Consider the following 71,862-nt stretch of genomic DNA (forward strand, 5'->3'; position numbering starts at 1 on the left):
AACGTTTGTGTAATAACAATTAAGTAATTACGTATGTGTTTGACAATGTACTATAGTCTATTTATAGGTAAGTATAGATAGAGATTAAAGAAAAAGCAAATTCGATGGTTCAATATAATAATTTAATAATTAAAAGCAATACAGTACCAACATTACAAAAGAATGTACATAAAACTACAGAGCGACAAAGGTTGACGATACACCGGTTCATTTCTGACGATATTGGCGTCGCCACACCGACACTCGTGGGAGATGGTGTTTCATAAGCAATTTTCACTAGGCGGCATACGTCTTCTACATCTATCTCTTGCGACGGTGTGTGCGAGAACGATTTGAAGACCTGGAACTCCATTCCATGCTGAGATCGCTTAACGATGGTGGGGTTTCTGGGAACTGGGCATCCGATGTCCACCGACATGAGTCACAAATTAATTTTGACGGCTCCGGCAGCTTTCCTGGGGTGGGTGTTGCGCTGTACGATTGCAGGATGTGTTTGTAGGCGCACTCCAAGGGCTCTGGACTCCGACCACGGGCGGCGCATAACCGGGCGCGCAGGCACGCGCTGCAGTACCCGCAAGTATCTTCACGAAGCGCACTTCGAACCATTTTCAATGTGTTGAGGTGTGATTAGTATGAACGCACTTATAGAACTGATGCGAGTGGATACAACGCGTTATATTTATGCGCACAACTGGAGCGAGTGGCGTCGCGCACGCGCCTCTTCGATAACCCCAAGTCCGGCGCCAATACTACCATTTACTGTCTTAATGACAATGATGACAGGGACTCATTTATTCTCTCATGAGAGTGAGTAAATAGAGATGCCTATATAAATTTATTATGCCCGTAAATAACAGAGTCAGCATGCACTATCTCAATCCTCGCTCCTCGACGGATTTCATTTACGTAAGTAAATAAATATGTTAACATTTCAATTTAAGAGAATATCTGCTCATATATTTAATAAAATTCTTTAAGCTCTTGCTTAAAGAGAGCAAGAGCTTAATTTAAATGAATGATGAAATGCCCTATTATTATTGAACACCTCTAGTTTTCAGCTTTCTTTAGTTAAGAGATAGCTGAAAATTTCAGATTTCAATATTGCATCCATGAAAGAATCAGTTTTGACTTAATTAAAGTGTATACAGAAAAGAAATGTATAACCTGAAATCTATAGGTGTCCCATAAATGGTAAGACAAATTAAAAAAAAAGATGGTTCGAACGTTGCTCCACTACGTAGGTATAAAAGAATAACTTCTATATGACCGTTTTTGAAATACTGACGAGTTTCTTTTTTGACGCCTTAACTACCTGTCTTTTGTTGCTGTATGCATTAATAATCATATATTTTTGTTTTTTTTTTCAAAGATTTAATGAATTAATATTTTAACTCACATTTATATTTTTAAATAGTTGCATAATAAAATATATATCTGAAAGGTTGTCTAATACTCACTATTTTCATGTTACACAAACAAGTAATACTTGGTTTTTTGGGCCAAGGCGCTAATGCACGCTTAAAACATTCATCCTTTTTGCCATGCAAAATAGTTTAAATTATCAAATTAATTGTTACTTATGCTTAATTTTATCGTTTAGTGACAAGTTACACGTATGTATTTGAGGGAATATAATGACTAACAAAGAATAGGATTTATGACATCTCTCTTTTTGGATATAAAGTTATTCTTATTGCCTCACTTTCCCGTTAGACAGCTAAAGTGTGCATTTAATACTTCTTCTCGGTCTTTACACAGTCCGTGTGATTCTTAACGCTGTCTCATGGACGTTATTTTCATTTTATTTTATACTTACCGATTTGTTTGCACAAAATCCTTTTTTTCTCGGCATAATCTCACCCTTGCTTTGAGTAGACTAGTTACATTAAAATAAAAAGTTAGATTACTTTGGTGTTGGGATAAATGACATACAAGACCCACTACATCCATGTCTGTTACAGAAAAATAAAACAAAATATCTAATAATTTGTGCATACAGGCAGTTCTCGACTTCCGTCGTATCGACTAAGGTCGAGTAATGTTTTGACACTATTCCTCAAGAATACGTGAATTACCTAAAGTTACACACATATAAGCACCAAAAATAGCTACTGATTTCATAAGTATATAATTATTTAAAGAACTTGCTTTTGAAAATGCAGTTTTATTTTTATTTTTATATGTAAACATATGAAAAAATATGTCTCAACTTACGTCGCGTCGTTTCGATTTACGTCGCGTATTTCGAAAAACTAATGTGCCGTAAGTACCTACCAGGACTGCCTGTATCTATTACAAAAAAATAGAGCATAAAAGGCAATTTTTCGTAAAAAAAATAGCAAGTACTCATTATTTTTAAAATGGTGACAGTGTTCTAAAAGTAATTTTTCCAAGTAATATGTAGTACAAATACGTTAAATTAATATTCATTGTTAATTTTATTTTTGCCGATTTTAAATAGAATGTCGGCTAACGTAATCATACACGATTAAAACCAAACTCTTAATAAATTACGGTCGGATTTCGCCCAACTGGCCTATTTGTATAAACACTACACGACATTATTAACTATATATAAGCTGCAAAGGCGCTTAGATGACGTGGACGATTGCTCCAGATCGTTACCGGTAAGCACCAGTTTGTCAACCTCGTTACTGATCGTAATGCAATTATTATAGTGTTAAATATTGTCTATTATTGTTCAGTTATCTAGTGTCAACTAATAAGGTATTCTTGAGTTGCTTATTTGTACAGCCCTTATACAAAAACAATGCAAACGCCTAATGTTAATAAAGAAATGTTTTTAACATTTACATACATACTATTTTTTTAATAATTATTTTATTTTCAGCATCAACCATAGCAAAAAATCTAACTAGGCCTTTATTTTTTTGCTTTGTCCTAAGATTTTATTAACTGTATTATTCATTTTTTTCATTATGATAGGTATTATAACATGGTATAAAAGCAGTCACGAATTACGAATTGCAAAAGAATACAAAGCACATAAGTAAAAACATACAAAATAAAATTTACATTTGAATTAAACTTTGATATCTATATTTTTTAAATCCATTGCGCGCAGGAAGGAGTGTGAAATTTAGCATGAAAAAAATAATATTATAGAAGACAACAGAAAAATTATTGTCCGTGTATGTGTTACAAATATATTACAGTTTGAAGATCGAATTTCGACCTCTGGATGGCCACTAGTTTAAATAAATACTAGATATTATTTACAGTATAAGTCTACTTTATTATTCACAGTGTACCTCCCTAACAAGCTCGGCGGACCAAATAGAAGCAGGGCAATAGCGGACCTCATTAATTACTTCATGTAAATTTGTCCTCTTTTTATATGGCCCAATATAGCATAATCAAAAGTAACTTTATAAATTAACTTTGGTACTCATTATGTATAGTAAAACAATGGACGGTCGATTTCAATAAACAATCCTAAATTTGGATTCCTAATCGCTATCTTCGGACTGACAGCGTAAATAAACAAATTAAAATAAATTTTGTTTCATATGTATGACATATATTAATTTGATTCTTAGCATTTATCCGTAGTTAACGTTTTGGGGCATCTAGTAAATATTTGCTACAAGTAAAAATAATTCATGAAATTGATCTTTATCAAATTCTGATTCGAAATATCTTTTTGATCATGATGATTGGAAACGCAAAGCTTAAAGCACAAAACTTGAATCAATTTAATTATTACTGTTCATGACAATTAAGAAGACTTTTCTAGAATTGTATTCTGGAATAAAAGCTTGACGAAGCTGTGCTTATCTATCGAGCGACATCGTGTAAACAACGCTATTTATAAAGTCCTGCATATAACGTGACCACTGACCCTACAGACCTATCGGGCTTTTCAAAGATTTCTTTCGTGTGGTTTATACCACCCACTGTGTTGGGACTTAGAATATCTAATATGTATAGCTGACAAATATTTTGTAGAGTTGACCATTATAAAATTTGGATTCCTTTTACGGCCCCTTTGTTAAGTGTCTCTGACTGAAGAATCTTTTTATAAAGAACAAATTTAGTATTTGATTATTATAATTTTTATTGAGTACATAAATACTGGTATCATTTAAAATCTTATTCTTAGGCATCTACTTACTTAGAAAAAATAACTAAACCTTATACTCTAGCCTACACTTTTCTTAAGTAGGTACCTACTTATTATAAGCGCAATATAGACATACACTTCTATAAATACCCGCAGGATTAAGCAGACAAACGCAAATAGGCATACTTTCGCTGAACCCTGAATAATAACGACCGCATAATACAATTAAACCCGCTTCAAACTATTTCCAAGGGACCCTCCGAAAGCATAATAAGTATGTACTAATTTGTTGTAGGTATTGAATTATCCTCCTCCTTGCGTCTAATGCTGGGGATAGTGTATCATCTGACTGTGAATTAACTTTTTGCCTACGATGTTGTGCCATGTATTCCGGCATTCGGCGACATGTGTAGCTGCAGTGACATTTATTGGTGCGGATCTGACCAGTCCAGTGTCTTGGATTCCTACTTGTCGGTCTGTTGCCATCCATTTTCCCAGTGATTTTTAGTTTTTGGAGATTATCACCAAGTTTTCGGGTGACATGACCAAAGAGTTCCAAACATTCTCCATATGCATATGTTGAAGAGGGTTCGGTTTTATATCAGGCTGGAGTTCTTCGTTCGTCATTCTTCGAGAATAGATACGTTGGTCCTAAACACCGTCAACAGGATTCGTAACATCTTTCTCCAGCAACACATTTTAGACGTCTATATAGTGCCTACCGTCTTTGTCCCGTATAGAGGAGTAAAAAAAAATTACAAGTGTCATTATTGTTTTATTGCTGATGCTACGATCCCTCCATATGCTACCAAGCTAAAACATTTCGGATTTGGCCATTCAAATTTTCCTGCGATCTTCAGGTTCGCAAGATCTGTTGTTGCTAATGCTAGAACTCAGGTAAAGGAAGTGATCTACGGATTCCAAATTAAGTATCCAATAGTGATTGGCAAGCCCAAGGTGTTGATTATATATTTATAATATTTATGTTAGAGAGTTATTATATAGTTATCATGTATTCTCTTATCACGTTATATCATAGTATTATTATTTATAAATACTAAATAATATTTCATAAAGGTGATCATCATAAGTTTTTAATCAGTCGATGACACCCAAGCACCCGATCCTGAGTATCATAATATGTTTCATGGATCTCACAGTTTTAATGCAACGAGGGTTATCATCGCCCTGGAAACGTGGATTATAATATAGTTCCTTATCAATATTACTTAAGGCCCTCACAGAAGCAAACTGCCTTGGGTATTGCTTCCATGCATAAACTGAGCACAATTACGGGCGGGAATACGCAGATTTACGAATTGCTAAAAAAATTAATGTTACGTTTTCTTTAAAATTTTAAACTATTTACCAAAATATTTCTTTACTAGCTTTTGCTCGCGGCTCCGCCCGCGTTATAAAGTTTTTCAGGCTAAAGTTTTCCGTTATAAAAATAGTAGTTTCCCGGGAGCCTATGTTCTTCCCAGGGTCTCAAACTGTCTCCATACCAAATTTCATCTTAATACGTTAGGTAGTTTTTGAGTTTAACACTTTAAGGCAGACAGATGCAGCGGGGGCTTTGTTAAATTATTTAGAACTTTTAAGTGAAACAATCCCGTCATACATCATTGTTGCATAAATTTAACCGTTTACGCAGCGCAGGCAACGGAAGCTCTCAAAACTCATAATTTTCCCCGTTTTTGCAACATGTTTCATTACTGCTCCGCTCCTATTGGTTATAGCATGATGATATATAGCCTATAGCACTCCAGGAACAAAGGGCTATACAACACAAAAAGATTTTTTCAGTTCAAACCTGGCAGTTCCTGAGATTAGCCATTACTGCTCCGCTCCTATTGGTCATAGCGTGATGATATATAACTTTGAGCACTCCACAAAGAAAGAACTATTCAACACAAAAATATTTTTCAGTTCGAATCGGTAGTTCCTGAGATTAGCCATTACTGCTCCGCTCCTATTGAATATAGCGTGATGATATATAGCCTATAGCACTCCAGGAACAAAGGGCTATACAACACAAAAAGATTTTTTCAGTTCAAATCGGTAGTTCCTGAGATTAGCCATTACTGCTCCGCTACTATTGGTCATAGCGTGATGATATATAACTTTGAGCACTCCACAAACAAAGAACTATTCAACACAAAAATATTTTTTCAGTTCGAATCGGTAGTTCCTGAGATTAGCCATTACTGCTCCGCTCCTATTGAATATAGCGTGATGATATATAGCCTATAGCTCTCCACGAACAAAGGGCTATCCAACGCAAAAGAATTTTTCAGTTTGGACCGGTAGTTCCTGAGATTAGCCATTACTGCCCCGCTCCTATTGGGTATAGCGTGATGATATATAGCCTATAGCACTCCACGAATAAAGGGCTATCCAACGCAAAAAGAATTTTTCAGTTTGGACCGGTAGTTCCTGAGATTAGCCATTACTGCCCCGCTCCTATTAGGTATAGCGTGATGATATATAGCCTATAGCACTCCACGAACAAAGGGCTATCCAACGCAAAAAGAATTTTTCAGTTTGGACCGGTAGTTCCTGAGATTAGCGCGTTCCAACAAACAAACAAACAAACTCTTCAGCTTTATATAATAGTATAGATTTAATTGTTTACGTATAAATGTTGATAGCAAATGAATATGATGAGTACTTTAGGAGGAGATGCTAGAAACAATTTTAGTGACATTTTCATTATGAAATTAATGAAACAATATCCATCTTATGAAAAATTTGAAAGAACGAAAGTAAATATAATATATTTGAGAAATATTATGCTTAATTTATTTTCCTAGGTGTATTATAAATTTCGACTTCTAAAAATACGATAGATACTATTGCAAAGTTTTGCTGAGGACACCGCCTTAAGAGAAAGTGCCTTAATAAGGCCAATGTCGATACTCGATACTATTCGTCTCAAGATCTATACCTATCGTGTATACTCAGTGAGAGTTGTTTCGTACTTTTTAGGGTCCCGTACCTCAAAAGGAACTCTTATATGACCATTTTGTTGTTGAACTTTCTGTCAAGAACCTTTTCTCAAGACGCGGAAAGGTATTATGTTGAAATTTATATTAAACACTCGGGTCTAGGGTTTCTTTTTGCTGTGAAAAAATTAAAACTTGTAGAGCAACGTGATCGCAAGATATGAGAGTTTTTGTCACATATTTCACGCTTTCATAATGGAATCAAAAGCTATAGGGTTCCTTTCCGTTGACCGAAAATCATAAAATTTGGCAACAGCACATGTAAAGGTAAAAAACGTAAATAAATTAAGTCCCATGCCACCTCCTTGGTTCATAAAGAATATAATAGATACATTATAATAATTAGACGAATGCCGGATATTAGGCAAGCTTAAAAAGTTACCTATTTAATTTCCTTTATTAAAATCATGTATCACGTAATATTCGATTCTATAGGTTGCCTGTGAATAAAATGTGTTTAAGTACATAGAGATAACTTTAACGTTTAAGTTGTGTAGGTAGGCACTCTTGAAACCTAATTAAATTATATGTGACAAAGTTGATTTGAACTTTTAACAAAACAATTTTTGTTACTTACGAATTCTTAAAATACGCTATTGTTACTATGGAATTACTTAATAGCAATTAAAAATATTTTTCGACACAATTTGTTATTAATGAAGATATCGTTATCACTCGGATAATGTAATTATAATTAGCTCGATGTATTCGAGCCAATTTTAACTCTAGTCAAAACAGGAATAGTTGCTAATACGATTTTAATATATTTATATTACATTGTTTATTAGGCTTGACGCTTAAGATATGAAATATTGAATTAACTTGTTTAAAAATAAATACAACAGGTTTAGATAGAATTAGAATATGAATTTTCACGTTTAAAGAAAAACATTGAGTGGAAGCAAATTTGACACGCTCGCTGTTTCCGAAAGCCCTTTTTTAATATATAAAAATACACAGCGTCCAGGAACTTTACCAAAGATGCGATAAGCATAGACGTCAAAACTCGGATAAACACGCTATTTCACTTTTCGTAATCGTTTTAACATAACACCGGGTTTCACCGGGTGGAAGAGGAATGGGGTATAATTTTATTACAAAAATATAAAAAATTAAAGCAGTACTTCTATTTTTAATGCAAAACTTCATCCAAACCGCGTCAACTGTTACTTTGCTTATAACATCTAAATATGTTCACAAATTTTCAAGTATAGAATTGAATTTCAGAATACAAGTGATATAGTATAAGTAGTTAGTATTTTGAGGAAATGTGGTAAGTGAAGATAGTGTTATAAAATTTTGATTACGAAAATATCGAAAGACTGAAAGAGAAGACATATAATAAAAACCTGTTTTATTCGATCTACTCCTAAACTGGGCGAATAAATGTTGCCAGTTAGTAACATCACAATCACTAAGTGGATAAAAGACTGCACATATTTTATGACTGCTAGGTCAAACATATGACATTAGTCAAAAATACTGATTGGCCATTTTCGACCGATAATTTTGGTATTTTTCACACAAACACACACACACACACACAAACACACGCGCGCGCGCGCACGCACACACGCGTGCACGCACGCACACACGCACGCACATACGCATGCACACACGCACGCACACACGCACGCACACACGCACGCACGCACGAGTGCACCCATTCTTCACCGGCGTGTATATGACTGCATCCGTCCCATGATGGGATAGGGGGCGATCTTATCGTCATATGAAGCACAATTTTTCTGAAAAGACGACTTTGATTCTTTAATTCCCTGTATCCGACTTAGGTTTCGAAGGATCAACATGCGGTGACACTAACGGGTCGGGGCACGGTAAGCCAAAAAAGCTCATGTTCATAGGAACTTTGAGTTTTTTTGCAATCTTCTCAAAATTGAGTGCCTTTTCCGTGCCTTTCACCGCTCAGAGCGCTGAGATACGAGACAAAAATCTCGTATTTACATAAATTCTAAAAATAATATAAACTGTAACCACACTACAATACTAACATTAATTTAATACCTACATATTATAATAAGTTGAAATCGTCAAAGATCTAATTATGATTTTAATTAATTTATTAACAGGCTTCTTAAAATTAAGGTTCTTTTAAATTATTTACCTATAAATATAAGGTTAGTTTTTAATATATTTTTGGGAATACTGATTTACCCGTCTATTACTCTTGCTCCTTGATTAAAATAGAAGAAAATAAAACTAAAAATATTAAATATATTGTTATTTATTTAGCTTTCACTACATAACATGATTCCAACCTCGGAAAAGGCGGCTTATACCAATCTAGTCCTATTTTTTGGTTTTCACCAAAGATAAGCTGTCGCATAAATAATCGAATGATTCATTTTTACATAAAATATTTACAGATTTGAGATAGTGACAAAATCGATTATTCCTCTTACTATAGTTATCCGATTTTGTCTTCTCTATTCTGCATATAGTCCTGCATGATGCCCAGTAATCTAATGCCAAAGCTCTTCTGTCCAGAACTGCTGCTGGATTCAAATAGCTGGACATGTTATTATGTCGTGAGACAATTCTATCTCTTTCTCTGAAATAAATGAATTAATGTGATTATATTATTTAAAACAAACAAATTGTTATTTTTAATTCTGCACTGATAATACTTGACATAGGTCATTGACTTTAGACTTCGCATGTTGTTCCGAACTTTAGAATAATGAGCCAAATAAAAAAAAATAAAAGATTGAAATTACTTAAATATAAACCAACGAAATAGTGGTGTCTGTGATATGACATGGCCTTCTTTTAAAACAAACAATACATTACAACTTAAAGTGGCACCTCCAACACAAAGTCTTAATTGCTTAGGTTCATCAATATCCTGCAGTTTATTCTAGATATTGTTTACACAGTGTACTAAGAGTACTTAAAATTAAAATGAGTTATGAAATTGAATCTTACCTTTGCACTGTCATCCCAGGAAAGTCTACATCAATATTTTTACTCTTCTTATAATCTTTTTGTGCATTTATAATGGAATCATTAATTAACTCATATGAAATTTCATCACATATTTCCACACTCTTACTGTAATTATGCATATCTTCCTGTTCAGACACACTGTGGCTTTCAGAAGTATACCAAGGATCTGATATAATATTTAGTCTATCATCGGGTGTAATGGAACTATAATAATCTGAAACTGACAAGCAATCCATAACATTGCCTATTGATTCAAGTCTGGCATTGTCAGATTTGTCCTCTTTTAAACTTAAAATTTGGGGCAAATTCCACCAAGTATTAACTACGCCCAAAGGAAATTTTAAATCAATTGATTTAATTTGAGATTGAACATAGTTGTTCCACAAATAGTCTGTTTCCTTTTCCAGTGTATCACTTCTGATTATGTTCTTTTCTTCATTATCGTCTTGATCTACCCAAGACATATTTGATTTCTCATCATCAATCATTAATTTTGGATTATCAAATACTTGTGAAGAAATATCATCACTAACTGTTTGTGTTTGACTTGTTGCATAAAATTGTAAACAATTTATAGTTTTTCTCACATCACCATTAAAGTGATTTAAAAATCGAGCTCCTGCTCCTAGGCAGCAAGTGCCACTGTCTGCCAAACACATTATATCCAACCAAGTTCCCAACATTTGAGGCATCAATGACATCATTTTCAAAATTTTTCCATTTTGTAAGAATCTTTGCAAATGTGGACATGACAAAGATGATGTAACTAAAATAACAGGACGTTTTGAACTGTGCACTAACTGTGTAATAGCAGAACAGAACCCATCATCTTGATCAAACATGATATCTGCATCATCAATGAGTATTAGAGATGTATCAGTTCTTGTAATATCTTGACTTCCAGATGGAGCATTCACTGTGTCAGACTTTGGTTCTTTAGGCTTTTTTGTCGACATTTTGACAGTTTTCTTTGGTCTACCCCGTTTACAATTTTTTTCTGTAGTTTGTCTTTGATTAATTTCCTGTGACTTGGAAATAAATTCCAAATTATTAGCTCCTCTATTCACTTTGTGAGACTGTGTGGCTTCTTGCAAATCCTGTAACATAACTTTACCAGTTCTTTTACTACTTGCATTAACTTCAATTACTTTCATAGCTAAATCAGCTGCCACTGCATATACAGATGATGTTTTTCCACTACCAGTAGGGCCAGTAATTATAAGCAAATTATTTACATTTCTTGTACCCTCTCTACTATCAGTATCTGAATTATAAAAGTCTGAAGAATCTGAATTAACATTGATTTTATTTTTCGATCTTTGTGCAGTTTCTGTCCAAGAAACTAACCATTTTTTAAGTTCTTTAACTGTTTCAAAATTGCCAATAATTTGATTTGTTGACATAGCTTTATATTTATCAGTCCAGTTTAATTGATCTGGATTTTCATTAACAAGGTCTATTATACTATTATTAACTTCAACACTCTTATCCAAATCTAAGTAATTTGGGCAGTGAAATTCTCCTTTTCTTTTATCTCGTAATAAACGATAAGTACGAAACACAGGAAATTTTGGTCGAGCCAGTTTTATATGCTGTAGTATTTCATTCACAGCAGTATGTGTAATTGTTCCCCATTTGTTTTGTGGTAGTTTACAAGATTCCAAATGAAGCATTTTATGAAAAAAACTGCTGTCATCATAAATTTGACTGCTATCTTCTATTTTGTTGTCTATGAAAGGTATATTTATATTAGAAATGTTGTTAGCAATGCCATTGTTTTGTTGAACATGAATAACAGTGTGAAAGTAAACTTCTGCTATACTATTGTTCTTTTGTTGAGCTATAATTTTTTTCAATTGCTCTGGAACACCGCTCTGAAGAAATTTCTGTTTAGCTTCAGATAACACTGCATCAGGGCGCTGTTTTGTGTTAAAAATAGGAGCTAATTTTACATCCTTCTTTGATTGGGAAACAACTTTTTCAGTTTTCTGGGGTTTTTTAGTGGAACTTATTGAGTTTTCAACTTTTGTATCCATTATTGGTGTCATAATTTGAAGCACATTTCTATGATCAGTGTGTTTCTTCTTTTTCGGTGTAAAGATATGCAATTCTTCATCAGAACTAGAGAATAAAAAATCATCTATATATTTTACAGGTTTTTTAGTACAACGTTTTGGCCGGTTAGATGTGTCTCCTAAAATGTCAATAGTGTCTGTTGTCACTTCTTGATTGGGCACCCCACAGTTACGTTTTCGTTTCTGTCTCTCAGTAGGTGCCGTTTGTAGGATAGGAGATTTATTTGTCTCATTTTGTTTTGAAATTTCAATACAAGATTTTACTATTTCATTGGTGGTATTTTGTTTCTTTTTATTTTTAACTTTTCTATTAGTCCTTGATGGTAATTTTACTTTTATTACAATATCATCTTCAATAACAGAAGGTTCAGGCTCTTTTTCAACTTTCATAAAGTAACACAACATGTTCTCCTTCTTTTTCATTGATGGTGAAAGTTTTTCAAGAAATTCTTTGTCTTCTTTTGTCAAACCTTCTTTATTACTTCTTAATGATTCTTTTTCATAATCACTTTGATGGTCATCAAATAAATTTACTAATTGTAGAGATTTAATCTTTTTTGGTCTCTCTTCTGTTGTAGTTTGTATGGTATCACTGCTATTATTGACTTTTGACATGGTTTTCTTTTTATACTTTTTAGATATTCTTTCCTTTGTTTGATGTGATTTTGGTTCCTGGTTTAACAGCATGTTCTTAAATTTTTCAGCCCTCTTTTTCATTTGCACTTCAATGAACTTTTCATGACATTCCTCCATTTCTCGTTTTTTAAGAGAACCCTTAGCTTCTGACATTTTTTGGAGAACCAGTATTCTTTTAGCTTTGGCATTTTGTCTCTCAATTATATCCTCATTAATAACTTCTTCAACTATTTTCTCTTTGCCTGGAGAGTTACTGCCTATGCTCTTGTTTCTGGAATCCATCAACAACTTGAATGCATTTGTTTGCTTCTTCTCTTGGCTGCTAGTGATACTGAGAGGGGCACTGTCTCTACTGATAGTTGCAACATTATTCCCATTAACAATTTTGCTTTGTTTATTTCTTACCATTCTAAAAAGATAATTTTTGGGTCTGTCACTCACTAAACTTGTAGTCTCTAATTGATTATCTTTACTTCCTGGAGATTTTAATGTTAACGAATTTACCAATATATCAGAAACATCTAAGATATCTTGATCTTCCTTGCCATCCAGTCGCAATTTATATTTTTTCAACTTCCGCTTCAGCGCTTTATTGCATTTGTGTCTAAGGATGTTCTCTTTCGATTTTAAAACATGTCTGCATTTATGGCTGTGTCTTTTCCCATATACTTTATTTATTAATGTGGCATTTTTCTCATCACTTGCTGGAACAGGGTCAATCAGACTAGTCATTCCTTTTCTGAAAATCCAGAATAAATTCTAATATAAATATGTGATTTAATTTACTGAATGTTGTTTGACGTTTCAGGATTTTAGGAAATACGATAACGTTAGTGGGAACAAAAAAATTCACCCAAATTTTCAGTTGCTTTTTCAGTAAATTCCTTTGCAGTATAACAAATATAAACTAACCAAATTCAAGTCATTTCATTAACACTTCGTAAGTATGTTTAACGTCGACGTACATAAAAAACATTGAATGTTTACGAACACAGTTGGCAATAAAACCTTCTTATTCTTTAGGGAGTTTAAAATACTATGGCAAAACTATAATACTTTATACTGGTGACTTTAAAACAAAAGAAAAGGGATTAGGTAGCGAAAATTGCACTAAATGTCTAGAAATTTTTCACAATCAAATTGGCGGCATATCAACGAAAATCTACGTGACATAAAACGTCAAGAAATTAGACAAGATCCCAAAGACAAACATAGAGTATGGAATGAAGTTCATAGGGATGGCCATCAGCGATGTCTAAGTTGTTGACCTGTGTCTAGGACCAATATGTAAATGATTTTTCTAGTTATTTTCTGTCCAGTAATTGTCATTGTTTTGTAATTTGTTACTGTTCTGAGATTAACAGCCTACACGACATCTACCTATACACAAATCGCTTTAGTAATTCCAAAGTGTTCAAAAAAATGTACGATGTCATATTCGTAAATTTATTTTTAATCTGTTTTTTGTTTTTTAATTTCATCTATTCTCTTTGGTGATAATATTAGTGTAGTTTTAGTGTAACAGTCTGTGGTCGGTCAACTTCTCTAGATTTTGATTCCATCTGCGAAGTTCTATTGATTGCAGGCAGGATAAAATAACGAAAATTGCTTAAAATGGCTTCGAAAACACTCGCTGCTCCTTTTATTCGTCATGTAACGGTAATTGCAACCTACTTCTATGTTTTATGAGCAACACGAGCTGTAGTTCGATATAATATCTGGACTGTCAACCACTGATTATGTAAACCGTACTTCTTTATCCTATTATTTTATATTATGTGTTTTAGACAAGGGGTTACGCTCAGGCGGCGCCTGCAGTTAAGAGAGACCTGAGAGTACAGTCGGCCGTGCTGCCAAACAAAACGTTTGTTGCAGCCTTGGATAATGGCTCACCAGTAACTCGTGTGACCATCGCATTCAAGTATGTTATCAATTATTTTTCTTAGTTAATAAAAGCCGTGGAAATAGATAACAAATATGTTAATTATTTAATGCTCTAATGATTATCAATATATAAATCGACACCTAGTTTTAAAATTTAGACATCATTACGTTTTTTACTTTTGTTTTTTTTGTGATTCGTAATTATTATCACGGAGACAGTATCGAAATTATGTTAAAACGATGTGTTCTAATCGCATGTTATTATTGTTTTGATAATACAGGGCTGGATCCCGTTTCGAGCCACAGGGAGATTTGGGATTGGCACATGTGCTGCGCTCTGCGGCAGGCCTCACCACGAAGAATGCCAGCAGTTTCATCATTTCACGTAAACTCTCACAAATTGGTGCATCTGTTAGTGCTTCTGGTGACCGGGAGTTTGTTTACTACACCCTTGAGGTAAGTTTTATTTCAAATCCTATCCACACATATTCATTATAATTGTTGATAAATTATGAATCACTTATAGCATAAACATAAAACATTTTTGTTTCTCAATTAATTCCAGTGAATAGTTGAACTGACTATACATAGAATTCTTTTTGTACCAGCTTCACATTATTCTCATACAAACAGTATTTTAATAAAAAGTTGGAATGAAAGACTTAATGTTCCATACATTTATCTGATTTATTTTTCCACCAGTTGCATTCACATTTAACAAAATAAAACACTACAATAACAATTTAAATTACATGTTAACAGACTACCCAAGACAACCTGCAAGCTGCATTAGATCTTTTAAACAACATTGTCTCCAACCAAGAGTTCAGACCATGGGAACTTAATGACAATGTGCCACGTCTCAAGTTTGACCTTGCTGCTTTGCCACCCCAAGTAAGACTACAATTTGAAAATCTAAAATCATTATATACTATTTTCCCGATGTAATTTTGCCAAGACTTCCCTAGAAGGTTGTAATGTATTCTCTTTTTTTACATCTACTTGTTTCTTTAGCAAAAATGTTCCTAGAACAAAACATGTTTTAATACCTCCTTGTAATTTGATTAAGTTAAAGTTTAATAACATTTCATAGCTAACTTCTCTTCTATAACTTGTATGATCCATATACACATATTTCTATGGTAGATTCGTGCTGTGGACCTCCTTCATAAGGCTGCATACCGTCGTGGCCTTGGAAACTCTCTGTTCATTGCTCCTAAGAGGATTGGTCAAGTGTCTTCAGAGTCCATGCAACACTTTGCAGGTCAGTGTTTGACCCCAAGCCGATGTGCAGTGACCATCATTGGTGATACTCAGGTGTGTATTCAATCATAAAGTGTTTTTTTTATAGGTTATGAAGTATGAATTATGGTATGCAAATTAAAAATTAAAATAATGTATCATAAAATAAATATACATTATAAAATAATATATCCAGTAGGATACATTATTTTAAATGAAATTGTATGCATAAATACTTTTATGCATACAATTTCATAATGTAACATAAAATGTTAAAATAATTATATCATATACCAATTAAATGTACTGAACCATAAAAACCTAAGCAATGAACAAAGACGGAAGGAATAGTCAATACTTACAATTAGTTGTAATGGCTATGCCTTGAACTAGTCTTAACAATTTCTATATTTTCTGTTTTATATTTACAGGAGAAAGCTGCATTAATAGCACAAAACCTGCAACTGCCATCTGGTGGTGACGGCAAGGCTGAAGCTTCAACTTATTACAGTGGAGAGTTGAGGTATCATACACACAATATCAAATAATAAATAATATTTATTAATTATAACCTACATATTTAACACATATTCACCAGGAAGGAAATGGGTGGTGACTTGGCGCATGTGGCTCTTGCTGTCCAAGGTGCACCAGCTGGCTCCCCACAAAGTCTCGCTTTGTCCATAGCAGCTAAAGGTAATTAATAAACTAGTATGCCGTGGTAATTATTGCATTACACTATGATGTAATTTGAAATATAATGTGATTAAATTTGTACTATAATGAAAATATTACATAACCATTATGGGGTACCATATTCATACAAAATGGTGTTTTATGTTGTATTTGCTATTATTTCTCAATTATTTTGTTCTACATATAAATTATTGCTAAAAATGTAATCTATTTTTGTACATAATCCATAAGTTGCAATACCTGAACTCAACTTTTGTTTGCAATTCATGCAGGATAAAGTTAGGTGCAACAGTTGTGCCTCAGCAAAATCAAAGATATTATAAGTAATGTTACATTATACACTTTCAGCTTTGGGCAATGGACCTGTCACTAAGTGGGGTGCTGATAACTCCCCTCTGTCCAAGGCCATTGGCAATATTGGCCCATTTGCAGCTGCTGGGTTCAATGTGTCATATTCCGATAATGGTCTTTTTGGCGTTATTCTTTCTGTACCGAAAGATGAAGCTAATGCCGTGAGTATTGATTCTTTAATTACAATTTGTATGACTTGCGAGTGAGACTTGACATTTATTTGTTATGTTCAGTAGTGGTCTTAACATATGCAAGGCTCTAAGTAGCACATATTTGTGAGGCCTTTTTTGTCGAAGGAGGGTAAATTTACTTTTTATTACTATGTTCTTTGCAACCAGGAGACTCTGAAGCATTGCCTTGCTTGCCATCTGCTAGCTCTAGCACTGGATATGTTATTTTGTTTCTGTAGGTGTAAAAAATTACCAGATATCAAGGGTCAAGTACCACCTGTAAACATCTCATGCCATTATTTCAGGCTGTTAAAAGCGTTGCCAAGCTATTGAAGGGTGGCTTGAGCGCAGACTCTATTAAAGCTGGCAAAGCGCAACTTAAACTTCAAGTCTTGAATGAAGCGGAGTCATTTTCCTCGTACGCCGAGTCATTGGCAGCACAGGGACTCTACACGGGCTCTGTCAAATCGCCTGCTGATATCGCCAGAGATATTGACCAGATTTCAAACAATGATGTCGTTCAGGTAAGATTAAACTTGAAAGTAGATGACTATTTATAAAAATATTGTTTCTTATGATATATATTGTAGAGGAAATATAAAATGTTACAAATAGGCTTTTTTTATAGTAGCACCCAAATTATGGACCAGTATTAATGACTTCAATTAAGCAATCTTTTGATTAAGGTATAACTTGATTCCTCCCTTGAGCAAACGGCTTTGAGCATTCGGTCTTTTTATTTACAGTGCATGAGTAATGGGCAATTAATATCTTTAAAAATCAATTTTAGGTCCTTCCGGAAATTTTAAACTACCAAAAATCTTTGATAAAATCATGTGTATTTTGAGAGAGCACAGAATCAAGAGTTATGATTATGATGAAATTAATAAAATAATATAAAAATACATCCAGAGTAAATATAATGTATTGTAGAAATATGCAATTTTCTTCTCCTTATGTATTATAATTTTCGAATAGATAGCCTCTAAAAATACTGTTAGCAGAGCATTATGCTGGGGTACCATTTTAAATAAACTCAGAGAACCTCTAGAGGTTGACAGAGTACCACAAAGACAATTCTTTCCATGGTTTGCATGGTGTGTAAATTATGTTTGTGTGTAGAATTCTATAGATGGCATTTTTTGTTTTTTACAGGCTGTTTCAAACGCTGCCAAAAACAAGATTTCAATGGGATCTGCTGGAAACCTTGCATTTGTTCCATATGTAGATGAACTTTAAATGTTAAATTATCATCTTTTAACTTAATTGTGTACTTGTAATAAACCCCATAGTGAATGTAACAAGACCCATTTAATTTTCTGTATAGTATGTGCAATTGCAAGTTAATAATTTATTATAACTGAAATAAAACATTTATTTCTATTGTTATTGGTGTTTAAATCAGATTTAGTTTTTACTATTAAATAAATTAGATCACACCATGCGAGTGAGTACTGCAAAACTGGGGTGGATCAGAGGATTATACATTTAGAAGGAGCTGCCAGCCCAAGTTAATTTCCAACTTGCATTGATTGCATTTATGTAATACTAGCTTTTGCTCGCGGCTTCACCCGCGTGAAGGAGTGTTTCGGGATAAAAATCCCGCAAAAATATTTCCCGGGATAATAGCCTATAACCTTCCCAGGATCTTATACTATCTCCATACCAAACTTTGCTTTCTTATGCCACGTCTTATGTCACGTCCTGTTCCCGTGGGAACGGGATAAAAGTATCTTATGTCAGTCTCCTGGTTCTAAGCTACGTCTCAACCAATTTTCAGGCAAATCGGTTCATCCATTCTTGAGTTATAAATAGTGTAACTAACACCTCTTTCTTCTATATATAGATGATTATCCCACATTAGGATTACCCAGATGAGAAGTTTGCAACATCCCCTTTTCATATTATATCCTATAATAAATACATGTTAATTAGGTAGCTCAAACAGAAGTGAATAATAAACTACTTTTTAATTATTTTATGTAATTAATAAAAGTAGGAAAATTAAACCTTAAATTTATTTCAATAAAAAACACAAGATCATTTGCTCATTACTTCATGGCATAAACTTTACTTTTGCTGTTAACCTTGAGTCAATCTGTTAAAAACAGCTCAAAGAATGAATGACTTATCAAGAGAAATAACATATAATATGCCTCAATTGGACAATTTTCTCACCTTCATAAGCAACTCTTGAAAGGATGTAATAAAGTTGCCCTGTCTAAAGACAATGGTGAGACAAATCTTGCTTCCATTGACAGGCAAACCTTAATAAACTTGTTGCAAGAACTCAGTTAAGCTATATGCTATATTGTAGATTTCAATGTTTTATTTTGTTTCTAAACAGATTAATGACATGTTTATCCTAAAGCCATCACTGTACATTATTATAATGTAATAATTCAATCCTGCTCAACTCTCATACTACCTACATTGTATTCTATGCAAAAACATTAAACTATATAGTAAGTTATAGACCAAATCATATCAGGGCCAAATTTTTGCTCCAAAAATTGTAATAAGTTGCTGTCTTATTTGAAATGTCCATATGACAAGATGTCATAGCATCCTTAGAAATTAATACAAAAATAATATATTTACAGAAAATATGCTAACATTCATAACAAATATGTTAGCATTAAAAACATGCAAATCATGATATGGAAAAATTTAAAATATTTCACAATGCTTTTTCGCTTCTTCACTGTAGATTGAGTAGCCATCGCATGAATGCAAAATTTTTGTATGATAATCTTTCCAATGTCTGCTATATAGTCTTAGAACTCTTTGATTCTATGATTCTGTTTCATGCATTGTTATACACTTTTGGTATAATTCAATTAATTTATTTTAACACTAGAAACAGTAGTTGGTATACTACAATAATAACGATAATAATAATGACATAGTCTCCTCTATCATAAAACAATATTCAATATTAAATAACCTAGGAAATATATTTTGCATTTGATAACATGTTTTTCTTAAAAAATATTGGCTGGTTTCCAAACATAATAACATATAAATGAATTCAGACCAAGTTAAATATATTACATGAAATTTCTATCTCCAATTTTTGTATTTATAACAGTTCTGTAACTGATGTAAGAGCATAATAGTCACAAAAATAGACTGCACAATATATCCTTATGGACAAAAACCTGAATCATTAACACTTCAATGTACACAAAGGGAATGACACAAACTAATAATACATTGGAGGTATATTTTCAGCAGTCTATAAATGTCACCTATTGCTAGCATTATCATGATGTATGAGCTATTGTGTACTGTCATGCTGTGCAGTTTGTTTAAACTTGATGTAACTTTTAACATGATCTTCAGTAAGCAATGTATAGTAATGTTGAGATACAATGGTGGAGGTTGAAATTATTTGAACAAAGTTCATTAAAAAAGATTGCAAACAGATCTCAGATTTTACACATACAAGTTAAATCTGATAATTATTTAAGATATAAATTATAAGTACAGAATACCCATCACAATATTAATGCATTTACTTATATTATTAAATTAAGATTACTGTGGTATTTCCAGAGATTAATTTGAATTAATGTTAAATGTATTAAAGAAAAAAATATGTATGGAATCTCAAACATTTCCCCCTTGTTCTTTATCTTTACAAAAATCTTATAAAAAGATTTATCTGCAGTTTCATCAAGGGTATTTTAAACATTATGTATTGAAATTACTATTAGATACTGTAATAGGTTTCATACTGATAACTTTTTGTACATTCAATTATTATGTATTGGATTTTAGTAAACATAAATAGGACTGTCTGCGTCTGAAGCTACATTTGGGTACATTGTTATTGTTAGGTTTCGGTCTTGATACAATTTATATAAACAAAGGAGTTTTAATCAGCAAATTATAAATATATTTAAGACTATAGTAACATTTATTGAACTTCCGCCTCGTTTAGTAACATATTAGGGATTCCTTTCGAGATTGGGAACTGTCTTCCTGACTCTGGACAGGTTAGATGCCCTTCTTCTACTTCAACTTCCAAAAGCACACGGTGAGCCTTTTTTAAAAATTCTTCATTTTCTTCGAATTTCGGTTCTAAAGTTTTGGGTAAGCCTTCACTATGCCCTATACTGTCTGCTGCGACCCATAACACTTCCCAGTCTAACTTTGGTATAACACGGCCAATAAATTCGGGATCAAAACCAACTTCTGTAACCTTAACGTAGGTAGCATTGATAGCGAGCGGATAACCAGTTACGACACCTTTTAAACATTTTGATGTAAGCATATTGTGTGTTATAAGTTTCATTTCTACAGTGGTAAAGTTTTCTTTTTGACTAAAAAAAATATTATAAACATCAACACTTGCTTTCCGCAATACACAAAGTAACCTAAAAAGTATACTTCAGGGAGTAAACACTTAGAATATTTTGTGTAAAGGTCAGGGTTTTCTAAGAATGATTAAGTATCTTAATGTCGTTATTTAGAGTTTAGTTTTGGTTGACAAAACTTAAGGTGACATCTAGTACCAATATAATAGACCTAAAAATCTAGAAAGTTTGTTGGCTATTCTGATAGCTAACAATTGGCCGCCATTATTGACGTTAGATTTGTTATTGTTGGACTTTATTTGCTATACTTTGTAAAATTTAAGATGATAATTTTGACAGGTCACACTAAGGATTAGGGTAGTGTATAATCGTTATTGAACGTATTCGATTATCGATTACTATTCCTATAAAACTTGATACCGATAGTTGCATAATTATTTTGTATGTTCAGATTATATAATTTCTTATTTTATTGAATTATCTATTTATTATTGATGAATTATTTCCATTATGATTTTTTTAAACTCTACAACACTTGCAATTATCATGGTGTTAACAATTTTAAAACGTAAAAACATTAGATATATTAAATATAAATTTATTTACAAATAAATGTGATAGATTAGCAAAAAATTTAAATATTTACAAAAAATAGTATGATTAAATCTAAATGATATTTTTTATATAATCGATGTATTTTATTTCAGTGGTGATTTTGGATAGTTTGTGGTTGTTAGTTATGAGTGGCACTTCACTAAGAGGGCGGTACCTACCCAGGGGTATGAATGTTCATAGAAGCTCTAATTTTTATTGATACTAGCGCCGCAGTGTAGGCGTCAAAAACACAATTTTTTTTTTTTAGAAGCTATCATTAGATGGCGCTACCATTGCAGTATTTACCATATACAATTTTTATTTACTAATCAAAATCTTTGTATGTTTGTACCAATAAAAAAAGAAATTTATAACATTTTAAACATAAAAAAATACTTTTGTTTAAAATTAAAACCTATTTTGTATAGACGGCACGGGCTATTTTATAAAATTCAAAACTTGTCGATATATTAAATATTGATAAAGCCAAAACTTGTCAATGTCAAATTAAATTCAAAAGTTCACACAAGTTTTTGAAACCTTGCCGTTTTTGTATGCGTTAACTCTTCAGGCCTTATCGTTTACCTGATTGTTTTCTGGTGACTTTGGCTTATAATTGGACCCCGTTAGATACATTCTTCGTTTGACCTTGGCTTCCCTACTGGATTTTGATTCTTGCACGTGTTTTCGATTTGGCTTTGTTCTACTGGACTCCATGAATACAAAACACTGTAATTAATTATAGTATAGTAGACCATATTTAGCTATCATTTCACATTGCATAGCAAGACATAATTATTGAAATTATTTTCTTTTCAGATGCATAGAAAGTTAATAAACGAAGTAAGAAGAAAGTTTGTAATCTAGAAAATAAAGCCGGCCCGAGCTGGCTTCTTTGTTTACTTTTTAATTTATTTTATGACCATTATAAATTGTCTTTAGTTTATATAAGCGACTTAAAAGTAATAACTAAATATTCTAATGTACCTTGACTTATCATAAGTGCAACTATGTTCGCCTACGTGATGAATAAAGCATTTTATTTATTTAATTCTACAATATTCCTTATATGTAATGTGTAGTATTAAAGGGCAAAATATGATAATAAAGAAAAAAGCGCCATCTAGAGCTGCCTATTGAAATAAGTGATGATAGCGACATCTTTGAGAGAGCATAAAAAAACTGCTTACATATACTTGAATTCTTTGTTGAGTGGCTCATCTATTCCTATATTAGTATTATTATCTATGGCGGCACCCATCCATAAAGTATGATATTACCTTTAGTACATTTTAACGGAAAAAATACGAAACTTCATGTGAGTGAGCTGTCAAAATTATCATCCTATATTTTACAAGGTATAATTCTTTATAATTGCGATTTTATTTAATAATATGAATTTTCAGCCGAACACCTTCAGTTGAGTTTTTTTTTTTTTTTTTTTTGGTTTCGACGAGAAAGTCCCTTATTACTACTGCCCAGCCTTCGTGGGGGGCGACTGAGCGGTTATGCTGGGGTAACCGTACCTTACGGCCCGGCGTTGAGCCGCCCGGATTTGATGACGACCTTCGGGCGACCGCCGCGCCGGGCCGAGTCTCTAACCCGAGTACAACTAACCTATGCACGGCCTACCAGCTAAAACTCCGCGGTGGCCCTCTTCGGCGCATTAGAGACGGCTGCGGGCTTCCTCTGACGGAAGTGTCTAAGTCTTCGTCCGCAGCCGCCCCTGCGCGGTGCCGCCTTGCGGCCCGTCTCCTATGGGGGGGGGGGGCTCAGAAGCCCCCACGCCACGCAACGCCACGCAAGGACGCCCTCGGCGTCTACGGCACCATGAGGCCAACTACACACTGCCGTCCATCCCGGGGGTCAACCGAAAAATGTGCAAGGATGCACAATAATGCACTAGGGCATACAGCCCCCTGCTGCCCGCCGACGACCCCCTTCGTGGCCCCTATTAGTCGCCTCTTACGACAGGCAGGGGATACCGTGATGGAATTCTTCAAACGCCTCCATTCCACAGGGCGGACGTAGAGTTGAGCCTGCGTCTTCATTTCGTGTATAATTTTTTAAGGAATTTGTGCCTCATGTGTTTATAAAATAGTCACTCTTATTTTTCCGAGATATTGACTCCAACTGTGTTTACATTTGTGTATTTTATTTATTTTGTGTGCTACAATGGAGAAAAGAACTAATCAAAAGAGGCATATACGAAATTTATGAATTTACCATTGCATTGATTGTAATCAGAGTAATTGTTTATTGGACGGAAAAAGCTCATATCTGTAAGGTATCATACTGTACAATTTCTATATAAAATTGGAATTAAATAACTGAAAATTGGAGTGAAATATTTTTTTTATTTAGAGATCTAAACATTATATACAATTTATACAAAATAAATTCGCGTAACACTATTGTGTATTTTGTAATCATAATTTGTTATTGTAAGCTATCATGATCGCCAATATACTTTTTTGATTTTTAGATCTATTATATTGGTACTAGATGTAACCTTAAGTTTTGTCCACCAAAACTAAACTCTATGCAACATTAAATATAATCATTCTTAGGAAACCCTAACCCAAACATCATGACACAAAATGTTTTACGTGTTTAACCCCTGCCATAGTCTATTTTTTAATTATTTTTTTTTATGGCAAAAAGAAAGTTTATAAATATCTGAGATAAATATGTCTTGAGGGTTGCCAATTCTAATTTATCAAATTTCTCAATAATCCACGTCAAACTCAAAATAAAACAATTTTTATATTTACTTCATAGTGTAAGTAATATACTACGTAAGAAGAGGCGGCACTTAGTACATTGAATTTGAGCTCACGCACACATACGTGAGCCCAGTAGAATTACATTTTGTACCAACATTACGCAGAAAAAATGATACGCAAGGCTGCCAACTTACTATAAATCTGCTCGTTTCTAGGAACGTTCCATATTTAATCGATATTATCGATAATTTTGTATCGACAGCTTTATATCGATAAAAATTGCTGACCATAAATCTTACACTGGTATAAATTATGATTGAATTTAGAATATTAAAAATAAAACGTCCACAATTTTTAATAATTCCCTTTATTTAATTAGAAAATACACAATATTATCACGTGAATTTCTTATGTATAAATTGTATAATTTTTAGGTCTCCTACTTAAAAATTCATAACACTCCAGTTTTCCGTTATTTATTTCCAATTTTATATGGAAACTGAAAAATTTTATACCTTACAGATATGATCTTTTTCCGTCTAATCAACAACGACTACCTGAGGTTGTAAATTTGAATTAAATATACATCACTTTTATGTAATGTTTTAAATCATAATATAAATTTTCTGTTACCGGTGTAGATCAAGTGGATACTTAGCCATAAATATGTTTGACTTTGGGTACTTTTGTATGCCACAAACCTCACATTTTTATACACATTAATTCTTTTCCCCATTCTCGCACACAAAATTAATAAACTACACAAATGTAAACAGAATTAGAGTCAATATCTCGGAAAAATAAGAATCACTATCTCGTAACACACACTACACAAATTCCTTCAAGAAGAAATATACACGAAAGGGAAAAGCTGGCTCAACTCAACGTATTCGGCATAAAACATAACTTATTATTTAACATAATCGCAATAATACAATTTTTTTGCAAATAATTTTTTTTTTTTTTTTTTTATAATTCGTCCTTATAGGACAGGCTATAGTCTTACGACCATACTGCCTAGTCTTACGTATTTCTTTTCTTCAAATTTAAATTCTTAATATATTGTCTTTCGTAAGTATTCCAATTAGTAGTTTTCGTAAGTATAGTCAATTCCAGGTAAAGTATAATCCATTTTTCCAATTGTCAAATCCAGAGTAAATATCAATTCAGTACGATTTTCCTCGTCAGTGAATATGTTTCATACTATCCGTAAAATATGTTTTACTATCCTCTTCTTAATTTAAAGCTTCATTGAGATATAGAATTTGCAATTCCACTATTTGCTCTTTGCTCCATGTATTGAGCGTGCTTCAAAATTTCAAAAACTTAGAGTAAGTACTTCCTCTAAGTTCAAATATAATCAATGGCAGATATTATCTGTCAGACTCAGCTGTTAAAGAACTGATTATAATACATTTTATAATATATGTCTGAAACCAATATCCTGTAAAATAGTTAACAAGTAAGACTTAATAACAATATTTACAATATTACTACGTAATAGAAATTTCAACGAAACAAACAACTAAATATCATTTACAGTGTCTTTTATAAATTTATACAAGTAAACATAAGTTGAGGCATTCTTAAGCAACTCTTTTAAACATTGCGGGACCCGGTTAGGCTTCTTATAGATTTTTAAAAGCTCATCCGCCAACACAAGGCGCTGAATGTTAAAAGATGAACATTCGAAGAAAATGTGATGTAGTGATTGAATTTTTTGTGATTGACAATATTCGCAATAGGGAGAATTAGCCATTTTAATACGATGAAGATGACAATTTAATCTATAATGACCAAAACGCATACGACAAATAATTGAATAAAATTTTCTATTGATAAAATTATTTTTCTTGCAAAACCAAGGAGTGGAGTTTATTTGGACATCCATACTAGCAAACCAGTTTCCTTTATTTTCATGGTGTGTGTATTGATATGAATGTCTCCCCATGCTTGACACATACGCTGTTTTAAGAAACTAACAGCGTCTGTGTGTGGTATGGATACAGTCATATCAAAATTGGAATTAGGAATTAATTCTTGTAACTCAACAATTTTTGGCCAGGTAATCTGCCCTTTCATTTCCTATGACGCCAATATGTGAAGGAACCCAAACAAAACGAACTACTATATCTAATTTGGACAGTTCGACCCATAGTTCTTTTATTAAATAAATGACATAATTAGTGTTAGCATGAAATTGATTATTTGCAAGGTTTTCTAATACACTCCTGCTATCACTAACTATTATCCATTTAGTATGGTCAGAATTACAATTTTTATGTGTTTTAAAGCACTGAAAATGGCGACAGCTTCAGCTGTGAAGATACTAGCAACTTTATCAATTTTTTTACCGATGCCTATATTTGATGAGGGCTCATATATGGCAAAAGACACAGCCCTATCATTTTTTGGGAGCCATCAGTATATATAAATTTATGGTCTGAAAATTTTAAAAGCATATTGATTACTTCTTCTTTCGAGGGCAGGTCCTTTTTGATTTAAAATTATATCAATAGATGGAAACTTACTAATGTAAGATCCTTCATAGCAAGGCAAAATGTGTTTTGATTGATAAATGTTCATGTTTTTAATAAAGCTCATGAACTCTTGAAGACCTTGTAAAATATAAATTGGTTTAGGGAGAATTGAGTAACAGAATGCAACAAGTTGGCCAAAAGATTATTATTAGTTACACTAAAAGTTTTAATATGAATCTTTCTTTCAAGTAATTAAATCGAATACTTAATGGTGGGACATTACATTCTATTTGCATTGCATTTATGGGAGTGCTTCTGAATGCCCCGGTAATAATACGCAAACACTTGTTTTGCAAAACATCTAAACTATTTACAATTCTAGCATCTGCAGCAAAGCAATAAAACCATATTCAAAATGACTACGAACTAACGATTTGTACAATAACAACAAAATTTTGGGGTCAGAACCCCAATATGAACCAGACAAGGACTTTAAAATGTTACATGCTTTATTTGCCTTATTAATTATATGTTTTAAATAATTATTCCAGGATAAATTATATGAAATATGGACACCCAAAAATTTAACTTCAGATGTAGTGGGTAACAAACAATTATTATATTGCACAGCAGGTGTACTGTGACAATGTTTACCAAATACAATAACTTTAGACTTGGATGGATTCACACTGAGATCAAGGTAAGAAAAATAGTTGTACAATTTTGCTAATGCATCATTAATTGTTGAAACCACTTGTGATACATTAGTTCCAGATGTATAAACAACCAAATCATCTGCGAATTGTAAATTTTTAACATAAGGGCCCAATATTAGATTTAGTCTACGGATATACAATATGAATATTAAAGGCGACAATATACCCCTTGACAAACTCCTTTTGACGAAAGTCTAGGACCATAAAGGTGTCTATTAAATTTAGTAAATACTTCTCTGTTCATTAAGAAATTTTTAATCCACTTTATAATTTTTTCAGGAATCCCTATTTGTAATAACTCAAGGCATAGAATATCTATGTTTACACTATTAAAAGCACCTGCGATGTCAAAGAATACACCGACCAAGTTTTCATTTGCGGATATAGAGTTTTGTATATCCAGCTGTAACTGGCAAACGCTTTCTCTAGCAGAACGATTTCTACGAAAACCAAATTGATTGGAAGGTAATATATTATATTTTTCTACATAGAACTCTAAACGATGTTTAAGCAATTGTTCAAATAATTTACCAACACAAGAAGTAAGTGCTATAGGGCGATAAGAATCGGGGTGTAACTTTGGCTTATCAGGTTTTAAAATTGGTACAAGGCAATCCATTTTCCAGTCTTGTGGTATTATGTTATTATCCCAAAGAAGATTCAAGATTTGTAAAAATATCTCTAAACTTGTAACACTGAGCTTTTTGAATAAAATATATGACATTCCGTCGAGACCATAAGCAGAATCTCTACGAGATGAGATGGCTGATATGAGTTCTTTTATCGTAAAAGGATTGAGGAGAAAGCTATTGTTGGTATTTACATTATTGGTAAAAGTAATTCTGAGTTATATTGTACAGAGTCCGGAGTATATTTCTTTAAAAATCAGATACCCATAAGTCATCTTCATGATTATTAAAATTATAGGTTTTATTAAATTTTCGCATAAATTTCCATATGATAGACAATGGTGTGCATCTATTAAAGGTTTCACAAAGAGAGAACCAACTTTTTCGCCTTTCTATTTTTAAAGTTAGTTTTTAACTGCTCTAAGCCTTTTGAACTGTAAATAAGTTTCCTGTGTGGGATTATTCTTGAAAGATATATATGCAGTTTTGAAATTTGATACAGCCTGTGTACACTTTTGATTCCACCACGGAAGTGTAGGGCTTTTCCTATTGTTTCTCTGACATGAATGAGTTGTAATATTTGAGTTCTCATACAAATATGATCTATTACAATTGGGAATAGAATTCGCAGCTGCAGTGCGCAAAATTTTGCAAAAAAGGAGATATGAGTCAAGAGGAGTTGTATCATCTATTACAAAATCTACTAATAAAACATCAACTTGTTTTCTATACATTTGCCAATCCACCAGTTTGTAATTTGGGTAAATGGGCAAATGTACAGCATTAAAACAATTTCCTTGAGTGTGAATGTTGGGTTGACTAATCATTACTTTTATGATTATAGGAATATGATAACTAGTACCAAGAGGACAATCATGTACAGACCAGTCACAGTTGAGAGCCAGTGATGAAGATACCAATGATAAATCCAAAGCATTGGGTCGCCATGTTGGAGAACCGATAGTCGTTGCTTGCCCATCATTAAGGAGAACCAAATTATTATCCTCAATAACCTCTAGAATATTTCGACCACGCGGGCTGTCGGAACCACAGCCCTAACAAGTGTGATGAGCGTTAAAATCGCCCGCAAATATGAAAGGACTAGGAATAGACTTAACCAATGTATCAAAATTGTTTTTGCTGAAGACTGGGTTAGAGTTTAAAGGACTATAGAAACTAACTATACATATATCTTTATTATTAACTGTTATTTTCACACATACATTTTGTAAGGAATTATCGAAATAGGTGTTAATTCTAGAATAAATAATGCTTTTATGTATTATAATTGCAACACCATTGTGTTTGTTACCACAATCATTCCTTTCAACATTGTAATTTTTAATTTTAAAATTTTGTTCAGGTTTTAACCAAGTTTCACTGATTATAGCAATATGAATATTGTGTGTATAAAGAAAATTAATAAATATATGTTTGTTACTATTCAGACTTTGGGCATTCCATTGTATTATATTTAAAGTTGATAAATCCATTATGAAGATGAAGGGAATTTATTACTTAGCGTTGCTTTTAAAACTTCTTTAATGGAAGTAGAATTAATAGGGGCATCTTTATTACTTATTATTTTAATAATTGTTTCAACTAATGTGCTTATAAATGTATCCGATTTCATTAAATTATTAATTTGCGTATCTAAAGTACGAGCAGAAAGAGCTGGAAATGCATTGGAGTCAAAAAGTTCTGAATATGTGGCATTTCTAGATTTTATTTTATTTTCTTCAACCTTTTGTTTTTATTGGACATGTCGACGAAATAGCAACGTGATTGCCTTTACAGTTGACACATGTGGCATCTTTAGAGTCAATTTGGCAATTTTAAAATTGTGATTTAATGTACAAATCGAACATACTTCTGCATTACGGCAGAATTTAGCAATATGTCCATATTTCAAACATTTAAGGCATTGCTTAACGGGAGGAATATATTTACTTACCTCGTGTCGCCACGAGTCAAGATATATGTAGTTAGGGGAGGGATGGTGGAGGCGAAGGTTACAGCCACTGCCTGGGTCGGAATAAATTTTACCACACCGTCGTTCCCTTTCACCCTGCGCATAAAGCGCCTGACCTGCACTACGTTTTTGGAACTACCAATCAACGAAAAGACCTGTTTATTGGACATATCAATAGGAACCGAAGTGAGAACTCCAGTGACCTCTGTATCTCTAGCGGGTATAGTTGCGTTCAGAGACAGTTGGTCGAGCAATTTTTATTTTGTATGAACATGTTAGCATTGTTAGGCAAATCAAATGTTATTCCAACCTTGTACTTATTGATGGAGCGCAAATGCATAACACCTGATACTCCATGCTCCCGTATACCTTTTGAAAGGGCCATGCGATCCCTATCACTGAATACTTTGTTCTCGTCCAGGTGGTTAAGGAAGACTATTAGTTCGGTTTGATTTGTATCCTCGGGATACTTACGTGTGTACCCTTTACCTTGTATATTTTATATTTGTCTTTGGGATCTTTATGTTTTGATCCTGCAGCTCCAAGAGACTCCGACGAATCCGTGTCTGAAGATCCGAAGCTCGATAGGTCTGGATCCGGAGGTTCAAGTTCATCTTTTCTCCGTCTCTTCCTGCCCATTTTGATGGGCTAACTATTTATGTAGACACTTATTTAATAAATATGTGAAGGCTAATGTACAAAATATACTAGAAAAGCTTTTTTTTAAATAAATAATTCAAAAAGGGCGCCTTTGCTTATTCACAGTTTCCCGCCTTTTTTTTTCTCCTTTTGCAAATAAACTTCAACAATGACAAATCTACCGTCAATAATGGCGGCAAATTATCAACTATCATGGTAGCCAACATATTTTCAAAATTTATTGGATTATTATGTTGGTACAAGATGTTACGATGAGACATCCTTTTGTCAACCAAAACTAAACTCTATGTAACGGCATTAAGATATATAATCATTCATCATTACACAAAATGTTCTAAGTGTCCACCCCCTGATTAACTTCGCGGCTGAATAAAAAAGCAACTAGTCAAACGGTCTCATCTCATTTCAGAAATTGTTTTGAGGATGGGTTACGCCTCAGGGTTACGCAGTGATAGGGGCGCGCCACTGAATGCTAGAGTTATAATTTAAAAAAAATGTAAGGACATACTATATGATTCGACAAAAAATACTAAAAAAATAGTAGGTGACATTTATGCAATTATCTTACATACAATCTAACAATCTTTAATTTCTGTGTTTGATCATCTTATTGCTGTAATAAAGAATTATTATTAATAATTACTTTATAACACTATATAATTTATGATCCTAAAAAAATATAATTTATAAATAAAAATGTTTAGTGACAAATGAGTCATGTGATATGAAAAAGTAGTGTACCCAACCTTATAATTATGTTGCTCTGGTTCCATTGATGCTAGTTTATTATATAAAAAAGTAAAACAGTATGTATGTATTGAAATAATAAAATATATAAACCCACAAGAAGAGGGGTATAAATAGCTATAAATCGGTAGGTGTTGTTTTAATCAATATGTCAATTGTGACATTTCGCAACATGGCGGGCATTAGTTCAAATTTTTGCCACGTTCATTATGATTCTTGTCGACCTATATATTCGAAGTTCTATTAGTATTCACTAATTTATTAACCCACATCACTACCCGTTTGTCAGTTGTAATTCAGCAGTCAACATAGTTCAATACAAGTTCAATCAGTCAAATAAAATAGGCTTACTTCTGCTTAGTGCTGTCGTTGTGGTATAGAAAGGAGTCGTCACCTAAATTTTTTTGTGCAAACAGAATGCAAGTCAGTTTTGTTAAATCTGCGCTTAATTATACATTTTTAAACTTTAGCCATTATCCAACAATTGTTGTATAAAATATAGGTATTCGTTATGTCGGACTTAAGCAACAATATTCCTGAGACAAAAAAGCCACAAAAAGAATCCTCCACGTTGCGACAATCTCTTCATTCAGCAAGTGAATGTAATCACAATCCACAGGGCAATAACCTAGGCACAGCTTCAAACAGTGAACAAGAAGACCCTGACTCAAAATTATATACAATGGTGTTTACAAATTCGTCTCTGAATGATATATCAACTGAATGTCAGAGTTTAAACATAAAAAACGACACTGAAGGCGACCCTAAAAAAATATCAGTTTCTCTCAAGAAGAATGCGAAAAGAAAAGAAAGGCTTAAACAATTAAAAATACCTCCACCTCAGAATTCAAAAATTGTGCAATCTCAAATACCAGAACAACACATGGTGGGACAACAAGCCAATATTACACCACAACCTACCGTGCATGATTTCTTTTTGAATCAAGTAAATCCACAATATGTAAGTTCTAGTTCACGGTATCTAGAAAATCTTTGCCACCATCCACAATTTCAATATTCAGCAAATACGCAACAATTAATGCAAGAATCATTGCATCATGCTTTGCAAGCATCTAGTGTTCCTGTAACGCCTATTGTATTCCCAACACAAAATCCGTACAATATGAATATACCAATTTCACCTATTGTGCAATCAGAACCAAATACACCAAGGTATGTTGAAAATGCACTCAAACATCCTTTGTTAAGCCATTCTATGATTGTACATCATAAGGAAAATTTTAAACATGTGCAAAACAATTTCAAACAATTTGCAGGATCAGTTACAAATAATTCCCCAAAAGGAAAACAAAAAGCTAAAAAGAAAGATAATAATGGTGATAATAAATTTGAGCCCTATATATCTGCAGATAGTTTTGAATCAGGTCTAAAAAATAATACATTGCTTGAAGGTGTTTTACGAATAAATCCAAAGCAATTTCAACACTCATATGTATCGAGTAGTAATGATCGCAGTGAACAAGATGTCCTTATAGATGGTGTGAAACATAGAAACCGTGCACTTGAAGGAGATGTGGTCATAGTTCAACTTATTGACAATGAGAATGATAAAAGTAATGACGACCCTAAGCAAAAAAGGGGGAAAGTAGTATACATAAAAGAAAAAGTACATCCGAGAACATGTATTGGGACCTTAAAACTTATGGCAGACAAAAACAGACAGAAAGCTCTATTTGTTCCTCGTGACCATAGAGTACCAAGACTTAATATACCATTTACTAGTTGGCCAGACAACTTTTACTATGATTCAAAAAGTTATGAGAACACAATGTTTTTAGCAAGAATATTAGATTGGACAGATGTCAGGTTTGCAGTTGGTATCATTGTATGTAACATAGGCCAATTAGGTGACATGATGTCTGAAACTAAAGCAATACTTGCTCAGAACGACCTAGATGTAAGACCCTATGGACCAGAAGTTCGAGAATATTATCCTAGTCTTGACTACATAATACCAGAGGAAGAAATCAAATTAAGAGAAGATTGCCGTCAGCTCTGTGTGTTCAGTATTGACCCTTTTAATTGCCGGGATATTGATGATGCAATGTCATGTAAAGAACTTGAGGATGGTAATTTTGAAGTTGGTGTGCACATCTCTGATGTAGCTCACTTTCTTAAAGCAGACACTATTCTTGACAAGAAAGTTGCACTTAAAGCAACTACCATATATTTAGTTGAAAAAGCATATCATATGTTACCTGATGAATTGTGTACACTTTGTTCTTTACTTCCTGGCATTGATAAGCTAGCATTTTCTGTTTTTTGGGTAATGACTAAAGATGCTCAAGTTTTAAGTCACAGGTTTGCAAAAACTGTTATCCGATCATGTAGCCAATTGGCATATGAACATGCACAAGCTATTCTAGAGGATCACAAAGATGCAGAAGATATATTACCAGAAACATACAATGGTTTTAATTACAAAGATATATCAAAGACAACTAAGATATTAGGAGAGTTGTCTGCCATTTTACGAAAAAACAGATTTGAAAGCGGTGCATTGAGAATAGATCAACCAAAAATATCTTTTCGTTTAAATCCTTCTAGCGGACTCCCTGAGTCATTTAATATTTATGTAAGCCAAAGAAGTCACCAACTTATTGAAGAATTTATGCTTCTTGCCAACATGACCGTTGCTAATAGAATACATGATGATCATCCAGATATAGCCTTTTTGAGATGCCATCCACCACCAAGTTCCTACATGATGAGACAGCTTGCTAAATCTCTTGAACCTATGGGTATAAACCTTGACATTAGTTCAGCAGGGGATTTATACCGTTCTTTATTACCATATGTGGGGCCGGAAAATACAGATGTTGGCAAGGCAATGGTATTGAATATGTTGTGTGCGAAACCAATGACTAGAGCAAAATATTTCTGTGCTGGTGCTTGTGATGAAGATGGTTTCCAACATTATGCACTGAATGTACCTCTTTATACTCATTTTACAAGTCCAATTAGAAGATATGCTGATGTCATGGTTCACAGGTATGTTTACTATCATTGTAAATTTATAATTAGTATAAAACATACTGAGTAGGTTGAATCATAATTTTACTTAGAAAATGTCATTGATCTATAAATCTATTATTAATATTTGGAAAACATTATCCCTGTCATCTAATTGCATAATACTCACTTAATACTTACTTTTAGTGTGGGTTGCAGAATAAAATCTAAGCACTAAGTTTGCCTTAGTTTGTACAGCTGAGAAAGTTATACATAATGCATAGCTTAGTATACATAGTTTGCAGTGGGCACACAAGTAATGAAAAAATATCTTAGCTAAGCAAGCTAAACTAGGGACAGTTTTCGATTCGCAACCCACATTAATAATACAAAATATGTATGTCAGGCTCAAATAGGCAGCTACAATAATTATGTTTACCGGCAAGAGATAATCATTAATCATTTCATATTATTTTAAAATTTTTCAGATTATTGGCTGCAAGTCTAAAATACAGGGAAATACCAAGATGGAGTATTGATAAAGTTCGTTCAATAGCAGCACAATGCAACAAACAAAAATATAATGCCAAGAAGGCTGCTGAATTGTCTACTGAATTATATACATTGAAATATATAGAGATGAATTCACCCCTTGAAATGGAAGCTGCAGTAGTAGAAATTAAAGAGAAATACATTGATGTTATCATAGTGGCTATGGGCCTAAATCGCAGGATATTTTTTAATAATGTGAGTTTTACTTCATTCAATTATTAGAGCATATTATTATATTTTTTATAGATCAATATTAATTATTATGATTTATTTACAGGACTTTCCTGGTGAATACAGGTGCATTAAAAACGAAGGTGGTGACAAACTTTCCAAAATGGAATTAACATGGCATGCAACAGGAGATTTGCCAAAATTAAAGCAAGTAATAGAAGTATTTTCTATTCTGAAAACTGAACTGCACAAAGGAGAGGACATTTTAAAAGTGGAAACTAAGCTCAAGAGACCTCAATGAATGGCCCTTGTGTCTGGTTATTGATAAGGCAGGCATGCTTGCTGCCATAGTAGATTGTCATAGATCTGCTATGATATACTTAGATGAATTTTTGGGTTAGTGCCTACCTTCAAATGTATTATTTGTTTTAACTGGTGTGTGATTAATAAATAGATTATTAGAAATATTTTTTAAAATGTACAAAAAGTCAATTTTCAACTTTTATTTTTTGTATACTGACTATCTTTATCTACGTCGAATGTAGTAGTTTTTATTCTGTGATTTTTGTAAGTTGACATGCATGGAAATAATTTTAGGTGTATACTACTATTTTTATTATTTATATTTGTGTTTTAAATGAAACAATTTTACAAATAATTAAAAGTTATATGATTTCTATTCCCCTTAATTACAGTGAGATCAATGACATATTATGTAGTTAATCGACAATTTCAAAAAACGATTACGAAAATGGACCAATTAGAATACAAATGACTTATTTTATTTATATTATTCTCAGGAACGGTAAATTATCAAAGATTAGGATTAAAATCGTTTATTGCAATCGGCCATATAGTGAACAAACATTTTTATAGTTAGGTTTCGAAAGATTTATTGCTTTCTTTTTTGTGAGTGCCATTTCATCAGTAAAAATGTAATTGCTGTAACCCTCAAAAATTGACTTTTGTTTTTAGAAGAGCTAAAAATTAAACTAATTCACGAAAAAGTAATTTTTTATCCATGTGAGAAACAGTGCCAGTTGAAGCCGTTTTCTCAAAATGTTCTGGTCCATTGACTGAAAGATTCTATAAGGAGCATGCTATTGTAGTTTCGAAGATAGCATGGTACTTAGAGTGCGTTCGGCTAATTTCGGACGGTTTTTCGGTGTGTTGCGAGGAGTCTCGAAAATATTTTTTTTTCTCATAAAATATTTAAGCGATACCAACATTTTATACATGAAACTGATTATTATTAATGCTACTATATGTGATAATTTAATCATCTTCCAATTCTCTATGTGCAAGCTTAAAAAATAGATGATAATATCTGTATAGAAATTTAAAACCCGTAGAAAAAATCGGACCTTCGCGGGGTAAGTTCGGACTTCGTTCTAATAACGCTTCTAATGCTAGTATGATAAGGTTCACAAAAACAAATAAAAATCTCAAAAATGGTAAGAAGCGCGAAATCCACCTTTTTTGTTTCAATGCACACAGCGCACCCGTTCTTGGTCGTAGCATCAACTGTGTTATACAGGGCGGGGCAAAAAGAAACAGCGTAGGTGCCTATGTAGCTTAAACTAAAAAATAACCATAGATACGTGGTATTTTTTCGTTATACGATCTTACCCCGTGTCCGACCTTACCCGAACGCACCTTATAATATCAATTTTTTTGAAGAAAAGTCATGTTACTTTATCATACTTTTAACTTATTAATTCAAAAATAAAGCTTATGTTAACGTAACTCATAAAACTTAATTAATGTGCTTATCTCCCAAAAAAATGTTTTCTTGTAGGACTTGTAGGTATGTCGTAATAGGTTTATTGAAGGAATTTTTTTTTTTTGCTTGAATACCAATGATCCCTTTAGAATAACATTTATTTCTAGCCGTTAAAAGCAGTAATGACATGACGGGGTATAGGGTATGATACATACAGGCCAAGAAGATATATGTTTGTAATAAAAACACCTCACGTTTGCTACTTACATATAACGGATATAGGAATATATAATTTATCAAACTTTAGGTCAAAGAAAATAGAAATGGTGTATTTAAATTCTTATAGCACCATTTTGTAAAATAGATTTAGTAAGTATAATTCTTTATTCTGCGACTCCTTCCTAAAAAACCTCAATGAATCAGCCACACACAGACAAATATTTAAACAAAGACTATGCCACACATTTGAACACAGTTACCAAAGAGAATTTAAATATATATGGAACAGTTACAGACACTGACCAAATTTAAATTTTTATGGCTTTTACTTTTAAGTTACCATATAATCGGTTCTCCTTCAAGCAATTCGATAACTTTGAACGCTTTGATGTGTGGTCGAAAAATCGATACCGAACGGCAAACACGCAAACAATAAACTTTGCACAAATACGCAAGTACCCGTGACACACATGAGTTCAGACAAGTGTTCAAATATTTTTGCTATGTGTGGTGCCGGCATTATGCACCTTTGTTTATACCAATGACTAAATATAAAGAGGACATGCCTCAAAAGTTAGCTATATGAATAAGTTATATTTATGTTAGGGAAATCGACGCAGAATTGTCAATATATATGTCTATCTCTTTTACTCAAAGCTTATTTGGAACGCAACAAAAAAGACAAAAATAATTGCTTTCTTCGCATATGACACTATTTCGTTTACTTCAACACACTGGGACCGCCTTGCGGCAGAAACGCCATTTTATGCGGGCCAGTCAGCAAGTACATGTAGTGTCAGACGATGTAAACAAATCTTCATAAATATTGAATTTAAAGTAATATAATCATATTCTCAATTGTTCAGTGTGTTTATTAGTGTATTTGTTAAGTTTCGAAAATGACTCAGTGTTGTGTGAAAGGATGCAAATCGAATTCACGCAAGAAAGACCCCGAAATATCTTTTCATAGGTTAGTAACTGTTTTACCGAAAATTAGCAAATATCTTTGTATATCTACTTTTTGGATGTGTTTTTATCAATTAAAATGATATATGGATCTGGTTTGTTAAGCTTTGGACCCTTTTAGGCGTGATTTATACGCATTAAAATCATTATGTTTGTTTACACACGAGCTTAGGGATGGGTGGGTGGATTTGTTTAGAAATTATTGATATCGATATTTTAACAGACGCCCGTTTATCAGTTACGGTTTTTGTCTTTGAAAGAATGTTAGAGCACACATCAATATTGTATTATTCAGAACGACAAACTAAGTGAAATTAGAATATTTTTTAAGATAACCAAAAATTTAAAACCAAGGCAAAATGAATTGAGAATATTGAGCGACGTGATTGGAATCCTACACCAAATACATATTTCTTTACATTTTGAGAAGATATGCATAAACCACACGTTTAATTAACGCGAGTAAAGATAACTGTTTTCCAACAATATTCCCGATAAGTAAAATAGTAATGATTATTATACTTCACCTAACAGTAATATTACTTTAATATATTGCTATGAATAAAATTAGAATTGTTACATAAAAGAATAGATAAACATAAAAGAAACAACATAAAGATGAAATGTAAGATATATTTTTACAATTGGCGGTCTTATGTTTCGAGCAACCTTTGATGCACGGAAATAGATACATCATATTGTTGTTATTGCAAATAATTATTATAATTGATTATCTTAACCACCATTTTTACGGTCATTGATTTTAGTTTGCTGAACCATAGTTATGTTTCTCGATCAAAGAGCATAATAATAAAATAAAATAAAACCAACCAAATAATTGCTGGCTACGCTATCTTATTCCATTTATCATGTATTAAATAAATATCTTAATCTGTAACTTAAATTTTTAGCAAGGAATAGTGCAACATACAAATATAGATCAAACACAACTGGATGTTTGTCACAACAGGTACTGCTTTGTTTAAAAATTGTTACTTATAAATCAGTTTCAGTTTGTTTGTTTACATTATGGTTTGTTATATTTATATTATGGTAGTTCCTAACCCCTTTCGTATTTGATCTTTTTGGGGCTTGTTTGTCTCTCTTAATACTTCGATGTCGATACAAAATTTTCGGTACTAGCATATCACTATTGTAAGGGGCGGAGTCGGCACCATTTTATGCATTAAATGTGCCGCATGTCACGTGACCATATCACCCATCCTCTATACTTCTTTTATCATTGGTTTATACATTGATATTTGACAGTGACATTTCTTTGTTTATGTATAAGGTTATTATAGGTGCTTACATAAAATTATGGTCAAACTTCAAGCTGCTTCAAATAATAACTAAAGCTAAGTCAACAGTTTTTGTTATTTAGTCACTTTTTATTTTGTATAAGCTGCTGTTGCTGATGGAAAAACGGTGTAGGCCATCATATAGAAGAAAAACAAGGCAGTCAGTAAATTACATTTTTTAAAATCCTGAACTAATATTAAAATCAATAGAAAAAGTTACATTGTCTAGCTCGTAAAACTTAAAAGCATTGTAAAACTTTGTTTTTTTTTTTTGAGAAAGTAAAAATAAGTATATAAACAGAACGAGTGTAAATAACAATATGGATACATTCGGTTGGGATCAGAATGACGAAACAATACGAAAATTGCTGTTTGGAAACGATACTGAAAATTTATTGGATCATTTAAACAGACTGCATTGTTTAATTCAAAACTGTGTACTAAACGAAGACACATTACACTTAATCGACGTTAATTTACTTGAAGAAATTAAAAAGTTCATTAATCGTGATAACGTAAGCTTACATTTTGGGAGAAGTTTAAGAGATATGAAATGTGTTATTCGAGACCAGGCATTCAGGCAACACGAGATATTTATCACCTATACAAATCCAGGGAAGCTGCGCGTATCATCCAATCAATTACCATATTCAAATTTGCAAGAAAGAGAATATAGTTCACTGGATGACATAATAAGTGCATTTAATAAATATATTAATGAGTTAGCATTTTATTTTCAACAGTTGGAACTGATAGATGAATACTGCACTGTTGTGGAACCTGCTCGTCCATCTTTCAAAGATGATTACAGAAAAATACTTCTAGGTAGGGATGTTTTCTTACATAACCATTAATGGTGAGCAAAGCACAAATCATTATTTATGTTTATTCTTACAAATATTATAAATGGGAAAGGGTGAAATTGTATGGATGTTTGTAAGAAGAAGTAAAGCTAAACAGATTTGGATGAAATTGGGTAAATGGCTAGACCATGTTCTGAATGTTTATCCTGATAAATTGTTTCCATCGGAAATAATATATTACGTAGATGGTATTAGAGATGCCCAGGTAGTGCTATGAATTGCTATAGTATTTTAGGGACTTATAGCAAGAAAGTCTTTTCATGCTAAGCCGCAAGCAACACCTAGCTTATTATAAATGTAAAATAATAATTATTGATAATACAGAATAAAATATTATATACCCATAACCCAAGAAGGGTTTGCCATTTAGTTGTTAATTGTTCTCAAAGTGGGACATTTCCTACATAACATGATATGCCATTATAATATCATGAAGTGATGAGATGTATGTTTTTATTTTGCTTGTTTTAATTTATTAATTTGTGTTATAAAATAACAATAATAACAAAAGAGGTATCAAATTAATAATGTAATTGAAAAAACAAGGCTTGTCTGGGGAAGGGCAAGACAATGTTTGCTAATCAAGTTATTAATGTGCTTAAAAATATGTTTTCATTTTTCAGATGACCGAGTATGGTTACATGTGGAAGTAACACCTGAAGGTTTAGCTACAAATATTCAGTTAGTTGGCCAGGCAGAAAAATGGCAAAACAAATTGCAGGAGGGTTTACTGTCATGGGATCACGATAAGAACATTGTTAACAACATTATGAGTGTTTTTAGTAAGAATTTTCAATACATAGTTTAGTGGTTAGATAAAAGAGTCATAAAATACCCTATCTAATTAAACAGCTGTCAAAGCTGTTCTTTGATTAGAACATCAGTAATGGCAAAAAAAATAATTCACCCCGATAGACAGAATAGGGCATGCTGGCTACAACAAATACTTATTAAATTACTGACTATCCATTGGGAAAACAAAAAAAAAGTTAACACATTATGGCTTGGTGCTCCATTAAAAACTACTACAAACTAAGATACTAGTTTTATGACATCAGACATTACCCCATGTCCTTAAGGAACTGTAACTTCATTCCCACAATACTTGGATCTGAATAGTCTATTTTCAGATCCTTGACTTATCACTTATTTATGAGTAAAATTTATATTTTGCTTCCATCATAATATTAAATGCATATAATTAAAAACCATAGAACAATGTTACATCACTTTTGCTAACAGGCTGTAGTGGGAATATTGGTATGAATATTTGTGTGCCAATTCTAAAGTTACCATTTATCCCCCCTGACCATAATATAGCCAGTACTAATATTGAAAATAAAACCTTTTTCAATTATTTTGGTGGTTACAGATATCACCGAGTTTCCAAAGGATACAATAAATATAGGAGTAAGTGTGGAGGAAGATTTCAAAACAGATTCCCCAATATGCAGCATTTGTTTATGCACCGAACTACCAGATGTAATTGGTGTTCCACAACCACTATGCCAAAATAACAAATGTGGAGTTTACTATCATAGGAACTGCTTGTATCAGGTACTTAATACGGAAATATTACTAGCTCACCATTACTAGGACCTATGTTAATTTCTATTTTTATGTCAGAACAATTATAATAAAAAATTTGCATGTTGGTAAAAATTAAAAAGACGAATTTTGTGGTTCCCCCTTTATTAAAATCGGTATTACTGATTTTTTATACTGAAAAAGTCATAGAATCATGTGATAAATATAATTTAAAATGTGCAAAAAAATATAACATAGAACCTTGTAATCAATGACGTTTTACAAATAGACGCGTTATACACTAACAAAATGGGACATAAAAACGGCGCACTATTTGCTATAGTCACGTACCTGTACATATAATTACAAATTGGCTCGAAGAAGGAATAAAAAGATGCAGTATGCATTCGTTAGAAAAGGATATAGAGTGCGTTCGGCTAATTTCGGACGGTTTTTCGGTGTATTGCGAGGAGTTTCGAAAATATTTTTTTTCTCATAAAATATTTAAGCGATACCAACATTTTATACATGAAACTGGTTATTATTAATGCTACTTTATGTGGTAATTTAATCATCTTCCAATTCTCTCTGTGTAAGCTTAAAAATAGATGATAATAGTACAGAAATTTAAAACCCTTAGAAAAGATCGGACCTTTGCGGGGTAAGTTCGGACTCCGTTCTAATAACGCTTCTAATGCTAGTATGATAAGATCCACAAAATGAAACATAAGTCTCAAAAATGTTAAAAAGAGCAAAATCCACCTTTTTTGTTTCAATGCATTTAGCGCACCCGTTCTTGGTCGTAGCATCAACTTTGGTATATAGGGCGGGGCAAAAAGAGACAGCGTAGCCGCTTACATAGCTTAAACTAAAAAATAACTATAGATTCGTGGTATTTTTTCGTTATACGATCTTAACCCGTATCCGATCTTACCCGAACGCACCTTATATACATCGACAGTTACGTAACAACGTTAGTGCCATACGCTCATTGGCCGTTAAGTCGGGCAATTACTTTCGTCTTGCCAGTATTGAGCTCGGACAACGTATCTATGTAATAAAAACATCTTAGCTTGTAATAGTGTAAGTTGCTTAGGGCTAAAATCTGGTAAAGTGTAAGATTGTATAAGCAAAGATGGCGACGCCGTTTCTTTTTGCCTAGCCTAGTATATATAACGCAGCTGATGCTACGACCAAGAACAGATGTGCTCTGTGCAGCCAAACCAAAAAGGTCGATTTCGCTCTTCTTACATTTTTTATCACAACATTGATTTTGTGAACCCTATAGTTTTAGAAGCGTTATTAGAATGAAGTCCGAACTTATCCTGCGAACGTCCGTACTTTCCTAAGGGTTTTTCATTTCTAAAAAGATATCAACTTTTTTAAAGCTTACACAGAGAGAACGGAAAGATGATCAAATTATTACATAAAGTAGCTGTAATGATATAACAAAATATTCAAGTAATACTGGCATTTTATATATCAAACTGGTGCGGCGGTTGTGGCCCGCCCGCAGATAGAAGGGAGACAATTGAAAACTCAGGGTAATTACGTGGTACGAGCTTTATTTTTACACCTTCGCGTTACACTCGGTACTGGTTGCTGGTGTTATGCAACACGAGTCACTGGCCTGGGGAACTCCGATCCAGGCGAACGGCACGTAGATGTTGCACGTGGCTGGCTCCGGCGGCAGCTCGCCGGGCAGTTGAAAGGCCACGTGGGTGAGCAGGGTGTGCACGTGGTCGGGGTCAGCTCCCGCGATGTTGGTGGTGTGCACGTGGTCGGCTTCGGCGACAGCTCGTCGGCAGTCGGTCGGAGTCAGCACACCCGACGATGGTGGTGCGCAGCTGGACGTGGTCGGGAGGCAGCTCTCCCGTCCGTCTGCTGTCCGTGATAGTGTACCGTGCAAAAAGGCACGCCGTAGAGAAAAACCTGGAATCAGAATTCACCAGGCCGGAATGCAAGCTAGGCTTACATTCCGCGCCAGCGACTCGTGACAGCTCACAAGCCCTGATGCCCAGAATACATAGTTAGCGGTTAGTAAATTGGCACACTCACCCTAGCGGGAACAACGACGTGTGTGAATATGTAGTGCCACGGCCGAAGATAATGGCTCAAAAAAGGCGGCGGGTCGCTATGCACGCCTATTTATGCAGGCGCCATTCGGACGTACGTCAGTGCAATGACAGTCCAATGCAATGATGATGCTCATTGGTAGTTCTAATTGCGAGGGCGTTAATCATTCACATTATAACCACAGACTATTTAGAAGACAATAGTAACGTTGACAGCGTATCTATGTTAGTGTAATTGGTAACGTTACACTGGATATGAGATAAAAAAGTTTTCGAGACTTCTGTCAACTCATCAAAAAACCGTCCGCAATTAGCCGAATGCACCCTAATAAATAGCCTTATGTATTGAACTGGTCTTTGGCGGTCTAATTTTGCAATGACAAAGAGGTGACTAACAGACTATATACTGGACCGAAAGTAGGCTGACATAAATAGATACTAACTTAAATCCGAGGGTAATTACTGGCTCTGCAGTAAATCTATAAAAAGGAAACATACTTAGTAATAACCTAAGATGTTTTTATTACATAGATACGTTGTCCGAGCTCAATACTGGCAAGACGAAAGTAAGGTAATTGCCCGTCATTCACTTAGTCAACCTCCAACCACTGTCGCCGCTAGTCGGCGTACTAACTTATGTATTTTTATAAATAAAATGCCTTCCTGTGTTTTTAGACGATATACAAATTATACTCCAACTGTGAATGGAAAAAACGTTTCATTTCATACGTTAGTAATAAGTATACAATATTTAACTTATTTTTCAACTAATAAATGCATTTTATTCGACCGTCATGGCGACGGGGCGGTCGACGCTTGGACCCATTCGGACATACTCAGGCTCACTCGGCTCGTATCAATGCGAGCCGCTTGGGCTGTGACTATAGTAAATACTGTGCTATTTTTATGTGCAATTTTGTTAGTGCATGACGCGTCTATTTGTAAAACGTCATTGGTAATAACCACTCAATTATGCAGCACATATTAATATTTTGTCAACTAGTTAACATTGTTTGCGTTTATTGACAGGTACGAAAAATTTCCTATGTTATACGAATTTCGCGAGCTTAACTCTTATTCTGCTATAAGTATACTTACATATTATACAGTCACTTTAACCACAAAGAAATAGGCAGGGAGAACTAGTGCATCTTCTTCCGTCATGTGTATTCTATCACATCAAGTATGATGTCCACAATTGAACAATTGTAACTTATGTGGTGTCAGGACTGTTTTGAGTGTAACTAAGTATAATATTATTTAACACCAGATGAAATTGTTTGTTCACAGTGGTTGCTGGCTTGTGCAGGCAATCGTCCACCGGCTTTTGGAGTCGCTACTGGCTCCTGTCCAACCTGTTTACAACCGATTGCTTGTAATGAGAAAGATAGTTATTAGACAGACTTGTTTTAAATATGTGTATTAAATAAAATGTGGTGATAAGTAAATAGCATTATTTTTTGATAGAGAACAATATTATTTAGACACAAGAATAGGTCTAAGTACGTATAAATAAGTACTTACGCCCCGATTGAATGGACTGCAACTAAGGCATTCGAAGCCTGGGAACCTGTTCTGCATTTAATTAAATCGGATCCCAAAAGACCGACTGCCAGACCTCAAGACACTGTGAGCTCATTCTGCGTAGATCGGACCGTCAACAGCTAAAATTTTAAAAAGTTGTATATTTGAAAAATGTAGGTAGATATTGTAACTTTGACTTTACGGATGAACAACACCTCAGTCCCCCCCGTGACCATGAAGGCTGCAAAGTCTTCGAAACGTCGGGAGAAAATAATAATATAAAGAACCGCGATAAAATCCGTTAAATAGTTTTTAGTTTTTATTTCAATGTCTAACATTCGCGTAAACATAAGATAGTATATAATACTATTTTAGCCGATGTAAATATGTGGTGAGTACTAACTACTAAACAACACATGCGCAGTAGAAATAACAACTGTGCAGCGAGGAATCGCGGTAGACTCAACTCGCCATCTCATTCGCACCTACCCATGTATATACTGCCTCGCGCTCGCTCCTACAGCCACCCTACATGCTTGTCTGCCAAGGGGTTGGGACTATCAAAAACGTCTGGTTAACGAGGAAACATCATTTACTTATTACCCAAGTAATAATATGAGAGTAATATGTAGTAGATAAGATATATCTACTTAAATATTATTATACGTAATTTTACCATTAAATTCAGGCTCTACTACTAATAACAGCGAATACTTATCAGTGTGGTCTATACTGCCAATATTTAAAGCGCTTTATATAAACTAACAGTTCCGGTCCGATATTACTTTTCCAGATAGGTACCTTAATAGAAAACAACAGGTAGGTGCCCGACATTTATTCCAAACTAAAAAAAAAAAAAACAATAGTACTTAAGTCCTTGTATAACGTCTTTTCTTTATTACCCACCTATTTTTGAACAAAAAGATAAAAGACAAATAAGTATTAATATCAAGTCACTTATAAGGTACCTACTTTCAACAATTACTGTGCTTGAGAGGCACTTGGAGGAGGCTTTTTTTTTAACTATCTATACTATTATATAAAGCTGAAGAGTTTGTTTGTTTGTTTGTTTGTTTGTTTGTTTGTTTGAACGCGCTAATCTCAGAAACTACCGGTCCAAACTGAAAAATTCTTTTTGAGTTGGATAGCCCTTTGTTCGTGGAGTGCTATAGGCTATATATCATCACGCTATACCCAATAGGAGCGGAGCAGTAATGGCTAATCTCAGGAACTACCGGTCCAAACTGAAAAATTCTTTTTGCGTTGGATAGCCCTATGTTCGTGGAGTACTATAGGCTATATATCATCACGCTATACCCAATAGGAGCGGAGCAGTAATGCCTAATCTCAGGAACTATCGGTCCGAACTGAAAAATTCTTTTTGCGTTGGATAGCCCTTTGTTTGTGGAGTGCTATAGGCTATATATCATCACGCTATACCCAATAGGAGCAGAACAGTAATGGCTAATCTCAGGAACTACCGGTTCGAACTAAAAAAATCATTTTGTATTGGATAGCCCTTTGTTCGTGAAGTGCTATAGGCTATATATCATCACGCTATGACCAATAGGAGCAGAGCAGTAACGGCTAATCTCAGAAACTAGGAGTTTGAACTGAATAATTCTTTTTGTGTTGGATAGCCCTTTGTTCCTGGAATGCTATAGGCTATATATGTCAACACGTTATGCCCAATAGGAGCGGAGCAGTAATCGCTAATCTCAGGAACTACCGGTTCGAACTGAAAAAATATTTTTGTGTTGGATAGCCCTTTGTTCCTGGAGTGCTATAGGTTATATATCGTCACGCTATGACCAATAGGAGCGGAGCAGTAATGGCTAATCTCAGGAACTACCGGTCCAAACTGAAAAATTCTTTTTGCGTTGGATAGCCCTTTGTTCGTGGATTGCTATAGGCTATATATCATCACGCTATACCCAATAGGAGCGGAGCAGTAATGGCTGATCTCAGGAACTACCGGTCCAAACTGAAAAATTCTTTTTGCGTTGGATAGCCCTTTGTTCGTGGAGTGCTATAGGCTATATATCATCACGCCATGACCAATAGGAGCGGAGCAGTAATGAAACATGTTGCAAAAACGGGGAAAATTTATTAGTTTTGAGAGCTTCCATTGTGTGCGCTGCGTAAACGGTTAAAGTTATGCAACAATGATGTATGACGGGATTGTTCCTCTTAAAAAGTTCTAAAAAATATATTATAAAACAAAGTCCCCCACTGCATCTGTCTGCCTGAACGTGTTAAACTCAAAAACTACCTAACGTATTAAGATGAAATTTGGTATGGAGACAGTTTTAGACCCTGGGAAGAACATCGGGCCCCCGGGAAACTACTACTTTTATATCGGAAAACTTTAGCCTGAAAAACTTTAAAACGCGGGCGGAGCCGCGGGCAAAAGCTATCTTACATATTCTTAACCGCCCTCGGCGCCTTAGCCTCAGCCGTGGTATGCTTTGTTGGCTTCTCATGTCAGAGATAAGCAAATTGACAAAGAAGTACCTCGTTTTCAGTAAGAAATACTCAAGAACTGTTAAATCTCTATGTTGTTTTATAAATAAAATACATATTATGCCATAGTTACTTTTAATCAAAATTACATAGACATATTTTGTGGTTACATAGAATAATTCAGTATAAACAATATTGTGAAATGATGTTTTGCACCAGCTTTACCGGTTCTCGTTTTGTGAGAAATAGTTTCTCTTAAAATCAATACAGCTGCTTGCACAGACAAATTAGGTAAACGACAAGTCTACTCCTTGAAAATCTTTAAATAAAATAAAAGCGGGTATTAATCAGTACACAAAGTTTTTTTTAAATAAGATCTAATTGTCATGACTGTATACATACATTCCTTCGCCCTTATGTGGGCAGTATTTATAGTTTTGTTCTGCAGTTCAAAATAGTAGGAATGTATTTAAATAGTCATGTATATGTTCAGCCGACTATTACAGGAATAGTTCATCACAAGGGCACTGTGTCGAAAGAACGAGGGGTAATGCTAGTGCTGGAACCAGGCGCTTCACCACTTTGAGGGCCCGTGTCGCGGCCAACATTCTGAAAATAAAAATATATAAATTGAATTTAAGAAAAATCAGCCAAGCTGTATCACTGCTTCTATTCGCGTAATGCTGGACAGGAAGATTTTAAATCACAATATTTAGTTTACTCCTTTAAATGACAGTGCACACATCGAAAGGGTCAAGCGCTATCCCTCAGAACGACTTAATTTTATTTATTACACAATTGTTTTAGCTATTGCGGAAATTATTTGCTTGTAGATAAGTTTATTAGGAACTATGTAAACTAAAATTCCGTCAAAACATAAATGTGAAATAAGGATGTCAATGCTAATATTAAAAAACTAGCTTTTGCCCGCGGCTCCGCCCGCGTTATAAAGTTTTTCAGGCTAAAGTTTTCCGTTATATAAAAAGTAGTTTCCCGGGAGCCTATGATCTTCCCAGGGTCTCAAACTGTCTTCATACCATATTTCATCTTAATGCGTTGGGTAGTTTTTGAGTTTAACACGTTCAGGCAGACAGATGCAGTGGGGGACTTTGTTTTATAATAATATTTTTTAGAACTTTTTAAGAGGAACAATCCCGTCATACATCACTGTTGCATAACTTTAACCGTTTACGCAGCGCACGCAACGGAAGCTCTCAAAACTCATAATTTTCCCCGGTTTTGCAACATGTTTCATTACTGCTCCGCTCCTATTGGTCATAGCGTGATGATATATAACTTTGAGCACTCCACAAACAAAGTACCTACTATTCAACACAAAAATATTTTTTCAGGTCGAACCGGTAGTTCCTGAGATTAGTCATTACTGCTCCGCTCCTATTGGTCATAGCGTGATGATATATAGCCTATAGCACTCCACGAATAAAGGGCTATCCAACACAAAAAGAATTTTTCAGTTTGGACCGGTAGTTCCTGAGATTAGCCATTACTGCCCCGCTCCTATTGGGTATAGCGTGATGATATATAGCCTATAGCACTCCACGAACAAAGGGCTATCCAACGCAAAAAGAATTTTTCAATTTGGACTGGTAGTTCCTGAGATTAGCGCGTTCAAACAAACAAACAAACAAACAAACAAACTCTTCAGCTTTATATAATAGTATAGATAGATATGCGTGGTTGTCGACTACCGAAAGAAGAATTGAGATGTGAAAGGGTACTATGCCTTGTAGATAATCCTGAAAATATTTATAAGAACATACATCATTCTTAAACAAATTTAAAACGAAATTAATTGTTTTTTTTCTAATAATAAATACAATTTCCTATTTTTGTGCAGTCGTATCATCTACACAAAGTAGGTATCTTCGTGTAAATTGCAGTTCAAGATTTGTCGTGGCAGGAAAAAACAATATAAAAAAAAAAAAAAAAAATTTGTTTTTTTTTTTTATATTGTTTTTGCCTGCCACGGTGGCGTAGTTGTACTGCATGCGCGGTACGGCAGCGCTCTGAGGTCCTGGGTTCGAATCCCAGGTCGGGCAAAGTGATATTTGGGTTTTTCTGCTCAGTATCAGCCCGGAGTCTGGAATTTGTGCCCGATATGGCGATAGGCTCGCCCCCTATCACATCATGGGACGGAACACACTTGGCGAAAAATGGGTGCCATGGTTGCGCCTCTGCATACCCTTTCGGGGATAAAATGCGTGATGTTGTGTGTGTGTAAATAAATTTTAGGATTATCTACAAGGTTTGGCACCAATTTATATCTCAATTCTTTTATCGGCACTTGGTGACCAAGGATAATATTCTTGATATTGGCATATGCTCCCATATTTTACGTTTATGTTTTTGTTGGGATATCATTACTTTTGGTAAAAAAAATATTACTCATGAGAGATCTGTAAAATTAATCTTTGTGCCGGCAAACTAAATATTTCCCAACAATCTGCTTTGGGGTAACTTGCTTTAACTTATTAATAAATGCGCTGATGAATCTTTCCTAACGTACTAATTTTTATAATTTTTATAGTAATTATGTTAATTAAAATTCGATAATAATATTAATGAAACATCTACAGACAACATGAATCGCATTTGGGCTGTTGTAAATTACGAACATGTACTCATTGACGTATATTTTACGTAGTACATATATCGATGCATGTACTATTTTCAAGTATAAATACGTAGCAAGATTGTTGGTAATTGCCGGCGATGCCAGTTGCGGTTTGTGATATAATTAATTGTCTTAGTTTTATAAGTAATTAATAATTGGGTATACAAAACTATCAAAGTAATTGTTCAACATTGAACCTACTTTCTAACGAAGGAAAAAAAGTTGTTGCTATTATAATTTCGAAAGGCGCTAGGTGTTTATAAAAATCTATTACTTGGAAAATATTATAAATCGTCAAAAGTTTATTCTTTTTTAGATTTTTTGCTTTCTATACACATGCTAAATTTCAACTTTCTAGGTCATATAGTAGTGAGATTGGTTTTTGAACTATATGTTAAACAGTTACTGATAAAATTGCCGATTTTTAAATGTTAGTATTTGAATTACCGTATAAGTTATATTTATGAAATTTTAGATAAAGACTTCTAATATTATATAGAGCGTACATTGGCAAAACTACTATAAAATAGCAAAACATCAATATAAAACACTTCGTATTTTTTCTATATCCTGATTTTTAACTTTCATAACCATATTAGCATATTTTCTGCAAATGTTTTATTTTTGTACCTATTAAGGCGATACCTCAAGGTCCATTTTCCTACATTTTGTTTCACCTTTAATCTGGGTAACTAAACAAGTATTGGCAAGTAAAGAATTTAAATTCACGTCTAGTTAGTGATTAGTTCTCGCAGTTGAAAGAAAAACGTAAAATAATTAATAATCATGGATATTTCGGCCTTTAAAATTTAATATGACGAAATTTTAAAGGCAGAAATATCCATGATTATTAATTATTTTACGTTTTTCTTCAACTAAAAATCTTGTAAATTAATATCTAAGGACGCCATGACATATTGTCACACGCACATATCAAATAAGACAACGACTAATTACCAATTGGTAAAAACTTTTGGAGCACAAATTTAGTCTCGTCTATAACTAACTATACTGTTTAATGTCTCGATTCTAGATAATTTTAGGGGCTTTAATTTACAAACTAAATTTCAAGTGTTTATGTAGAAAAAAAATTGAGTTATAGTGGAGTTAAAAGTAGCTTTTAATGATTTGTATAAAATTATACTAGGCTGCTGCTTGTATATTTGTTTAATTGTGATCTAAAATTAGACACAAATAAATTAATGTAGATAACTGAAAAACTAATAACTAGCTATTTAACTTCTTCATAAAGATACTTGCGAGCAAATGTTATTTCATAATCAATAGTAGGCGTTAGGTACTCAATCCATTGAATTTTAGTTTTAGTTATAATCATAAAGTGATAAGATTCTGTTAGGTTCTTTTAGAATGAAAACAACATGTTGGAAACTTCAGAGTGATAAAATGAAAAAAAAAATATAAATTGAAAAATTTAACCTCAAATTGGTGATAAATTAATGAATGAACTGATCTTACATGATGGGTAATTTATGATGTGTGGGCATTTATATTTTCTTTTTTAGAATTTATCTGCAATAAAATCAAATCTTTAACTTAAGATCTCGTAAATAGGTTGTTTATTACATGAAAACCGATTTTAATGCATTCTTTTTGTTAATCTTTGAACTTTTGCATTCAAATTTAGATAAAACTTAGGTAATTGGTAAAATAAAACATTAATTTTAAACAAATAGGATATTTGACTAGGTTTTGGAAACCATCTCATATTATTCACCAATGTTTATGGCGCCAATTTTTTTTTAAATAATTGTCATACGTATTTCATAAAAATATGTATAATAAAATAAAATAAAAGATACTCTCAAAACCTTTGTTCCGGCATTATGATGTCGGTTCAGTGCCATAACGCCACGAATCCATGAACATTATATTGTAAAACTAGCTTTTGCTCGCGGCTTCGCCCGCGTGAAGGTGTTTTCCAGGATAAAATTCCACTGTTTGATAAAAGTCTTGCTACATATTTTCCCGGTACTTATAGGTTCAAACTAATTTTATCCCCAATCTATAATTTCAGTTCAATCAGTCGAAAATCTAAGAACATTTATACAAACTTTCATCCCCTATTTTATCCCCTTAAGGGTAGAATTTATCAAAATCCTTTCTTAGGGGATGCCTACGTCATAGTAGCTTTATGCATGTAAAGTCTTAGCCCGATCCGTCCAATGGTTTGGGCTGTTCCTTGATATATCACTGTCAGTCACCTTTGAGTTATATATTATATTAACAACTGAAGTTAGCTAAAATTGAGTTTCTCGAAGCCGACCACTATTTATGTACTATGTATTTTGAGACTATGCAATTTTGTCGCATTCGCGATTCACTCACTTTTGTTGAGTTTCAGAACGCGATATTAGATCCTCCAACGCGCACGCGAATTTGAACTTTATGCAGCGGTAATAAATTACAAATTGACTCTCCATTTTATTTAGAAAACGTTTGTATGGGAAATAGAAAAATGCTGTTTTGAGGATTTTCCCGGCAATTATTCGAATTTTTCTCACCTTTTAAACCTTCCCTAGACCTCCACGAATAATTCAAGACCAAGATAAGATAAATCCGTTCAGCCGTTCTCGAGTTTTAGCGAGACTAACGAACAGCAATTCATTTTTATATATATAGATTTCAAATGAGCCCTGTGACAGCTCTCATTGAAATCACACCTATAGATTCGATTTTTAAACGGTACTATGGACGCGAAAAAATAACATGCTTTATTGGTGCAATAGTTAATCCCTACCCCCTGGAATAAAGTTTGTTCAACTAACAATTGATTGGTTATAGACTTAAAACTGAAAATCTTGTTTTTTTTTTTAAATAAATATAATGAATGTCATTCAATGCACATTTTTGTTTTTCGTACTTTCGCGTTTATAATTTTAGTATAGATCTCTCTTTACCATACTTGATATTAAGAGGAATTCGCTTGGTCCACTAAAACATGTCCGTCACGCAGTTAAGTGTGCTAATTAAATTTATGTATTGCATGGGCTTGCTCATGGCACTTGTCATATTGTTGACAATAAAGAAGCAGCTAGAAGATAAAAAGTAGTGAATGTGCAGTTTCGATGGTTATGTCGCTGGGCTATAGCGGTTGTACAAGCACAAAGGCGATTACTTGCATTGTAGTAGAGAATGAGCGCTGGAAGTTAACATTGCAATTATGACATAAGCTTAAGAAGTTGAGAATTTTCTTTTACTGCAACATCTAGAATTTCTTTTCCTATAGGACACTTATAACTTGAACTAGCATTTGAATCAGCTTTTAGATGATTATGTGTGATAAATATAAAATACAGTTTACTTCACCTTGACATGTATTTGATTCTTAAGCATAGCAGCTCGGAGAATTAACATGGATGTCCGTCGCTGGTACTCTTTCCCCATAGCCAGACTTCTCTCGAAAGTAGTGCTCCTTTGATCCACATCTTTTGCATACAATATTTTGTTGTGTGAGTCAATACGGGCTTGGATCTGCCCATCAAGTATCAATTGCATCAATTCATCCTCTAAAGCATTTACTGTGCGATTGAATGCAGCGGCCATGAGTCTCATGTCAGCAGATAGGTATGGACTGAAGTATTGGATTAATGCTCGGTTGCGAATCTGCATATATAATGAGTTCAAATGTGGTGCTAAATACATATCTAATAAAAGATTATCCCGTATTTCGTCTAGTAGCCTTAAGCAGGAGGCATACTTGGACTCATAAAATTTAAAAATTATGTCCCGCAACTGAGGCTCTAGTTCTAAGAATAATTTAAAAGAACTGCTAACTATGACTTGCTTTTGTAGCTCAGAGCGATCAAAAGTAGCAAGAGCACACAATCCTCCATATATAGCAACATTATTACTGCTCAGTAACTCTGGATAGTCACAGTGATCGATACTTGCAGCCAAGAAGTGCTTGGCAGCTGATTTGTATTTCTTGGTTGCTAATTCCGCAAGGCCTGCAGCACATTTTAAGCGTGTTAATATGGATTGGTTTGAGTCCTTGCCAGGAACCTCATTAAAATCAGGTGTGCCTTCAGCTTTAGAAACATAATTAAGCACATGAGCCCAATTTTGCAAGTAAACTGACACTTTGACTACATTGAGACACATCATAATAATGTGTTTGCCACTTGTACAGTAATCACGGGCTCTTGAATAACACTTAAGAGCGCTTGTTAGGTCTCCACAATCCAGATAGTGATCGCCCAAATCATCATGCCCTCGTCGGATGCTCTCTTTAATTGAATTTGTTTTGTAATTTTTTAAATCTGTGTCTAATTTTTCCAATTTGATTGCTGCTTTTTTGGTTTTTGACTCAACCCATATGGTGTCCAAGACAGGAATGTCCTGGGAGCCTGCAACATCTGGCAACCCAGCTGTGGCCACTGCATCTGCGAGCTTCTTGTGAAGGGTTTGGTATAGGCTTACATTATATGTTGTCATGACATAAGAAATAGCCATTTTTAAAGCTTCCAATCTAAGAGATGGACAATGGTCTGCAACAAACATCAGTCTATAAAGCTTTGCAAAACCAGTGTAGGAAGCAGCGTAGGTTTCTAGGTCCAAGGTGGGATTCTCGACTACATAGCATTCTGTCTCATTGTTTTCATTGTCCTCTGGTGGAACGTCCACTTGCATAGGCTCGGCTGCGTTCTGCAATACAATATTACATTAAAATAGCGTGCTGTTCTTCATATAAGTCAACATTAAACAGTATTATCTCAATTCAAATTGTACACTTACCATTTCAAACATGTTATATCGTAAATATTAACGTATAAAAGAAAATACGCGAATTCCACTGTCAACGCAGAAAACCAACCTAAAACAAAATGTTCCATTAAAATTTAAGTTGTTTTCAATACAGTACCTATTTATCAGATATAAAGTCTTGAATATAACACTCACTCATTAAAATACGTAAGATGTTGATAATTATTGTAATTCACTATCAAAATACCTTTATCATTACGTTTCTTCTTGGCAGCGGCATTTTTCTTTTGACGAGAAGTATTGCGGTATTGCTATGATAGAAAAATATTTATATGGCAAAAAATTTGGTAGTGATAAAACTAGTCATTCATTATAATTGGATACAATTTTCAAAAAAAGAAAAAATATATATTAATATGTATATTTTACTGTTTTAATAAGAAAAATATTAAATTAGGTAGAACTTGTATTAAGTATATAAATAGATATGTAACAATAGTACGCCATCTGGTAGATATTATCCAAAAACCCAAATTTTAAAAGTTTGATGGCATCCTTTTCGACCCGAGGCCATGGTTTAACCTCACAACTATAGCCTTACAATTTTAAAAATGCGAACGTATGATGAAATTATGGTAAGCGCCACGACTGCTCATTAATTAATGGTAGGAACTGGTAGCAACACCATCCGAACTTTGAACTACCTACAAAACACTAGGTGGCATTGCTCTGAGCTTGCGTCCGGAGACATTGGATTTTATTTAGGAGATTTAGTTATTGCCTAATAATTGCACTGGCTGAAAAGATTTATCATAACAGTGCTAAACCAATATAACATTAATTATGTAGGTATTCGTCCGCGTAAAGACCTTGTATGGTATGAAAGGTTCACTATTTACTGTTTCGCTTAAAACGTTATAAAGTAACTTATGTAGGTATATCTAATATGCTAGCTGGTAGCTCAACGACATGAAGGGTAGAGGCAAGGAGAACCATCTTGTAAGGTGGATAATTCATGCAGTTCCGTCACGGGTACCAAGCACCAAAGGTTGATGTATGAATAGTAGAACAATGTATGGAAAACACTAACAACAATAAGTATCTAGGTCCGTTTTTACCCAGAGATACAAAGGTTGCGTGGCACCGCAGCACAGCGCACAAAGGGGCGCAAGTCAAAAATAATGGTTCATTCATTTTTTTATTATTTTCGCTTTAATTTGCTTAGTTTTTCAAAAGGCAAAATAAAGTAAGTAATGTCGTTATATGAAATTTGAGTTAAAAGTCAAAAGATGAAATAAAAGCAATAAAACAGCAGTAACAAAGTCTATGAAAGTATTGTGAGGCAAATAAGGAAAGCGAAACTGTGCAATAATAACCTACATAACGCATTCATCTTTTTATTTGCTGCGATAATATTGCTCATATTTTAATGAGAAATTTAACAATGAATAATCTTTTTTTCAACAAAGAATTTTATATACAATCAGTACTTTAAAGAAATACCTATGTCAGTGGGCTTATTTTGCAAGAAGTGACAATAAAATAATATAAGTTAGCGGTGATGAGTGACATTATTCGTTGTTTTGCAGACTTTAAAGACACAGAGCGAAATTATTAAGCAAAACAAATTCGCGTAGCAGCAGGTATAAATACAGTAACAGCTCGAAGTGCACTGAGCGCGCGTTTGAAGTTTCCATCTAGATATATTCTTAATCAAAGACAACATGCTTCTTACCTGGACAGGGTAGTGACCAAAAAAAAGCTAACCCCTTGAGTATAGCGAATAAAAGGTTTCCGCCTTGTTATAGTTGATTAATTGATATACATACATATACCATATTGTCGCCATCTATTGAATAATTGTAAAACTAAAACGTAAAGAAATTACAAGAAGCAATCTATTATGGCAACACTCAAATTATGAAAGATAATTAGGTGTTTGCTTTAAAGGTCTACCCTGAGGGTGTACCTACTTATTCCATAAAATTATCGATACTCAGGATATAGAATCCGCTAGAATATAAGTAGTGTAGAATATTATAGTTGTAGACTATAGAAAAGTACGCGTGCGTAAGCTTTAATCGATTTTGACAGGTAGCCTTAAGCCAAAGAGCATTACACCTTAAGCCTTGTCAGGCTTTTAATATTGTACTGTTTATAATGTTGTGATTATATTGGTGTTTATTTCGACTGATTAAATTGAACGACGAAATTAGAAAATTATAAATGATCATAATTATTTTAAACATTAGCAAAGACTATAATTATTTTCTTAAATAAAACTTTTGGTGAAAAGATATAGGGACTATTTTGTGCTTTTTTACTATGTAAAGCTGCAATAACGTCCACTGTTCTTGAGTGCAGAGGTATAACTTCGCTCCTAATATTTTTACTTATCTAATTGTAAGTAACAGAATCCTACATGTAAATCTTATTCCTAATGTTAAATACGGATATATTTACATCGATTGCAAAGCTTATGCTAATGTAAACTACAAGATGTAAGCGCAGAATATTTATGCTCCTTTTTTTCTGCGGGTAGGTACTCTTAGAGAAATATATATTAAATGGATCCTGAATTAGCAAGTAGGCATTACAACAGAAAGCTATCAAACGTGCAAGTGAGTTATTTGATTTCGAATTACCGCCGGAAATGGTACAACTTAATAGGCAAGTCGGCCAGTCTGCTTATAATACTTGCTACACTATGACTTATACTACTGTTACGCAGGAAAGATGCAAAGAATAGATATTTGGGGGATTGCGAGAAAATAACATGTTGTAGACTGTTTCGCTTAAACTAGAAAATCGCCATTGAAATGAAACTTCAAGAAATAGAAACGCCTTAAAACGTCAGTTTAGTATAATGATATCGCCTGCTGTTATGTTTTCTGAGGAATTACTAATTTTTTTTATAAGTTTTAAAGTTTATTACTCTATAAACGGATTTACCTACAATAAATTAAAGTCAGTTAGATGTGTAAGCGAATTGGGATATATTCTGCATAACTTCGTTTGTGTTAAAATTTAATAAAAGTAAAATAACTTATTAGACAGTAGCACCATCTAGTTATAAAATTTGCCATAAAAAATTATAGTCACTTCGAAATATTCATGACTTCGATCAACAATATCACATTCATGGTGATGATTATCCTATGAAAGCACGATAACAGTTTTTCTAATTAGTCTGTGGACAGTACACTACCGGACGGTTAGTGCATCTACATCTAGGGTAAGCCAGTGGCAGTAGTAGAGCCAGTGGTAGCCTTAATTAAGTCGAGGTGCCCTTGGCTGTGAACAAAAACAAAAACAATTATAATTTTTTCCCGATCCCTATGTTTATGGTCGCTCGATGCTTTCTACGTTCATTATCACTAAATGGAAAAAAAGGTCCTTCACCATACGTACTATATTTAAGTACTGCGCCGCCAATGCGCGAGTAAAGCTCTTTTTCTATCAAAATAGTTTTTTGCACCTAGAGTTCCCGATCACTCGATCAACCCTTGGATTGGCGAACTTTACAATAAATAACACCTTAAGGATATCTTTTGTTCTGGTAAATTAAAATAAAAACACTTTCATTTATGTATCTAATCATAGGTGAAATAAAATAAAACAACAGCCATTGTGCTCATCAATAGCTACTAAAAAAAACAGAATTAAAATCGTTTAACAAACAGAGGAATAATTTTAAGTTTCATATTTGTGTCTGCCTATTCGTATAAATACTTATCTTTGTAGATTATCTTTGTTATGAATGGTTAATTATTACAATCGCTCTTTACGACATTGGGATGTAAATAATATTTTTTTATTTTTTATTGGTTATCATATATATTATTCGTCAAACCAATTTTATTTAAAATTCTACTTACACTCTTGCTCCTTATTTATATAAATGCATGTCCTAAAATCGTGAGATTGGTGTACATAAAATAATTTAACCATTTATGAAATTAACTTATAAATATAGGACCTGAAAATGTGGAACCAACTAATAAGATGAAAAGGAAAAGGTGTACCTACCTACAAAAAAAATAGGCATGGGAAAATTACCTAAAAGCTAAATTTACAATAAAAATAAAATTCATAAGTATCTACCACGAGGTCCTTGTCCTTATGTTAGGGTGTCTGCGTATTCGGAAAAGAGAGGTCCGCCGTATATCGCCATTGTGGCCACGGCCGCCAGGATACGGGCAACATCCTCGAAGAGTGTTCAGCTTCAGGTCTACAATGTACTGCTCTTAGAGCAGTCGTCGGAGAAGGCCTCGTGCTGTAGGCCGTAGTATCCACCATAGTCAGCGACCCAAGTTCATGACGAGAGATGGCTTTTTGCAAGTGTATTTTGCGCTCGGAGAGCGCTGAGCGGGATCGTAAGCAGAATGAGGCGGAGCAGCGCCAGGTGGGCGACTGACCAATGCCATCATATCCATAGTAAACTGCACGGATACTCTATTTTCTTATTGACCATGATTCGCTTATCATTTACGATTAGTACATTCATCCACGGACGGTCCTGCGCAGCTCTTAGAGTATCAAAATATCCCGGGAAAGTTTCGTATGCGCCGATGAAGGCCACCGCGGGATTTTGGGTGGTATGGCGGTCTAGGGTGTACAAACTGGTAGGGACTCTGTTCAGTGCTCGTTCGGATGATGCTTTACTGAATAATACTTCCGAATGTCGGTATTGGGTCGTAAGACCTATAGAGAATATTACAGGGATCTCATGAAAAAATTAAATGGGTAAGTTTTATATAATTAATAATAAACATTTGTATCATTATAAATTTATTTTAATTTGATACTTATATTTTATCGATCCAAGGACTAATTGTCTCATATTACGTATATTTATAAAAAAATATTTACAAATAATAGTATAGTAATTATTATATTTTATTCAAAAATAAAATACATATTATGGGGTTATATTTAGATCTCTGGTTAGGTTTTCAATATAAACTAAAACATTCTGTTATTTCTTATGAAGATAAAAACAATAAATCGTGATTTAGATTAATATTAAGAGATGAGTGTAGATAGAGTCGGTTAAGAGTTTCTTTTTTAATACTTTTTAAGTGTAATTTATTAAATTTGTCAAATAAGTCCTCTATACTGTATATCCTGTGTACTGTTAAGGATGCCTGTGTCCAGCAGTGGGACAGTATATTATATATAGGTAATACAGAATTGATGTATTAGGTATAATAACGTTTTGTAATTTTACAGAGTCCTGTTTCCCGGTGGAGCCACTTACTTCAACCAATCCCATGGGTATGCAGACGCTGCCAGCACATATACGAGATTGCCAAGGACATAAATGATGCCGGAGACTATTTTCCAATATTCGGAACGTGCCTCGGTTTCGAGCTATTATTGCTTTTTCTTTTTTGCTTCTGGCCATGGAGAGAAAGAAAATAGAATTAGGTGTTATTCTTTCTCTCATTTACCCTTGGATTATACGGATGATGATTGATTTTGAAATGAACCTAATGGGAATGGTAAAATTTGCAAATGACATAATCGCTCTAAAACCTATTAAAAATAACAATTTCGCTGTTGCAATTCGTGAAGCCAGCACGATGTAACTCTGTATCACAGAATTGCTACTCAATGATGCCTCTGGAATCGTAGGTTTTCATGAGGGTACTGGTGGTGGTACTCACTTATTAATAGTATTATTAATGCCACAATTATACAAAATTAACATAATAACAGATCTCCTTGAAACCAGACTGCCCCGAAGGCATAGTTGTTTTACACCCGTCGTATGACTGCCTCTCTGGGGTCTCCGTTTTGAATCTCTGGTCGAGCAAAGTGATATCGAGTTTGTCTTCTCAGTATCAACCAGAAGTTTGGAATTTGTGCCCAAAATAGCAATAGACTCGCCATCACATCATGGGATCTGCGTTAGGTGAAGACTGTATGCCCCTGTTGCATCTCTAACTACCCTGTGGGGGATAAAGGCATGATATATACAAATATTTATTTATTTAAAAGAATTAGCGTTGCTGTAATTATATGGTTCATCTTCATGATTAGGGAAGAAACTTTTGGGTAATGAGAGACTTGTAAATCACACATATAATGTACCACAAATATTAAACCCTGTTTGGTTGTATCACGAATGTCAATAATTAACTGATTTTTCGTTTTTTTTTATAGATTTCCGTAAAAGCAAAATGTTCCACGACGCCCCTGATAATCTAGTAAACATACTGGCCAACAAAAATGTAACAGTCAATCAATATCAGTTTTGCATTGTGGATGAGGTTAGTTGTAATGAGTTTACAATATTTTAATTTGTGTCAGTCGTCACTCATTATTAGTTCTAAGCTATGAATAATGTCATTGCAGAACCTAAAAGCCTACAACCTCACTGATGATTGGAAAGTGTCCTCACATTCTGATGACGACTATGGAGTACAGTTCATAGCAAGCATCAAACTTACGAGGTAAAATATATAATTATGATTGATGTCTTGTTTTGATTATTTAATGGTTCTGGCATGTTATTTCCTCAATGATATTTCAAAATAAGATTTATGTAGGGCTGCCATCCGTCCGGAATTTCCCGGATTTATCCTAGTTTGAAGGGCGTCCGGTGGCCGTCCAGCAGGAGTTTTTAAAAAGGGTCCGGGTTCCACCCGGCCACTTTTGTTGTCAGGGGAAATCCAATTTTTTTAAAGATAAGCGATAACTTGAAATAAATCTTGTTCAAAATTTATTGATAATAACCCACATTCAAGAAGGCAAGGCAAAATAGTCGACGATCGAATGCTCCCACCGGTGCCCCCGTGTGTTGCTAAAAATGTTTTTTCCGAGGTGTCCGGGGAAAAACCCATATTTCGCACAAATGTCCGGGATTTTTGCCGTGTTTATCCGGCGTCGGCAATTTAGGTGATGGCAGCCCTAGTTTGATACGAAAAGATAAAAACAAAGGCAATTAATTTCGGTGCATGTATTGTTTGATGGTGCATTATAAAGCACCATCAAACAATACATGCACGTTCAATTGAATTAATTTAAAGCATATTTTATTAGGTAAGTGTAGCGAGAAGTTTCATTAGATCTACTTATTTTAATGAATTACAGCGTCAATCAATAAAAGGAATTAAATAGGCATTGACCATTAAAATTTTACTTTGCATAGGTAATATTATAATATCTTAAATACTATCAATATATAATATATAATATCTTAAATACAAGCTAATTATAATTTGTGAAAATATACATTAGGTATCTACAAACTTATTTTTGTTGACCCAGTGCCCTCATATGTGTTAAGAACTATTTTAAGGTGACATCTACTATGCTTTCAGACATCCATTCTACGGTGTTAAATTTCATCCAGATAAGAATGCATTTTAATAGAAAACGTCTAAAAATCATTCGCATTCCCTGGATGCTATTAAGGCGAAAAGATCCTTTATGGATTTCTTCGTTGAAGAAAGCAGGAGCAAAACCCACTCTTTCGCAAGTCAAGTGGAAAAATACCAATATTCATGGACGGTCCCGCGCAGCTATCTTAGTATATCAAGATGTCCCGGGAATGTTTCGTATGCGTCGAAGAAGGCCACCGCGGGATTTTGTTTGGTATGGCGGTCTAGAGTGTACAAACTGGTAGGGACTCGGTTCAGTGCTTGTTCGGATGATGCTTTACTGAATACTTCCGAAAGTCGGTATTGGTCTGTAAAACCTATGAAACCAACATAACGGTTCCTTACATCCCCCATTGATGATAGTAATAATGCGATATTCTCTGTGAAAAAGAGTGTCCGCGGACAAAATAAAAATTATAAAAAGAAATATATTTCTTAATTAATACAAAGTAATTACCTGCATAATATAAGTAATATAAAAGCAAAACACGCGGTAGTGTGAGTAACTATTGCAAGTTGCGTGTGTGTGTTTTTAAGTCGTCACTTTTATGCCTTTTACCGTTTTCTTTATTTTGCACGCGTGTGCGTTCCTCGAACTGCCACCGAACACTGAATTGTTGTACAAAATTACATTTTATAATGCGTAGAAGTCAAAAATAGAGCGTATAAGATATTTTTAGAGACATCGTATCATGTGGGTAGTTACGTGTATGAATTAGCTTATGATGTACGCCCGAGTAGCAGAGAACGTTATAGTTTGTGTAGTGAACGACGGTTTAAATGTTCTTTTCTTCTTGTTAGTATGTGTTATCATTACGTATATACATTAATCGTATCAATGTGTTTATGCAGCACCACCGTGAAGTTACTCACATTGGCACACATTTACAACAGATAACAAGTAGTTATTTAGATTTTGAACAATCTGTACCATAGACAGTTTTGTACTGTTTGATCTGAAACTGATAATCGACGATAGTGTTTTTATATTTATAGGTGGCTGGCGCTGCCACGGTGCAGTTGGTGTGCGTTCTTTATCATGAAGGGATTACTGTTCTTGTTTCTGCTGTATATTTTCCATAGCCGGGGAGCCGTCGTGGTAAACTCTGAAGAACATCCGGCCGTAAATGAACGTCCTATCATCGGCGTTCTCTCTCAGGAGCAGTCTTTTTACCTTCAAGGTAAATTTCCTGAGGAGAACTATACAAGTTACATTGCGTCATCGTACGTCAAGGCTTTAGAAACAGCCGGAGCGAGGGTTGTTCCCATTTTGTAAGTATAAGCCTTTGCCAATGTTCATGAATTAGATTATATTAAGTTCTATAATAATAATTGTGCTTTACGTATATTTTTCAGAATTGGCAAAGATCGAGAATATTACAGAGATCTCATGAAAAAATTAAATGGGTAAGTTTTATATAATTAATTATAAACATATGTATCATAAATTTATTTTAATTTGATACTTATTTTTACCTATCCACGGGCTAGTTGTCTCATATTACGTAAATTTTAAAAAATATTTTCTAATATTTAAAAATAAAATACATATTATCAGGTTATATTATAGATCTCTGGTTAGGTTTTGACTACAAACTAAGATATTCTGTTATTTCTTATGCAGATAAAAACGATAAATCGAGATTTAGATTGATATTAAGAGATGAGCGTAGGTAGAGTCGGTTAAAATAGTTTTTTTTTTAAACTTTTTAAGTGTAATTTATTTAATTTAATTTGTAAGCGGCGATAGATGTCCACAGGTTTAAATCCCAAGGGCACACACCTCTGACTTTTCTAAAAATCATGTGTGTATTCTTTGTGAATTTATCGTTCGCTTTAACGGTGAAGGAAAACATCGTGAGGAAACCTGCACATCTGAGAAGTTCTGTATAGGAATTTCGAAGGAGTGTGAGGTCTACCAATCCGCACTAGGCCAGCATGGTGGACTAGGGCCTAATCCCTCACAGTAGTAGAGGAGGCCCGTGCTCAGCAGTGGGCAAGTATATAATACAGGGCTGATATTATTATTATTATTTAATTTGTCAAATAACGTCCTCTATACTGTATAGCCTGTGTACTGTTGAGGAGGCCTATGCCCAGCAGCGGGACAGTATATTATATATAGGTAATACAGAACTGATGTATTAGGTATAAAACGTTTTGTAATTTTACAGAGTCTTGTTTCCCGGTGGAGCCACTTACTTTAACCAATCCAATGGGTATGCAGACGCTGGCCAGCACATATACGAGATTGCCAAGGAGATGAATGATGTCGGTGACTATTTTCCAATTTTCGGAACGTGCCTCGGTTTCGAACTGTTAATCATTCTTGCTTCTGGCCGTGGAGAGAAAGAAAATAGAATTAGGTGTTATTCTTTCTCTAATTTACCCTTGGATTTTACGGATGGTGAGTGATTGTGAAATGTTAAGAATAGTCGTATATAGTCTAAACGACAATTATTTTTTATAAAAATTGTTTAATTTTAATGTATAACCGACAAGTTATTAGCGTGTCTTATGTTTTTGCGTGAACCATATGGGAATGGTAAAATTAATAAGTGACGAACTCTAAAAACTAACGAAAGTAACAATTGCTGATGTAAATCGTGAGGCCAGCAAGACGTAATTTTGTACCACAGAATTGCTACTTATTGATCCCTCTGGAATCGTACGTTTTCATGACTACTCACATATTAATAGTATTATTCATGCCATAATAATAACAATTATATAAAAGATCTCTTTGAATCCAGACTGCCTCGAAGGCGTTATTGTATTACACCCGTGGTATGTCTGCCTTTCTGAGGTCTAGGTTTCAAATCTCTGTGTCAAGCAAAGTGATATTGAGTTTGTCTTCCAGAAGTCTGGAATTTGTGCCCGGAATAGCAATGGAGTCGTCCCCTATCACATTATGACATCTTCGTTAATTGGCGAAAACTGTATGCCCCAGTTGCACCTGTAACTATCCTGTGGGGATAAAGGCATAATATATACAAATATTTATTTATTCAAAAGAATTCGCGTTACTGTAATTATATGGTTCATCTTCATGGTTAGGAAGAAAAATTGGGTAATCAGAGAGTTGTAAATCACACATATAATGTACCACAAATATTAAACTCAATTTGGTTGTATCATGAATGTCAATAATTAACTGTTTTTTCTTTTTTTTATAGACTTCCGTAAAAGCAAAATGTTCCGCGACGCCCCTGATAATCTAGTAAACATACTGGCCAACGAAAATGTAACAGTCAATCAACATCAGTTCTGCATTGTGGATGAGGTTAGTTGTATTGAGTTTACAATATTTTAATTTGTGTCAGTCGTCACTCATTATTAGTTCTAAGCTATGAATAATGTCATTGCAGAATCTAAAAGCCTACAACCTCACTGATGATTGGAAAGTGTCCTCACATTCTGATGACGACTATGGAGTTCAGTTCATAGCAAGCATCGAACATACGAGGTAAAATATATAATTATGATTGATGTCATCTTTTGATTATTTATTGGTTCTGGCATGTTATTTCCTCAATGTCATTTTAAAATTAGTTTTATATGAAAAGATAAGAACAAAAGCAATTGATTTCGGTACATATATTGTTTGATGGTTCATTATAAAATTATGAATTGAATTCATTTAAAGAATATGTCTTTAGGTAAGTGTAGCGAGAAGTTTCATTAGATCTACTTATATTAATAATAATATTATCAGCCCTGTATTATATACTGTCTTACTGTTGGGCACGGGCCTCCTCTACTCATGAGAGCGATTAGGCCTTAGTCCACCTAGATCTACTTATTTTAATGAATTACAGCGTCAATTAATAAAAGGAATTAAATAGGCATTGTTTATTCAAATTTTCCTTTGCATAGGCTATATTGTTATATCTTAAATACCATCAATAGTTAATTATAATTTGTGAAACTATACATTAGGTATCTAAAATTTATTTTTGTTGGCTCAGTGTCCTCATGTGTGTTAAGAACTATTTTAAGGTGATATCTACTATGCTTTCAGATATCCATTCTACGGTGTACAATTCCATCCAGAGAAGAATGCATTTGAATGGAAAAAGTCCAAAAATCATCCGCATTCGCTGGAAGCTATCAAAGCGAACAGATACTTTATGGATTTCTTCGTTGAAGAATGCAGGAGAAATACCCATTCTTTCGCTAGTCAAGCGGAAGAAAACCGATATGTAATCTATAACTACGAGCCTAAATTTACCGGCGTGTTAGGAAGTGCTTTCCATCAATGCTACTTTTTTGAACCCAGGGGCACCGTGGCACGTTGAACATCAGGAGGCAATCACTGTGAAAGCAACTTTGGTAAATAAATGAGCAATTATAAATGAGTTTTTATTATCACTATCCTTGTTGGAACAATATACATATATCTCACAATCACAATATATATCTTAGTCGATCATAGTGTGAAAACTGTTAATGTTGCTTCAAAAACACTCGATACATAAACTGACTACTCGCGTTTAAGACACGGTTTGCGGTTTTAACTCAATATTACATCTAATGTTAGTGTATACATATTGACCTTTAAAGTATTTATTTAACAACACAGTTGTCACATATTTTTGTGTGGGTGAGAAACACAATGAGATAGTTGTACACAAACAATTAATGTAACTGATAACCTCTTCTTGCCCTTATCCAACTTCAATACCGTGAGGACAACGTGATACATGATTTAACGCTATAGCAGAAAATATTTTACTAAGTTATTCACCAGTTGCACATTTATATACTTTTGGTACTACCCGATAAATTAATTTAGAAAAACGTACACGAATTAAAAACTAAAACTTAATTTCATTTTCGTAATTTGCACTTATAAGATGAAGAAATCGGAAGTCTAATCCAGGCTACGTGTTCTCAGAAAAATTGTGATTCAACGGAGTTATTAGGAAATTCATTCATCACATACACAATGCACATTCGTATCTGTCGGCACGATTTAAGATAATCTATCTATACTATTATATAAAGCTGAAGAGTTTGTTTGTTTGTTTGTTTGAACGCGCTAATCTCAGGAACTACCGGTCCAAACTGCAAAAATCTTTATGCGTTGGATAGCCCATTGTTCGTGGAGTGCTATAGGCTATATATCATCACGCTATACCCAATAGGAGCGGAGCAGTAATGGCTAATCTCAGGAACTACCGGTCCAAACTGAAAAATTCTTTTTGCGTTGGATAGCCCTTTATTCGTGGATTGCTATAGGCTATATATCATCACGCTATACCCAATAGGAGCGGAGCAGTAATGGCTTATCTCAGGAACTACCGGTCCAAACTGAAAAAATCTTTTTGTGTTGGATAGCCCTTTATTTGTGAAGCGCTATAGGCTATATATCATCACGCTATGGCCAATAGGAGCGGAGCAGTAATGGCTCATCTCAGGAACTACCGGTTTGAACTGAAAAAATATTTTTGTGTTGGATAGCCCTTTGATCCCGGAGTGCTATAGGTTATATATCATCACGCTATGACCAATAGGAGCGGAGCAGTAATGAAACATGTTGCAAAAACGGGGAAAAATTATTAGTTTTGAGAGCTTCCGTTGCGTGCGCTGGGTAAACGGTTAAAGTTATGCAACAATGATGTATGACGGGATTGTTCCTCTTAAAAAGTTCTAAAAATATATATTATAAAACAAAGTCCCCCGCTGCATCTGTCTGCCTGAACGTGTTAAACTCAAAAACTACCCAACGTATTAAGATGAAATTTGGTATGGAAACAGTTTGAGACCCTGGGAAGAGCAAAGGCTCCCGGGAAACGACTACTTTTATAACGGAAAACTTTAGCCTGAAAAACTTTATAACGCGGGCGGTGCCGCGGGCAAAAGCTAGTGTAATAATATTATATCTAAGTACTTACAATATAAAATATTTTGAGACAAAACTGTGTCTTATCGTGACATGTATTATATTTCCGACATTGGTGATGATTGGTGATTAGTATAAACAATACAACAAACAATATTATATAGTACAATAAGGAATACGTAATCGAAGCGAAGCACTGTATTGTTCATGAAAACCTCATGTTAATGTTATTGATCCTTTTAAACCATGATGATATCATGAGGAATATTATGCAACGATAGGGTTGTCAAAAACAGACGCGAATCTTGTGTATTTCGACAACAATATGTTGTGGAAATTTTAGGCTGTTTGGCTCTACCTACGCTCGCTCTACCTGTTGTATTACGAGCGATTTCAGATATGCAAATACCAATGTTATATCTGTTTCCTAATTTAGTTCGTCTTTAATCTCCACTGTTTTTACCCTGTATTTCCAAGTGCCTAATTATGCAGGATCTTGAAACCTGGACAAAACTACGAAAAGGAAATTTGTATCATATTAGTGATCTGTCCCGGCTTTGCCTCGGTAGCAGAACATCAGGGCCTCAAACTATCCCCTAACTAATTCCTTGCAGTTTTAATTGAGAAAAAATTCGAAGAAAATTTTATCGAAGTTTCTCACGTTCAGACAGACATACAGACGCGGCGGAAGACATTGTTTTTTAATATGTAAGAATTACTATCTCCTATACCCCATTGGCAACTTTAACTTTCATAAATATGTAAATTAGGCACAATATCGTTTTTATTTCCACAAATGAATTGTGGAAATAAAAACGCCAATAAACTAAAATAAAGCAGTTAGTAAGATAAGAGATATGCTTTAGACTTTTAAAAGTCTGTAGATCGAACAAGTTAAGTTATTAGTCGGGATTGGTATTTTAATTTTCTATACAAATTTCAATTTTCAATTAATAAAGATTGTTTAAAATCCCCATTTAAAATAAGAACACAAACGTAAAAGTTGATAGAACACCTTTATTAAAGAAATTTACACCCAACAATAATTCAACTGTTTTGGGCTGTCACGGTGGTATAGCTCTAATGTGGTAAAGTTACCGTGTTAAGGTTTCGGATTTACCCCGAGTACGGTAGGAATTTTAAGTTTGTCGTCTGAATATCAGCTCGTAGTGATATGGATACAGAACAGATATGGCGATATTGATAAAGGTTGCAGGAACACGTTGGATGCACGCCGCTTTCGACAGGTCCGTATGGAAATCTTTGGGGGAGGGCTACGTTCAGCAGTGGACTTTACGCGGCTAATGATGATGATGTTGATGACAATAAGCTCGCTGATATTAAATCATGCAACGGAATACATATGGCAAAAAGTGGGTGAACTTATTGCGCCCTTACCTATCCTTTCGGTATAAATAGCGGGTATGCGAAATAATCTCGAGTCATACGGGGATGTATTTATTACGTACAAGTAATACGCTTAATTTAGCTCAGTAAATCCTAATTGTGGCTGAGGAGGGTGTCCACAAATAAACGGCTGTGTTTGTGGGGTGATGTCAGCTTGTTTAGGTGGATGGAACAGCGGGACGCCACGGTCGGAGCGGCGGACCCCAATCTACTTCAACAAAATTAAACTTATACAATCAATAATGACATTATTGTGTAATCATACGGTAATTATTTCAACATAGTAATGTGGATTCATTTACAACAGCTAATAGAGTACAACTTAATTACTGCCGTATATTAAGGTTTCGACAACATTTGAATAGTTATCTAATTATATTGTTTTAAATGCAGTTGTAAGTGTCGCAAGTCGATATAGAAGAGTGGTTCTAAATATTGTGAAACAAAAAAACAGAGAACTCACGGCATGTCTAAACACTGTTAGTTTTTAGACAAGTCGTGCAAAAATGATTTGAATGTTAATGATGATTTTATAATGACTACAATCTTTCCCAGAAATTTGATAAAAATAATTTTAATATTACATCTCCTATACTAGTAACAACGTACGGTACTTTTTCGCCCTTTTTCGATTTAACTGGTTCAATGGGTATATGAGTCGCTTTCCGCAATAAGTGAAAAACACAATTATAGCACTTTATCAAGTTTTTTTTTAATAACATTTCTATGATAATGAATCTTAGTTACAATTTGCGAACAGTAATATACAGAAAAATATAGTGACAGATAATTTTGTGCGATACACAAAAATATAGTTACAGATAATTTTATTTGGATGGCTCACAGCTGTCTATAACCATACACATAAAAAAGTAAATACATAAGACAATTACGACCCATTACAGATAGAGTAGATTATGTAAGAAGCGTCCGTGAAACCAATAAGTCAGTGACAATCACGTTAGTTTAAAAAACAATGTTTATAGTATGTACAGCACGCTTCTGCCGGTCAACGACACGCAGATTTAGTTTTGTTCATCCTCGTTAGATGAGGGTCGAAACGACTACGTGACTTTGACGGCCTAGACAGCAAAAACAGTACACGCAATATGTTAGTTTATTGAACGTATTCCATATTCACACTGCGAGAGTACATTGTTATTTAAGTGTTATGTGTTATTCCTTAATTGCACATAAATAATATTCAGTGCAAAATAAATTGGACTCTATAGATCACATGGTTATGATTTTTAAAAACTTATATGGACGATATTTCTAGTTTTACAAATAAGTATAAATAAATACGAAAGTTTTCAGAGGTAATTTGTGCCTTTATTAGACTTAGGATTAAACAGAAAAACCGCAAAATGAATTTAATTTTGCATGCTGACGATGATGCGGTGAGAGACAAAGATTGTCCTAATCCTAGATTGATCTACATTTTCTGTTCCGAAAATAGCGAACATAATGTTTTGGTGGGGGGCCCTATTCCGTCTATAGGGGCGAATCCGTCTTTTTGCAATTACGGGCGTTCTAATCTAAGAACAGC

General features: G+C 34.0%; 7 protein-coding genes and 1 long non-coding RNA gene across 16 annotated transcripts; 5 read left to right on the plus strand and 3 right to left on the minus strand.

Annotated features, from left to right (window-relative positions):
- Nucleotides 1-9,318: 9,318 nt before the first annotated feature.
- LOC115449480 (ATPase family AAA domain-containing protein 5) lies at nt 9,319-13,987 on the minus strand. 3 transcript variants are annotated; one of them, XM_030177319.1, is made up of 3 exons: nt 13,680-13,987; nt 10,036-13,506; nt 9,319-9,661 (listed from the first exon to the last, which is right to left on the minus strand). In XM_030177319.1, exons 2-3 carry the CDS (start codon nt 13,497-13,499, stop codon nt 9,400-9,402), a joined length of 3,726 nt encoding a protein of 1,241 aa, XP_030033179.1. In that variant the 5' UTR covers nt 13,500-13,506; nt 13,680-13,987; the 3' UTR covers nt 9,319-9,399. The 3 variants fall into 3 exon arrangements, with proteins under 3 accessions (XP_030033179.1, XP_037294649.1, XP_030033180.1); XM_037438752.1 differs by having other exon boundaries at nt 13,733-13,970; XM_030177320.2 differs by having other exon boundaries at nt 13,621-13,965.
- Nucleotides 13,988-14,249: 262 nt separating this feature from the next.
- Nucleotides 14,250-18,499, plus strand: LOC115449481 (cytochrome b-c1 complex subunit 2, mitochondrial). Its single transcript, XM_030177321.2, has 10 exons — nt 14,250-14,426; nt 14,555-14,688; nt 14,933-15,107; nt 15,414-15,545; nt 15,798-15,968; nt 16,325-16,416; nt 16,492-16,589; nt 16,938-17,101; nt 17,416-17,634; nt 18,266-18,499. The coding sequence occupies exons 1-10, from the start codon at nt 14,382-14,384 to the stop codon at nt 18,347-18,349; spliced, it is 1,314 nt and encodes a 437-aa protein (XP_030033181.1). The 5' UTR covers nt 14,250-14,381; the 3' UTR covers nt 18,350-18,499.
- A 577-nt stretch (nt 18,500-19,076) lies between these two features.
- On the minus strand, nt 19,077-21,694 carry LOC115449482 (multifunctional methyltransferase subunit TRM112-like protein). Its single transcript, XM_037438754.1, has one exon. It carries the CDS (start codon nt 21,408-21,410, stop codon nt 21,033-21,035), a length of 378 nt encoding a protein of 125 aa, XP_037294651.1. The 5' UTR covers nt 21,411-21,694; the 3' UTR covers nt 19,077-21,032.
- Nucleotides 21,695-25,967: 4,273 nt separating this feature from the next.
- On the plus strand, nt 25,968-30,320 carry LOC119189402. Of its 3 annotated transcripts, none has more exons than XR_005112404.1 (4): nt 25,968-26,083; nt 27,784-27,932; nt 28,228-28,413; nt 29,422-30,320. It is a non-coding gene; the product is annotated as an uncharacterized LOC119189402 (long non-coding RNA). The 3 variants fall into 3 exon arrangements; XR_005112403.1 differs by having other exon boundaries at nt 25,986-26,214; XR_005112405.1 differs by lacking the exon at nt 25,968-26,083 and adding an exon at nt 26,423-26,673.
- Nucleotides 30,321-31,821: 1,501 nt separating this feature from the next.
- On the plus strand, nt 31,822-36,307 carry LOC115450546 (DIS3-like exonuclease 2). The gene is made up of 3 exons (XM_030178602.2): nt 31,822-34,968; nt 35,418-35,676; nt 35,759-36,307. Exons 1-3 carry the CDS (start codon nt 32,468-32,470, stop codon nt 35,951-35,953), a joined length of 2,955 nt encoding a protein of 984 aa, XP_030034462.1. The 5' UTR covers nt 31,822-32,467; the 3' UTR covers nt 35,954-36,307.
- Nucleotides 36,308-39,816: 3,509 nt separating this feature from the next.
- On the plus strand, nt 39,817-45,774 carry LOC115450470 (E3 ubiquitin-protein ligase FANCL). Of its 3 annotated transcripts, XM_037438927.1 has the most exons (5): nt 39,817-40,021; nt 40,605-40,717; nt 41,348-41,506; nt 42,097-42,281; nt 45,617-45,774. In XM_037438927.1, exons 2-5 carry the CDS (start codon nt 40,693-40,695, stop codon nt 45,722-45,724), a joined length of 477 nt encoding a protein of 158 aa, XP_037294824.1. In that variant the 5' UTR covers nt 39,817-40,021; nt 40,605-40,692; the 3' UTR covers nt 45,725-45,774. The 3 variants fall into 3 exon arrangements, with proteins under 3 accessions (XP_037294824.1, XP_030034363.1, XP_037294825.1); XM_030178503.2 differs by having other exon boundaries at nt 39,821-40,686; XM_037438928.1 differs by lacking the exon at nt 39,817-40,021 and having other exon boundaries at nt 40,494-40,717.
- Nucleotides 45,775-48,431: 2,657 nt separating this feature from the next.
- LOC115450457 (COP9 signalosome complex subunit 1) lies at nt 48,432-56,001 on the minus strand. 2 transcript variants are annotated; one of them, XM_030178482.2, is made up of 4 exons: nt 55,869-55,994; nt 55,704-55,782; nt 54,276-55,613; nt 48,432-48,922 (listed from the first exon to the last, which is right to left on the minus strand). In XM_030178482.2, exons 2-4 carry the CDS (start codon nt 55,713-55,715, stop codon nt 48,830-48,832), a joined length of 1,443 nt encoding a protein of 480 aa, XP_030034342.1. In that variant the 5' UTR covers nt 55,716-55,782; nt 55,869-55,994; the 3' UTR covers nt 48,432-48,829. The 2 variants fall into 2 exon arrangements, with proteins under 2 accessions (XP_030034342.1, XP_030034350.1); XM_030178490.2 differs by having other exon boundaries at nt 48,497-48,922; nt 55,921-56,001.
- Nucleotides 56,002-63,225: 7,224 nt separating this feature from the next.
- On the plus strand, nt 63,226-67,419 carry LOC115450911 (gamma-glutamyl hydrolase A). 2 transcript variants are annotated; one of them, XM_030179080.2, is made up of 7 exons: nt 63,226-63,275; nt 64,058-64,333; nt 64,418-64,468; nt 65,236-65,468; nt 66,238-66,344; nt 66,430-66,527; nt 67,083-67,419. In XM_030179080.2, the coding sequence occupies exons 1-7, from the start codon at nt 63,232-63,234 to the stop codon at nt 67,357-67,359; spliced, it is 1,086 nt and encodes a 361-aa protein (XP_030034940.2). In that variant the 5' UTR covers nt 63,226-63,231; the 3' UTR covers nt 67,360-67,419. The 2 variants fall into 2 exon arrangements, with proteins under 2 accessions (XP_030034940.2, XP_030034948.1); XM_030179088.1 differs by lacking the exon at nt 63,226-63,275 and adding an exon at nt 63,772-63,857.
- The last annotated feature ends 4,443 nt before the right edge of the window (nt 67,420-71,862 follow it).

Source organism: Manduca sexta, chromosome 15 (genome assembly GCF_014839805.1).
Source record: "Manduca sexta isolate Smith_Timp_Sample1 chromosome 15, JHU_Msex_v1.0, whole genome shotgun sequence".
NCBI lineage: Eukaryota > Metazoa > Arthropoda > Insecta > Lepidoptera > Sphingidae > Manduca > Manduca sexta.

Bases quoted from the DNA above. Each gene is read 5' to 3' on its own strand.
- LOC115449482 (XM_037438754.1), bottom strand. From the start codon at position 21,410: ATGAAACTTATAACACACAATATGCTTACATCAAAATGTTTAAAAGGT.
- LOC115450457 (XM_030178482.2), bottom strand. The intron at 48,923-54,275 runs GTGAAGTAAACT...TTTTATTTTCAG, and splicing joins AGAATCAAATACATGTCAAG to AATGTTGGCCGCGACACGGG.
- LOC115449480 (XM_037438752.1), bottom strand. The intron at 9,662-10,035 runs GTAAGATTCAAT...CATTTATTTCAG, and splicing joins CCTGGGATGACAGTGCAAAG to AGAAAGAGATAGAATTGTCT.
- LOC115449481 (XM_030177321.2), top strand. From the start codon at position 14,382: ATGGCTTCGAAAACACTCGCTGCTCCTTTTATTCGTCATGTAACG. The intron at 15,108-15,413 runs GTAAGTTTTATT...ACATGTTAACAG, and splicing joins TTGTTTACTACACCCTTGAG to ACTACCCAAGACAACCTGCA. The intron at 17,102-17,415 runs GTGAGTATTGAT...CCATTATTTCAG, and splicing joins CGAAAGATGAAGCTAATGCC to GCTGTTAAAAGCGTTGCCAA.
- LOC115450546 (XM_030178602.2), top strand. From the start codon at position 32,468: ATGTCGGACTTAAGCAACAATATTCCTGAGACAAAAAAGCCACAAAAA. The intron at 34,969-35,417 runs GTATGTTTACTA...AAAATTTTTCAG, and splicing joins GCTGATGTCATGGTTCACAG to ATTATTGGCTGCAAGTCTAA. The intron at 35,677-35,758 runs GTGAGTTTTACT...ATTTATTTACAG, and splicing joins GCAGGATATTTTTTAATAAT to GACTTTCCTGGTGAATACAG.
- LOC115450470 (XM_030178503.2), top strand. From the start codon at position 40,182: ATGGATACATTCGGTTGGGATCAGAATGACGAAACAATACGAAAATTG. The intron at 40,687-41,347 runs GTAGGGATGTTT...TTCATTTTTCAG, and splicing joins TTACAGAAAAATACTTCTAG to ATGACCGAGTATGGTTACAT. The intron at 42,282-45,616 runs GTACTTAATACG...GTTTGTTCACAG, and splicing joins ATAGGAACTGCTTGTATCAG to TGGTTGCTGGCTTGTGCAGG.
- LOC115450911 (XM_030179088.1), top strand. From the start codon at position 63,784: ATGATGTACGCCCGAGTAGCAGAGAACGTTATAGTTTGTGTAGTGAAC. The intron at 64,334-64,417 runs GTAAGTATAAGC...TATATTTTTCAG, and splicing joins GCGAGGGTTGTTCCCATTTT to AATTGGCAAAGATCGAGAAT. The intron at 66,345-66,429 runs GTTAGTTGTATT...ATGTCATTGCAG, and splicing joins AGTTCTGCATTGTGGATGAG to AATCTAAAAGCCTACAACCT.